Source organism: Pseudophryne corroboree, chromosome 1 (assembly GCF_028390025.1).
Source record: "Pseudophryne corroboree isolate aPseCor3 chromosome 1, aPseCor3.hap2, whole genome shotgun sequence".
Classification (NCBI taxonomy): Eukaryota; Metazoa; Chordata; class Amphibia; order Anura; family Myobatrachidae; genus Pseudophryne; species Pseudophryne corroboree.
Window position 1 is genome coordinate 449,897,919 of NC_086444.1, and position 72,089 is coordinate 449,970,007.

Below are 72,089 nucleotides of genomic sequence, written 5' to 3' on the forward strand. Positions count from 1 at the left end.
TTGTCCACTACCCTTTCTGTGAAATAATTTTTCCGCAAATTTCCCCTGAACCTCCCCCCCTCCAGCCTCAGTGCATGTCCTCGTGTCCTATTGCTTCTCTTCATTTGGAGAATGTTTCCTTCCTGGACTTTGTTAAAACCCTTGATATATTTGAAAGTTTCTATCATGTCCCCCCTTTCCCTTCTCTGCTCCAAACTATACATATTGAGATTTCTTAGTCTTTCTGGGTATGTTTTGTGATGTAGGCCATGCACCATTTTAGTTGCCCTCCTTTGTACAGTTTCTAATGTATTAATATCCTTTTAAAGATATGGCCTCCAGAACTGAATACAGTATTCTAGATGAGGCCGTACCAATGACCTTTACAGTGGCATTATTACTTCTTTCTTTCTGCTGCTGATTCCTCTCCCAATGCAGCCAAGCATCTGACTAGCCTTCCTCATTGCCTTGTTACATTGCTTACCTGCCTTTAAGTCATCTGAAATAGTGACTCCTAGATCCCTTTCCTCCTCAGTAGTTTCCAGTATAGTGCCATTAATACTATATTTAGCTTTAGGATTTTTGAGACCCAAGTGCATGATTTTGCATTTTTTGGCATTAAACTGTAATTGCCAGACTCTTGACCATTCCTCTAGTCTACCTAGATCCTCAATCATTTGTTTTACCCCACCTGGTGTGTCTACCCTGTTGCATACCTTTGTGTCATCTGCAAAAAGGCATGCTTTCCCTTTAATGCCATTTGCAATGTCACCAATAAAGATATTAAAAAGCACTGGTCCAAGTACAGATCCCTGGGGTACTCCACTGGTAACATTTCCCTCCTGTGAATGCACTCCATTTACCACAACTCTCTGTTTTCTATCCTTCAACCAAGATTTTATCCATTCAATAATCCTAATATCCAATCCCAAACTTTCAAGTTTATTTAGCAGTCTGCGATGTGGAACAGTGTCAAAAGCCTTACTAAAGTCTAGATAAGCTATATCCATGGCTCCACCTTTATCCATCACTTTAGTCACACAATCAAAAAAAGTCAATAAAATTTGTTTGACATGATCTCCCCCCAGTGAATCCATGCTGTTTGGGATCCTGTAAATTGCCAGATTTGAGATAATCTACAACTCTTTCTTTTAAGAGAGTTTCCATCAATTTCCCAATATATAACATGTGACTGACTGCTAGTGTGATTGCTGACTTTATATGTGTTTGTCAGTGGTTTCTTCTGAGCCTCAATGCTGGTGCATGGGATGGGGTCAGATTGATATCACTTTAAATATAGTAAAGTGATTACAGTCACAAATTGTGTAGTACACTGTGAAAAGCTGATTATTTATCATGTCTAAGAGCGGCAAAGGTGACGAGGTTACATTAACAGTAACACCAACACCCATAACAGGTTTGTCCTGCAAAGTGGGATTATCCTCTCAGGATCTGGCACATGATGGGTTATGTACAAATTGTTTTGCGTTTCAGCAGATTGCAAGGCAGATCCCTGTTCAACGGCAGGTAGATCCACCTTGGGCTATGTTTGCACAAACCTTGTCCAGTATAGCTGAACGGGTAGTCCCTACCCCTACAGCTTCAATCTCTGGAGTAGGGTACACTATTAACCCATACATGCAGCTTCCTTCTTACGGTATAGCCCCAACAGCTTCTCCAAAGAAGCAAGCTGATAAACCGAGGGTAAATATATCATCAAATTCACAGGCTACACAGGATGATACATCAGATGATGATAGCTCTATATACTCTGCTTCAGCATATGAAGAACAGGTAGAAGGTATCAGTTCAGAGGATATAGCTGAATTAATTGGAGCAATGAAGGCTATTCTATCTCTAGAGGATTCAGCAGAGCCAGTGTTAAAAACTAAGGCACCTGTGTTTAAACGTCCCAAAACAGTTAGGGTCGAGTTTCCAGGGTCAGATCAGCTGACGGAAATCATGGAGGAAGCTTGGGCTACACCCAATAAAAAATATAGAATTCCAAAAAAATGGGATTCCTATTACCCTTTTCCAACTGGGGACTGTTTAAAAAGAGAAGTGCTTCCTAAGGTAGATACGCACGTCGTTCGATTAGTGCGAAAATCTATATTGCCTGTACCGTCAACATTATTAAATGATGTCACAGACAGAAGAGTGGATGGGTTTTTGAAAACCATATTTTCTCTGTCAGGGGCAGTCATAAGGCCAGCTATGGCTTCAGCTTGGATGCCAAAGACGGTAGCTGAATGGGCTGACGTACTGGAAGATGGGCTTTCGGCACCTACTAGGGTGCAGGAATCTCATATAGCTCACATGAAACAGGCTGCGGTATTCTTAGAAGAAGCGGCAATAGATATGGGTACTATTGCTTCCAAAGCGTCAGCCTTAACGGTAGCTGCTCGCAGAGCAATTTGGCTACGTACATGGAAAGCTGATTCAGAATCTAAAAAGGTTCTGGAATCTTTGCCTTTTGTTGGGAATATTCTGTTTGGTAAGGAATTGACAGTTATTCTGGAGTCAGAAGCAGAATCCAAGAAAGTCAGGTTTCCTGCCAATTATAACCCCAGGCCTAGGGGTTCGGTTTTTCGGCCATTCCGGTCGCAAGGAAAAACAAAAGGAAAAAGTGATTCTAAGCAGCCCCAATACTATTGAGATGTTATGGGTAGAAATTGCATGCGGGGGTAAAGGAATAAATAAGTTATTATTGGTGTTATGCTACAAGCCGCCTGGTATTAATGTATCTGACTAGAAATTGTTACTGAACCAAATTGAAAGAGCAGCAGGAGTAGGAGACATAGTAGTGATGGGAGACTTTAACTATCCCGAGATAAACTGGAAAATCAATTCATGTGATACTGCTAGGGGCAATATGTTTTTAAACACGCTAAATGATAATTACTTAGTTCAATTAATCGAGGAACCAACTTGGTACAATGCAATCTTAGACCTGGTATTAACTAACAATGGGGAATTGGTATCAAATATTGAAGTAGGAGAGCCCATAGGTAATAGCGACCACAATATGGTCACATTCAATATCAGTTTTCATAAGCAGTCCTATACTGGCTCAACTAGGACTCTAAACTTTAGCAAAGCCAACTTTGACATGATGAAGGAAGAGTTAACGGACATTGAATGGGAAATTCTGTATCAAGAAAAAAATACTACAGAGAAATAGGATGTTTTAAAATCACTGCTAATTAATAATACTCGTAAATTTATTCTCACCAGCAGCAAAAAAAGGAATAAAAATCCCAAACCAATGTGGTTTAACAAAAATATAAAGGAATTTATGGACATAAAAAGACGAGCATTTAAAAAATACAAATCTGAGGGGGATGCGGAGTCATTTCAACACTATAAGGATTGTAACAAAATATGCAAAAAAGGAATAAGAGCGCCGAAAGTAGAAACTGAAAGACTAGTAGCAAAGGAAAGCAAAGTGAATCCGATTTTTTTTTTAAGTACATCAACAGTAAGAGACTAAAGAAGGAGAGTATAGGCCCTTTAAAGGACAAGTGGGGAGTCTTAATCAAAAATGATAATGACATAGCAAACAAACTAAACAAGTTGTTTTCAACGGTATTTACCAGAGAGGACCAAATGATGAGTCTAACACAAAATCTCAACAAAGATAATGTCCCACTGCTAAATGCTTATTTGTGTGAGGAGGTAGTCTATGACCGATTAAAAAAGTTAAAGATTAATAAGTCACCTGGTCCCGATGGAATTCACCCGAGGGTTCTTATGGAGCTGCACGCTGACCTAGCAAGACCTCTATTTTTGATCTTCATGGCTTCGGTTAAATCGAGTATGGTTCCCAAGGACTGGCGTATAGCGGAGGTAGTGCCGATATTTAAAAAGGGGAGCAAAGCTGAACCAGGTAAATATAGACCAGTTAGTCTTACATCTATAGTGGGGAAAGTATTGGAAGGTATTCTAAGGGACAGTATTCAAAAGTTCCTTGAAGCAAATAAGGTCATTAAAAGGAACCAACATGGATTTGTAAAGGACAGATCATGTCAGATTAACTTACTTGGCTTTTATGAAACAGTAAGTGCGAACCTGGATCAGGGTAAGGAGGTGGATGTCATCTTTTTAGACTTTGCCAAAGTTTTCGATACTGTACCACACATGCGTCTTATCTATGAGCTACAAGACATAGGGCTTGGGAGCACAATATGCACTTGGGTCAGTAATTGGTTAGATAATAGGGAGCAGCGCGTTGTTGTCAATGGATCATTTTCAAATTGGACTAAAGTACTAAGTGGTGTGCCACAAGGGTCTGTACCACTGACCACTTTTGTTCAACATTTTCATCAACGACCTAACAGTAGGTCTAGAGAGCATGGTGTCAATTGTCGCAGACGATACCAAATTGTGTAAGGTTATAAATACGGAGGGGGATGCTGAGTCTCTTCAGAACGACTTAACTAAACTGGAAACATGGGCAGCAAAATGGAGAATGAGATTCAACACAGACAAGTGTAAGGTAATGCACTGTGTGGGCAAGACCAAAAATTACACCTACATACTAAATGGGGTAATATTAGGGCATTCTGTACTGGAAAAAGACTTAGGGGTTCACATAGATACCCAAAGTAGGAGTGCAGCAATGAAGGCTAATAAGATATTAGAATGCATTAAACGGGGAATTGATGCAAGGGACGAGACGAGAGTATTATACTCCCATTATATAAATCACTAGTGAGGCCACATCTTGAATACTGTGTGCAATTTTGGGCACCATATTACAAAAAGGATATCCTGGAGCTAGAAAAGGTTCAGAGGCGGGCGACCAAACTAATCAAGGGCATGGAGACGCTGGAATACGAGGAAAGGCTTGCAAGGCTAGGCATGTTTACATTGGAAAAGAGGAGACTAAGAGGGGACATGATCAACATCTACCGATATATAAGGGGTCAATACACAGAGCTTGGGAGGGACCTGTTTTCTATAAGATCAGCACAGAGAACACATGGTCACTCGCTTAGGTTAGAGGAGAGGAGTTTCCGCACATTGAGGCGAAAAGGTTTTTTCACAGTAAGGACAATACGTGTTTGGAATTCCCTGCCTGAGAGAGTAGTAACTGCAGACTCAGTCAACACCTTTAAGAATGGGTTAGATAAATTCCTATTAGATAAAGATTTTCAGGGTTATGGTGCGTAGGCACGCATTATAGTTAATTTAACTAGTCCTAACATAAAAAATAAGATTTTACTTACCGATAAATCTATTTCTCATAGTCCGTAGTGGATGCTGGGGACTCCGTCAGGACCATGGGGAATAGCGGCTCTGCAGGAGACAGGGCACAAAAGCAAGCTTTTAGGATCACATGGTGTGTACTGGCTCCTCCCCCTATGACCCTCCTCCAAGCCTCAGTTAGGTACTGTGCCCGGACGAGCGTACACAATAAGGAAGGATCTTGAATCCCGGGTAAGACTCATACCAGCCACACCAATCACACCGTACAACTTGTGATTTGAACCCAGTTAACAGTATGATAACAATGAAGTAGCCTCTAAAAAAGATGGCTCACAACAATAATAACCCGATTTTTTTGTAACAATAACTATGTACAAGTAATGCAGACAATCCGCACTTGGGATGGGCGCCCAGCATCCACTACGGACTATGAGAAATAGATTTATCGGTAAGTAAAATCTTATTTTCTCTAACGTCCTAGTGGATGCTGGGGACTCCGTCAGGACCATGGGGATTATACCAAAGCTCCCAAACGGGCGGGAGAGTGCGGATGACTCTGCAGCACCGAATGAGAGAACTCCAGGTCCTCCTCAGCCAGGGTATCAAATTTGTAGAATTTAGCAAACGTGTTTGCCCCTGACCAAGTAGCTGCTCGGCAAAGTTGTAAAGCCGAGACCCCTCGGGCAGCCGCCCAAGATGAGCCCCCCTTCCTTGTGGAATGGGCATTTACAGATTTTGGCTGTGGCAGGCCTGCCACAGAATGTGCAAGCTGAATTGTACTACAAATCCAACGAGCAATAGTCTGCTTAGAAGCAGGAGCACCCAGCTTTTTGGGTGCCTACAATATAAACAGCAAGTCAGACTTTCTGACTCCAGCCGTCCTGGAATTATATATATATATATATATTTTCAGGGCCCTGACAACGTCTAGCAACTTGGAGTCCTCCAAGTCCCTAGTAGCCGCAGGCACCACAATAGGTTGTTTCAGGTGAAAACGCTGACACCACCTTAGGAAGAAACTGGGGACGAGTCCGCAGTTCTGCCCTGTCCGAATGGAAAATCAAATATGGGCTTTTGTAAGACAAAGCCGCCAATTTTGACAATCGCCTGGCCGAGGCCAGGGCCAACAGCATGGTCACTTTCCATGTGAGATATTTCAAATCCACAGATTTGAGTGGTTCAAACCAATATGATTTGAGGAATCCCAACACTACGTTGAGATCCCACGGTGCCACTGGAGGCACACAAGGGCTGTATATGCAATACTCCCTTGACAAACGTCTGGACTTCAGGAACTGAAGCCAATTCTTTCTGGAAGAAAATCTATAGGGCCGAAACTTGAACCTTAATGGACCCCAATTTGAGGCTCATAGACACTCCTGTTTGCAGGAAGTGCAGAAATCGACCTAGTTGAAATTTTTTCGTGGGGCCTTCCTGGCCTCACCCACGCAACATATTTTTACCACATGTGGTGATAACGTTGTGCGGTCACCTCCTTCCTGGCTTTGACCAGGGTAGGTATGACCTCTTCCGGAATGCCTTTTCCCTGAGGATCCGGCGTTCAAACCGCCATGCCGTCAAACGCAGTCGCGGTAAGTCTTGGAACAGACAAGGTCCCTGCTGGAGCAGGTCCTTTCTTAAAGGCCGATGCCACGGTTCCTCTTGGAACAGACATGGTACTTGCTGAAAGCAAATCCCTTCTTAGCTCCCGAGGCCATTAGTCCTCTGTGAGCATCTTTTGAAGTTCCGGTTACCAAGTCCCTCTTGGCCAATCCGGAGCCACGAGTATAGTTCTTACTCCTCTATGTCTTATAATTCTCAATACCTTGGTTATGAGAAGCAGAGGAGGGAACACATACACCGACTGTTACACCCACGGTGTTACCAGGACGTCCACAGCTATCGCCTGAAGGTCTCGTGACCTGGCGCAATACCTGTCCCATTTTTTGTTCGGGCGGGACGCCATCATGTCCACCTTTGGTCTTTCCCAACGGTTCACAATCATGCGGAAAACTTCCCGATGAAGTTCCCACTCTCCCGGGTGGAGGTCGTGCCTGCTGAGGAAGTCTGCTTCCCAGTCGTCCACTCCCGGAATGAACACTGCTGACAGTGCTATCACATGATTTTCCGCCTAGCGAAAAATCCTTGCAGTTTTGCCACTGCCCTCCTGCTTCTTGTGCCGCCCTTTCTGTTTACGTGGGCGACTGCCGTGATGTTATCCCACTGGATCAATACCGGCTGACCTTGAAGCAGAGGTCTTGCTAAGCTTAGAGCATTATAAATTTGCTCTTAGCTCCAGTATATTTATGTGGAGAGAATTCTCCAGACTTGATCACACTCCTTGTGTGACTGCTCCCCAGCCTCTCAGGCTGGCCTCCGTGGTCACGAGCATCCAATCCTGAATGCCGAATCTGCAGCCCTCTAGAAGATGAGCACTCTGTAATCACCACAGGAGAGACACCCTTGTCCTTGGATATAGGGTTATCCGCTGATGCATCTGAAGATGCGATCCGGACCCTTTGTCCAGCAGATCCCACTGAAGAGTTCTTGCGTGAAATCTGCCGAATGGAAGCGCTTCGTAATAAGCCACCATTTTTACCAGGACTCTTGTGCAATGATGCACTGACACTTTTCCTGGTTTTAGGAGGATCCCGATTAGCTCGGATAACTCCCTGGCTTTCTCCTCTGGGAGAAACACCTTTTCCTGGACTGTGTCCAGAATCATCCCTAGGACCAGCAGACGTGTCGTCGGAACAACTGCGGTTTTGGAATATTTAGAATCCACCCGTGCTGTCGTAGAACTACTTGAGATAGTGCTACTCCGACCTCCAACTGTTCTCTGGACCTTGTTCTTATCAGGAGGTCGTCCATTTTCTTTGAAGACGAATCCTCCTTTCGGTCATTACCTTGGTAAGGACCCGGGGTGCCTTGGACAATCCAACGGCATCGTCTTGAAACTGATAGTGACAGTTCTGTACCACGAACCTGAGGTACCCTTGGTGAGAAAAAGCAAATTTTGGGACATGGAGGTAAGCATCCCTGATGTCCCGGGACACCATATAGTCCCCTTGTTCTTTGCTATCACTGCTCTGAGTGACTCCATCTGGATTTGAACCCTTGTAAGTGTTCAAATTTTTAAGATTTAGAATAGGTCTCACCTAGCCTTCAGTACCACCATATAGTGTGGAGTAATACCCCTTTCCTTGTTGTCGGAGGGGTAATTTTATTATCACCTGCTGGGAATACAGCTTGTGAATTGTTTTCAATACTGCCTCCCTGTCGGAGGGAGACATTGGTACAGCAGACTACAGGAACCTGCGAGGGGGGAAACCTCTCGACATTCCAATCTGTACCCCTTGGATACTACTTGTAGGATCCAGGGGTCCTATACGGTCCCAGCGTCATGCTGAGAACTTGGTAGAAGCGGTGGAGGGCTTCTGTTCCTGGGAATGGGCTGCCTGCTGCAGTCTTCTTCCCTTTCCTCTATCCCTGGGCAGATATGACTCTTATAGGGACGAAAGGACTGAGGCTGAAAAGACGGTGTCTTTTTCTGCAGAGATGTGACTTAGGGTAAAAAACGGTGGATTTTCAAGCAGTTGCCCTGGCCACCAGGTCCCATGGACCGACCCCAAATAACTCCTCCCCTTTATACGGCAATACATCTTTGTGCCGTTTGGAATCTGCATCACCTGACCACTGTCGTGTCCATAAACATCTTCTTGCAGATATGGACATCGCATTTACTCTTGATGCCAGAGTGCAAATATCCCTCTGCGCATCTCGCATATATAGAAATGCATCCTTTAAATGCTCTATAGTCAATAAAATACTGTCCCTGTCAAAGGTATCAATATTTTTAGTCAGGGAATCCGACCAAGCCACCTCAGCTCTGCACATCCAGGCTGAGGCGATCGCTGGTCGCAGTATAACACCAGCATGTGTGTGTATACTTTTTAGGATATTTTTCAGCCTCCTATCAGCTGGCTCCTTAAGTACGGCCCTATCCGTAGATGGTACCGCCACTTGTTCTGATAAGCGTGTGAGCGCCTTATCCACCCTGAGGGGTGTTTCCCACCGCGCCTTAACTTCTGGCGGGAAAGGGTATACCGCCAATAATTTTCTATCGGGGGAAACCCACGCATCATCACACACTTCATTTAATTTATCTGATTCAGGAAAAACTACAGGTAGTTTTTTCACCTCACACATAATACCCTTTTTTGTGGTACTTGGAGTATCAGAAATATGTAAAACCTCCTTCATTGCCCTTAACGTGTGGCCCTAAAAGAAAATACGTTTGTTTCTTCACCGTCGACACTGAAATCAGTGTCCGTGTCTGGGTCTGTGTCGACCGACTGAGGTAAATGGGCATTTTACAGCCCCTGACGGTGTTTGAGACGCCTGGACAGATACTAATTTGTTCGCCGGCCCTCTCATGTCGTCAACCGGCTTGCAGCGTGTTGACATTGTCACGTAATTTCCATAAATAAGCCATCCATTCCGGTGTCGACTCCCTAGAGAGTGACATCACCATTACAGGCAATTTGCTCCGCCTCCTCACCAATATTTTCCTCATACATGTCGACACACACGTACCGACATACAGCACACACATAGGGAATGCTCTGATAGAGGACAGGACCCACTAGCCCTTTGGGGAGACAGAGGGAGAGTTTGCCAGCACACACCAAAACGCTATAATTATCCAGGGACAACCTTTATATAAGTGTTCCTCCCTTATAGCATTTTAATATATATACATATCGCCAAATCAGTGCCCCCCCTCTCTGTTTTAACCCTGTTTCTGTAGTGCAGTGCAGGGGAGAGCATGGGAGCCTTCCCACCAGCCTTTCTGTGAGGGAAAATGGCGCTGTGTGCTGAGGAGAATAGGCCCCGCCCCCTTTTTGGCGGGCTTCTTCTCCGGAGTTTTAGATATCTGGCAGGGGTTAAATACATCCATATAGCCTCAAGGGCTATATGTGATGTATTTTTCGCCATACAGGTATTATACATTGCTGCCCAGGGCGCCCCCCCCCAGCGCCCTGCACCCTCCGTGACCGCTGTGTGAAGTGTGCTGACAACAATGGCGCACAACTGCAGTGCTGTGCGCTACCTGATGAAGACTGAGAGTCTTCTGCCGCCTGGTTCCGGACCTCTTCATCTTCAGCGTCTGCAAGGGGGGTCGGCGGCGCGGCTCCGGGACGAACCCCAGGGCGAGCCCTGTGTTCCGACTCCCTCTGGAGCTATGTCCAGTAGCCTAAGAATCCAATCCATCCTGCACGCAGGTGAGTTGAAAATCTCTCCCCTAAGTCCCTCGATGCAGTGAGCCTGTTGCCAGCAGGACTCACTGAAAATAAAGAACTTAAAAACTTTTTCTAAGTAACTCTTTAAGAGAGCCACCTAGATTGCACCCTTCTCGGCCGGGCACAAAAACCTAACTGAGGCTTGGAGGAGGGTCATAGGGGGAGGAGCCAGTACACACCATGTGATCCTAAAAGCTTGCTTTTGTGCCCTGTCTCCTGCGGAGCCGCTATTCCCCATGGTCCTGACGGAGTCCCCAGCATCCACTAGGACGTTAGAGAAATAACTAGTCCTATAATAAGACTGCATAGGAGACCACAAATAGGTTGAACTCGATGGACAATTGTCTTTTTTCAACCTTAGTTACTATATTACTATGTTACTATGTAATAGGTTTGATAAGGCAAAGAAGCAATGGGCCACCAGAGGGCCAGCTTCCAAACCAGAACATAAGCCATCAGCCTGATGGTGCGGACATCCGCCTTGGGGACCCCAGGGTAGGGGGCTGACTTCTTCAGTTTGCACACATATGGCAGCAGTTGACAACAGATGTTTGGGTGCAAGAAGCGGTATCTCTGGGTTATGTTTTCCCTTTCAAGAAGCAGCCTCCTCGAAGGTTCTTCTGCACCAGTCCATCTCGTATAGAGACGAAGGCCAGAGCCCTACAAGAAGCAGTTCAGAAATTGCTTCAGTCAGGAGTAATTATTCCAGTACCCCCGGCGCAACGGGGACAGGGTTTTTACTACAACCTGTTTTTGGTTCAGAAGCCAAATGGGTCATTCCGGCCAAGTCTCAATCTCAAAATGTTAAACAAATACATTTGGGTGCCACGGTTCCACATGGAGACGTTACGCTCCATAGTTTTTTCCATGGAACCAGGGGATTACATGGTATCTCTGGACATACAGGATGCTTACCTACATGTTCCTATAGCATTGTCTCATCAGTGTTACTTCAGGTTCGCCATCCTCCAGCAACATTTTCAGTTCCAGGCCTTACCCTTTGGGTTAGCCACAGCCCCCATAGTATTTACCAAGATTATGGTGGTTATGGCATCTTATCTCCGCAAGCAGGGGATAAGAATCTTTCCATACCTCGACGATCTTTTAATCCTGGCACAATCCCAGGAATTGCTCTTGAGCCATCTCCAACAGACAATAACTTGTCTACAGAAGCACAGATGACTCATAAATTGGGCAAAGTCATCTCTGATTCCGTCACAATGGATGATTCACTTGGGGGCTGTATTGGATTCAAGTCTGCAGAAAATATTTTTACCTCGCAACAAGATATCCAAGGTGCAGTTAATGACTCAGGAGTTGTTACACAGTCAAACAATATCATTTCACGCAGCAATGTGAGTGATGGGTTTTATGGTGTCAACATTCGACATGGTGGAGTATGCACAATTCCACTCAAGACCTCTGCAGTATCTGATTCTAGCCAGATGGAATGAAGTACATCAGACTATAAAGAAACAGATGATGGTACTTCCAGTAAAAGTAAAAAGGTCATTAGCCTGGTGGCTGCAGACATCCCATCTAGACAAGGGGAGACCCTTTTGGATATGAGATTGGGAGATCCTGACAATGGATGCCGGTCTTCAGGGCTGGGGAGCAATGTCCGGAAAATTCTGGTTCCAAGGACAGTGGACACAGAAGAAAGTCGCCTGCCAATAAACCTGTTGGAATTTCGGGCCATATACATGACACTGATTCAGGCAAAGGACACTCTGCAAGGAAAACCAATCCAGATCCGCTCGGACAATGCAACTGCAGTAGCGTACCTCAACCATCAGGGAGGAACTCAAAGCCAAAAAGCAATGAAGGAGGTAAGTCACATACTAAAGTGGGCAGAACTCCATCTTCCAGCATTGTCTGCAGTGTTCGTTCCAGGAGTCCTGAACTGGGAAGCGGACTTTCTCAGTCGACACACCATTCAAGCAAGCGAATGGGCTCTACGCCAGGAAGTATTTCAGACTCTGGTAGACAAGTGAGGTTTGCCAGAGTTAGATCTCATGGCGTCCCGCCTGAACAACAAAGTACCAGCATATGGTTCAAGAACAAAGGATCCTGGAGCGATCCTTGTGGCAGCACTGTCCAGTGAAATGGGACTTTCATCTGGCATATCTGTTTCCTCCGATCATCCTGCTACCCAGGGTGGTGAGGAAAATAAAACAAGCAAAGGGTGCTGTGATTCTAATAGCTCTGGCTTGGCCCAGAAGGCATTGGTACATAGATCTGCAGTGGATGTCGATGGACGCGCCAATTCTGCTCCCTCAACGTCCAGATCTACTAATGCAGGGCCTTGTTATCACAGGCATCTGGATCGACTGTCTTTGATGGCGTGGCTATTGAAACCTCTATCCTGAAGTCAAGAGGATTCTCACAACAGGTAATTCAAACTATGCTCAGAGCAAGGAAACCCTCCTCAGCTCGTATTTATCACCGAATATGGCAAGCCTATATTCATTGGTGAAGTGAAAAGTATGGACCCAAAATCTTTCAGAGTATCCAGGGTCTTAGATTTCCTTCAGGCAGGAATGGATAAAGGTTTGAATGTGGCTTCCTTGAGAGTGCAAGTATCAGCATTGACTGTATGGTTTCAAAAGAAAATTGCCCATTTATAGGATGTGCGTACTTTTTTCCAGGGAATGCTGCGCATTCAACCGCCTTTTGTTCCTCCTGCAGTGCCTTGGGATTTAAGTCTGGTTCTCAAAGCTCTTCAAGGTGCTCCGTTTGAACCACTTAATAAAGTGGATCTTAAATGGTTGACAGCTAAAGTTCTCTTTCTACTGACTATGGCATCATCTAGAAGAGTATCAGATTTAGGAGTGCTGTCATGAAAATATCCTTTTCTGATTTTCTTATCCAGATAAAGCAGTTCTCAGAACTAGGTCTGGTTATCTTCCTAAGGTGGCCTCGAAGTTTCACCTTAACGAAGAAATTGTAGTCCCGGCTTTTCAGGTATTGGGACTTTCTTCAGGAGAGGTGTCGCTGAACGTAGTCCGTGCATTAAGAATCTACGTGGATCGTACCAGTGATATCAGAAAGACAGATTCTCTCTTCATCCTCTACGGATTTCACAAGAGGGGATGGCCCGCTACTAAATAGACGCTAGCAGGATGGCTTCGAATGACGATTTCATAAGCATATTCTCAAGCTGATCTCCCTGTTCCGGCTAATGTCTCTGCTCACTCTACACGTAAGGTAGGTGCTTCATGGGCAGCACAGCATGGTGCTTAAGCAGAACAGATATATAAGGCAGCCACATGGTCTTCCATTAACACATTCATTAGACATTATGCCTTGGATACTTTTGCCTCTTATGACGCTGAATTCGGACGTAAGGTTCTCCTGTCCAATCAGGAGCGTCCACACCACTAAAAATTGCTTTGGGAAATCCCATTGTTATCATGTGGATAACCTGTAGACCCTGCCGGAGAAATATACGTTATGGTATGAACTTACCGTTGATAACGGTATTTCTCCTATGTCCACAGGTTTCCACAGGGATCCTACCCTGACGCACCTGATTTGTGGATCTTTATACTCACTAAACTCTTTCCTCTTGCATGTAAGGGTGTGCATGTGTGTTCTTCTCACCTGAATAGGGTTCTACATAATGCTCCTGCCTAAATGCTTTGGAATCCAACTGATTTGCCTGAGGCAGTGGGCGGGGATATATGGACGGGCCCGTTGCATCCTGGGAGGACTAAAAGCTTGTGATCGTTTGGTGCCAATCCGCTGTCGCTCCATCATATCCCATTGTTATCCTGTGGAAACCTGTGGACATAGGAGAAATACCGTTATCAACGGTAAGTTCTTACCATAACGTATATTTTTGGTGTATTGTTAAAACTCTTATTGTCTGTAGTGAAAGCCTGTGATGTAAAGAAATTGGGTATATATGCTCCCGTATAGCATGCAGAGAAAACATGCAAATATTCTCCCGCATGCCGATTGTGTGCATCCTGCAGTGTGCTATCCACTATCCATATGCTTGGGTTGATACTAGACATCATCAGTGCGTACTTGCACCAGCCCTATAGTAGATCTGAAACTACGCATATTTATGCTTACATCCATCTCTGCATAGGCCACAGCTGCAACAACACCATCCCTGAACTTTGTCTATGAAAGAACGTCTAAGTTGCGTCCCTTCAGATTCATAAGTGCAGATGTTATTGAAATGCGTACGATTCTGCATCAATCCTACTAGCGTACCCACATTAACGAGCATGGGTGGTCATTCCGAGTTGTTCGCTCGCAAGCTGCTTTTAGCAGCTTTGCACACGCTAAGCCGCCACCTACTGGGAGTGAATCTTAGCATAGTAAAATTGCGAACAAAAGATTAGCAGAATTGCGAATAGACACTTCTTAGCAGTTTCTGAGTAGCTCCAGACTTACTCGGCAACTGCGATCAGTTCAGTCAGTTTCGTTCCTGGTTTGACGTCACAAACACACCCAGCGTTCGCCCAGACACTCCCCCGTTCCTTCAGACACTCCCGAGTTTTTCCCAGAAACGGCAGAGTTTTTTCACACACACCCATAAAACGGCCAGTTTCCACCCAGAAACACCCACTTCCTGTCAATCACATTACGATCACCAGAACGAAGAAAAAACCTCGTAATGCCGTGAGTAAAATACCTAACTGCATAGCAAATTTACTTGGCGCAGTCGCAGTGCGAACATTGCGCATGCGCAATTAGCGGAAAATCGCTGCGATGCAAAGAAAATTACCGAGCGAACAACTCGGAATGAGGGCCATGGACCTTGCGAAACACGTAATATACATTCCGCAAACAGGAGTATTTTCAACTCAGCATCAGGCCCTATGTGTCCAAAAGCATTTACACTTCTATATGCATTTCATTTCAAGATTTGTAATATGAGTCCTGCTCGTGCTGCCAGCATTTTATCTGGTAACAAGTCTGTTTGAGAGGTATGCACTCTAGTGATTATATAAGTCAGTTCAGATAGCAAGGATGCTGCAGTTCTCATCGCCTTGGTAACAGTTTCCATGGGGCCCGCCTCTCTCATCTTCCAGCTGCTATGGTGACAGTATCCATGGTCCAGCTGCAGGATATTACTAGAAATGGATAGAAGACTATACTTATTAATAGATCGGTCTGCTTGCATCACATCCTTGAATAAAAGAGTATGCTTTACGAGCCACAAAAATAATCTGTTTGTTGTGCAGTGGGCTACTATCACTGTTACATGTGTTATATACAAGAACATAGCTACCATAAGTGCAGGCAGTGCAGCTGCTATGGGGCCCAGAGCTGAGAGGGGCCACCTTCCCTGTCACAGGTACATGTGTTATATAAAAGGGTGTAGCTACCAAAGGTGCAGGGAGAGCAGCTGCTATGGGATCCAGAGCTGAGAGGGGCCCACCTTTCCTGTCACAGCTACATGTGTTATATAAAAGGGTGTAGCTACCAAAGGTGCAGGGAGAGCAGCTGCTATGGGGCCCAGAACTGAGAGGGGCACACCTTCCCTGTCACAGTTACATATGTTATATAGGGATGCTGTCAGGAGACCGGTGGTCACAATATCAGTGTTGGCATCCCAAACACCGACTAGCCTGCCAGTTGGCATGCTGACCAACAGGGATTATTTCCACTCGTGGGTGTCCACAAGACCCATAGAGTGGGAACAGAACCTGTGGCGAGCGCAGCGAGCCCGCAAGCGGCTTTGTTACGCTCACCCCTGTCTCCCAACCACCGGTCACCCAATACCAACCCGTTATATACAAGGGCGTAGCTACCATAGGTTTAGGGAGTGTAGCTGCTATGGAGCCCAGAGCTATGAGGGGCCACCTTCCCTGTAACTGTTACATGTGTTATATACAAGAACGTAGCTACCATACGTGCAGGGAGTGCCGCTGCTATGGGGCCCAGAGCTGAGAGGGGCCACCTTTCGTGTCAAACTTACATGTGTTATATTAATTTATCACCATTGGACCTACTCATTGTAATGTGGCATAAAATGAACTAGAGGACATTATAGTGCTACACAGTGGTGCAAGAATGCAGGTACGCTCAGGTATGGAGTACCTTTAAGAAGTTGGCAGCAGGTACGCACACACTGTACACTTTGCACCCATGACTGCGATTTCCGCAATTATAATGTGCTGCCGAGCAACAAGACCATGGTGTTCGGCAGCATGACGGCGCCTCCCACTTTGTCAGAGCTACAGGGAGCGCGATGGTGATGTCATGAGATCACGTCATGCTTCCTCTCCTGGCGGCCGCGGCTGGCGCGAAGAGAGGAGCCTGGGGAGTGGGCTGGGAGGCTTTTGCTGCAGGGTCCAGCTGTTTCCCTTCACTCTGCTTGAATGATGCATCGGCCCTGAGCGGCTTTTGTTCTTCACAGGCTGGGCTGCTGGGCATGTCTCTGGCTTCACTGTGTGAGGTAATTAATTTCTAATATAATGTGGACATTACTATATATTTCTATTATTATGGGAGCATTACTATATACTTCTATTGTACTATGGGACACTACTATATATTTCTATTATACCAGGGGCACTATTACAGTATATATTTAGAGATGTGCACCGGAAATTTTTCGGGTTTTGTGTTTTGGTTTTGGATTCGGTTCCGCGGCCGTGTTTTGGATTCGGACGCGTTTTGGCAAAACCTCCCTGAAATTTTTTTGTCGGATTCGGGTGTGTTTTGGATTCGGGTGTTTTTTTTCAAAAACCCCTCAAAAACAGCTTAAATCATAGAATTTGAGGGTAATTTTGATCCTATATTATTATTAACCTCAATAAACATAATTTCCACTCATTTCCAGTCTATTCTGAACACCTCACAATATAATTTTTAGTCCTAAAATTTGCACCGAGTTCTAATCAATGGTATTATTGGTCCAAATCACTGGAAGAAAATTACAAAATCACAGGAATTATTCGTTCTAATCAATGGTATTATTGGTCCAAATCACTGGAAGAAAATGACAAAATCACAGGAATTATTCGTTCTAATCAATGGTATTATTGGTCCAAATCACTGGAAGAAAATAACAAAATCACTGGAATTATATGGCAGTAATGTCGGGAATTATATCAAATGGCAGTACCACTGGATATATACGGAAGTGTCAGACAGGATGGCACTTAAAAAAATAGTCCCCAAACAGCACATGATGCAAAGAAAAGAGAAAAAGCGGTGCACTGTGGTCGCTGGATGGCTAAGCTAAGCGACACAAACACCTCAATATCACAGGAATTATTTGTTCTAATCAATGGTATTATTGGTCCAAATCACTGGAAGAAAATGACAAAATCACAGGAATTACTCGTTCTAATCAATGGTATTATTGGTCCAATTCACTGGAAGAAAATGACAAAATCACAGGAATTATTCGTTCTAATCAATGGTATTATTGGTCCAAATCACTGGAAGAAAATGACAAAATCACTGGAATCATTTGGCAAGATCACTGTAATTATTAATTAATTATAAATCACTGATATTAATTGGTAAAATCTCGCTATCGCCTGCCTAGTGAAGTGGAATCTAGATGGGATTTTGAACCAGAGACACAATAACTTCATCAATTGACTAAATCCCAATGCACTAATGGCGGAAAACGGGCGCACGTCTAACAGCGCACTGATTATACTGAGAACTGATTATACTGATCAATTATACTGAGCACTGATTTTACTGAGCACTGATGATACTACGGAGAACTGACACTGAGCAGCGAGAACAGCACTGGACTATTGTACTGTAGTATACTGGTCACCACAATGCTGCACTGTACTACTATATACTGCTCACAACAATGCAGCACAGATATGGATACTTGCAGTGACACAGAGCTCTAAGATACAGCAATGGCCTACTGTACTGTACAACTATATACTGTTGGTCACCAAAATGCTGCACTATCCTAATATATACTGCTCACAATAATGCAGCACAGATATGGATAGTATACTTGACACAGAGCTGCAAGATACAGCAGTGGCCTACTGTACTGTACTATATGTATACTGCTGGTCACCAAAATGCTGCACTGTCCTACTATATACTGCTCACAATAATGCAACACAGATATGGATAGTATACTTGACACAGAGCTGCAAGATACAGCAATGGCCTACTGTACTGTACTGTACTATATGTATACTGCTGGTCACCAAAATGCTGCACTGTCCTACTATATACTGCTCACAATAATGCAGCACAGATATGGATAGTATACTTGACACAGAGCTGCAAGATACAACAATGGCCTACTGTACTGTACTACATGTATACTGCTGGTCACCAAAATGCTGCACTGTCCTACTATATACTGCTCACAATAATGCAGCACAGATATGAATAGTATACTTGACACAGAGCTGCAGGATACAGCAATGCCCTACTGTACTGTACTATATGTACACTGCTGGTCACCAAAATGCTGCACTGTCCTACTATATACTGCTCACAATAATGCAACACAGATATGGATAGTATACTTGACACAGAGCTGCAAGATACAGCAATGGCCTACTGTACTGTACTATATGTATACTGCTGGTCACCAAAATGCTGCACTATCCTACTATATACTGCTCACAATAATGCAGCACAGATATGAATAGTATACTTGACACAGAGCTGCAAGATACAGCAATGGCCTACTGTACTGTACTATATGTACACTGCTGGTCACCAAAATGCTGCACTGTCTTACTATATACTGCTCACAATAATGCAACACAGATATGGATAGTATACTTGACACAGAGCTGCAAGATACAGCAATGGCCTACTGTACTGTACTATATGTATACTGCTGGTCACCAAAATGCTGCACTGTCCTACTATATACTGCTCACAATAATTCAGCACAGATATGGATAGTATACTTGACACAGAGCTTCAAGATACAGCAATGGCCTACTGTACTGTACTATATGTATACTGCTGGTCACCAAAATGCTGCACTGTCCTACTATGTACTGCTCACAATAATGCAGCACAGGTATGGATAGTATACTTGACACAGAGCTGCAAGATACAGCAATGGCCTACTGTACTGTACTATATGTATACTGCTGGTCACCAAAATGCAGCACACTGAGCACAGATATTTGCAGCACACTGAGCACAGATATGGAGCGTTTTCAGGCAGAGAACGTAGATATTTGCAGCACATTGAACACAGATATTTGCAGCACACTGAGCACAGATATTTGCAGCACACTGAGCACAGATACAGAGCTTTTCAGGGAGAGAACGCAGCCACGTCCTCTCCGTTCAATCTCCAATGCACGAGTGAAAATGGCGGCGACGCGCGGCTCTTTATATGGAATACCAATCTCGTGAGAATCCGACAGCGGGATGATGACGTTCAGCCGCGTTCGGGTTAACCGAGCAAAGCGGGAAGATCCGAGGCTGCCTCGGAACCATGTAAAATAGGTGAAGTTCGGGGGGGGGGGGGTTCGGATCTCGGAGAACTGAACCCGCTCATCTCTATATATATATTCATGTTATAATGGAGTCATTACTATATATTGTTATTAAATTGGTGGCATTACTATATATATTTATTATACTAGGGGCATTACTATATATTTCTATAATTATGGGGGCATTACTATATATTTATATTATAATATGGGACACTACTATATATTTCTATTATACCAGGGGCACTATTACAGTATATACTCCTGTTATAATGGAGTCATTACTATATATTGTTATTAAATTGGGGGCATTACTATATATATTTATTATACCAGGGGCATTACTATATATTTCTGTTATACTGTGGGCATCACAATATATTTTTATTGTAATGTGGACTCTACTATATATTTTTTATTATTATTGGGGCATTACTATATGTTTGTATTGTAATGTGGACACTACTATATATTTCTATTATTATGGGGACATTACTTTATATTTATATTGGCACTACTATATATGTCTAGTATACACCAGGGACACTACTACAGTATATATTCCTGTTATAATGGGGGCATTACTATGTATTTTTATTAAATTGGGGGCATTGCAATATATGTCTATTATACTAGGGGCATTAAAATATATTTCTATTATACTGGGATTATTATTATATATTTCTATTATACTGGAGGCAGTACTATATATATTTCTTGCCCTACCTTCAGAGTGCAAAGAAAATGGACTGTGCTGGCCACACCCCTAGTGTAATATAGTCACTCCCCCTAGTTTCATTGTCAGTGTCAGTGATTAACAATGCGGTGGATGGAGCGACAGCTCCAGGCCCCCATTGAAAATCCCCTGCAGTGCAGCCAGTGGACAGTAAAAAAAATGTTTTTCCTGTCACCACAACAGCAAAGCTCACTCGCCTTCCGCCCATCCAATATAACATTGCATATTCACCCCTGCTGCCAGTAGAGATGAGCGGGTTCGGTTCCTCGAGATCCGAACCCCCCCCCCCCCCCCCCGAACTTCACCTATTTTACACGGTTCCGAGGCAGCCTCGGATCTTCCCGCCTTGCTCGGTTAACCCGAGCGCACCCGAACGCCATCATCCCGCTGTCGTATTCTCACGAGATTCGTATTGCATATAAAGAACTGCGCGTCGCCGCCATTTTCACTCGTGCATTGGAGATGATAGCGAGGACGTGGCTGCGTTCTCTCAGTTTCTGTGTTCAGTGTGCTGCAAATATCTGTGCTCAGTGTACTGCAAATATCTGCTCAGTGTGCTGCAAATATCTACATTCTCTGCCTGAAAACACTCCATATCTGTGCTGCATTGTTGTTGTGCGCAGTATATAGTAGGACAGTGCAGAATTTTGCTGACCACCAGTATATATATAGCAGTACGGTACAGTAGTCCATTGCTCTACCTCTGTGTCGTCAAGTATACTATCCATATCTGTGCTGCATTGTAGTTGTGCGCAGTATATAGTAGGAGGACAGTGCAGAATTTTGCTGACCACCAGTATATATATAGCAGTACGATACAGTAGTCCATTGCTCTACCTCTGTGTTGTCAAGTATACTATCCATATCTGTGCTGCATTGTAGTTGTGCGCAGTATATAGTAGGAGGACAGTGCAGAATTTTGCTGACCATCAGTATATATATAGCAGTACGGTACAGTAGTCCATTGCTCTACCTCTGTGTCGTCAAGTATACTATCCATATCTGTGCTGCATTGTAGTTGTGCGCAGTATAGAGTAGGAGGACAGTGCAGAATTTTGCTGACCACCAGTATATATATAGCAGTACGGTACAGTAGTCCATTGCTCTACCTCTATGTCATCAAGTATACTATCCATATCTGTGCTGCATTGTAGTTGTGCGCAGTATATAGTAGGAGGACAGTGCAGAATTTTGCTCACCACCAGTATATATATAGCAGTACGGTACAGTAGTCCATTGCTCTACCTCTGTGTCGTCAAGTATACTATCCATATCTGTGCTGCACTGTAGTTGTGCGCAGTATATAGTAGGAGGACAGTTCAGAATTTTGCTGACCACCAGTATATATATAGCAGTACGGTACAATAGTCCATTGCTCTACCTCTGTGTCGTCAAGTATACTATCCATATCTGTGCTGCATTGTAGTTGTGCGCAGTATATAGTAGGAGGACAGTACAGAATTTTGCTGACCACCAGTATATATATATAGCAGTACGGTACAGTAGTCCATTGCTCTACCTCTGTGTCATCAAGTATACTATCCATATCTGTGCTGCACTGTAGTTGTGCGCAGTATATAGTAGGAGGACAGTGCAGAATTTTGCTGACCACCAGTATATATATAGCAGTACGGTACAGTATTCCATTGCTCTACCTCTGTGTCGTCAAGTATACTATCCATATCTGTGCTGCATTGTAGTTGTGCGCAGTATATAGTAGGAGGACAGTGCAGAATTTTGCTGACCACCAGTATATATATATAGCAGTACGGCACAGTAGTACATTGCTCTACCTCTGTGTCATCAAGTATACTATCCATATCTGTGCTGCATTGTAGTTGTGCGCAGTATATAGTAGGAGGACAGTGCAAAATTTTGCTGACCACCAGTATATATATATATATATATATAGCAGCACGGTACAGTAGGCCATTGCTATTGATATATTACTGGCATATAATTCCACACATTAAAAAAAAGGAGAACAAAAATGTGGAGGGTAAAATAGGGAAAGATCAAGATCCACTTCCACCTCGTGCTGAAGCTGCTGCCACTAGTCATGGCCGAGACGATGAAATGCCATCAACGTCGTCTGCCAAGGCCGATGCCCAATGTCATAGTAGAGAGCATGTAAAATCCAAAAAACAAAAGTTCAGTAAAATGACCCAAAAATCAAAATTAAAAGCGTCTGATGAGAAGCGTAAACTTGCCAATATGCCATTTACGACACGGAGTGGCAAGGAACGGCTGAGGCCCTGTCCTATGTTCATGGCTAGTGGTTCAGCTTCATATGAGGATGGAAGCACTCATCCTCCCGCTTGAAAAATGAAAAGACTTAAGCTAGCAAAAGCACAGCAAAGAACTGTACGTTCTTCTAAATCACAAATTCCGAAGGAGAGTCCAATTGTGTCGGTTGCGATGCCTGACCTTCCCAACACTGGACGGGAAGAGGTGGTGCCTTCCACCATTTGCACGCCCCCTGCAAGTGCTGGAAGGAGCACCCTCAGTCCAGTTCCTGATAGTCAAATTGAAGATGTCACTGTTGAAGTACACCAGGATGAGGATATGGGTGTTGCTGGCGCTGAGGAGGAAACTGACAAGGAGGATTCTGATGGTGAGGTGCATTCCTCCGATGCATCCTTGAGTGTAACGCCTACTGCTGCTGGCGCTGCTGTTGTTGCTGCTGGGAGTCGATCGTCATCCCAGAGGGGAAGTCGGAAGACCACTTGTACTACTTCCAGTAAGCAATTGACTGTCCAACAGTCCTTTGCGAGGAAGATGAAATATCACAGCAGTCATCCTGCTGCAAAGCGGATAACTCAGGTCTTGGCAGCTGCTGTGGTATTAAACGTGTGTCCGGTATCCACCGTTAATTCACAGGGAATTAGAGAATTGATTGAGGTACTGTGTCCCCGGTACCAAATACCATCTAGGTTCCATTTCTCTAGGCAGGCGATACCGAGAATGTACACAGACGTCAGAAAAAGAGTCACCAGTGTCCTAAAAAATGCAGTTGTACCCAATGTCCACTTAACCACGGACATGTGGACAAGTGGAGTAGAGCAGACTCAGGACTATATGACTGTGACAGCCCACTGGGTAGATGTATTGCCTCCCGCAGCAAGAACAGCAGCAGCGGCACCAGTAGCAGCATCTCGCAAACGCCAACTCGTTCCTAGGCAGGCTACGCTTTGTATCACCGCTTTCCATAAGAGGCACACAGCTGAAAACCTCTTACGGAAACTGAGTTACATCATCGCAGAATGGCTTACCCCAATTGGACTCTCCTGGGGATTTGTGACATCGGACAACGCCACCAATATTGTGCGTGCATTACATCTGGGCAAATTCCAGCACATCCCATGTTTTGCACATACATTGAATTTGGTGGTGCAGAATTTTTTTAAAAATGACAGGGGCGTGCAAGAGATGCTGTCGGTGGCCCGAAGAATTGCGGGCCACTTTCGGCATTCAGCCACCGCGTGCCGAAGACTGGAGCACCAGCAAACTCTCCTGAACCTGCCCCGCCATCATCTGAAGCAAGAGGTGGTAACAAGGTGGAATTCAACCCTCTATATGCTTCAGAGGATGGAAGAGCAGCAAAAGGCCATTCGAGCCTATACATCTGCCTACGATATAGAAGGGGGAATGCACCTGACTCAAGCGCAGTGGAGAATGATTTCAACGTTGTGCAAGGTTCTGCAACCCTTTGAACTTGCCACACGTGAAGTCAGTTCAGACACTGCCAGTCTGAGTCAGGTCATTCCCCTAATCAGGCTTTTGCAGAAACAGCTGGAGAGATTGACGGAGGTGCTAAAACGGAGCGATTCCGCTAGGCATGTGGGACTTGTGGATGGAGCCCTTAATTCGCTTAACCAGGATTCACGGGTGGTCAATCTGTTGAATTCAGAGCAGTACATTTTGGCCACCGTGCTCCATCCTAGGTTTAAAGCCTACGTTGTATCTCTCTTTCCGGCAGACACAAGTCTGCAGAGGTGCAAAGACCTGCTGGTGAGACACTTGTCAAGTCAAGCGGAACGTGACCCGTCAACAGCTCCTCCTTCATATTCTCCCGCAACTGGGGCTGCGAGGAAAAGGCTAAGAATTCCGAGCCCACCCGCTGGCGGTGATGCAGGGCAGTCTGGAGCGAGTGCTGACATCTGGTCCGGACTGAAGGACCTGCCAACGATTACTGACATGTCGTCTACTGTCACTGCATATGATTCTGTCACCATTGAAAGAATGGTGGAGGATTATATGAGTGACCGCATCCAAGTAGGCACGTCAGACAGTCCGTACACTGGCGGGAAAAAGAGGCAATTTGGAGGCCCTTGCACAAACTGGCTTTATTTTACCTAAGTTGTCCCCCCTCCAGTGTGTACTCCGAAAATAAGATTTTACTCACCGGTAAATCTATTTCTCGTAGTCCGTAGTGGATGCTGGGTACTCTGTAAGGACCATGGGGAATATACGGGCTCCGCAGGAGACTGGGCACTCTAAAGAAAGATTTAGGTCTACCTGGTGTGCACTGGCTCCTCCCCCTATGACCCTCCTCCAAGCCTCAGTTAGGACACTGTGCCCGGAATAGCTGACACAATAAGGAAGGATTTTGAATCCCGGGTAAGACTCATACCAGCCACACCAATCACACCATATAACTCGTGATAGGAACCCCGGTTAACAGTATGATAACAATGGAGCCTCTGAACAGATGGCTCGCAATAACAACCCGATTTTTGTAACAATAACTATTTACAAGTATTGCAGACAATCCGCACTTGGGATGGGCGCCCAGCATCCACTACGGACTACGAGAAATAGATTTACCGGTGAGTAAAATCTTATTTTCTCTGACGTCCTAGTGGATGCTGGGTACTCCGTAAGGACCATGGGGATTATACCAAAGCTCCCAAACGGGCGGGAGAGTGCGGATGACTCTGCAGCACCGAATGAGAGAACTCCAGGTCCTCCTCAGCCAGGGTATCAAATTTATAAAATTTTGCAAACGTGTTTGCCCCTGACCAAGTAGCAGCTCGGCAAAGTTGTAAAGCCGAGACCCCTCGGGCAGCCGCCCAAGATGAGCCCACCTTCCTTGTGGAATGGGCTTTTACAGATTTAGGCTGCGGTAGTCCCATCGCAGAATGCGCCAGCTGAATAGTGCTACAATTCCAGCGCGCGATAGTCTGCTTAGAAGCAGGTGCACCCAGCTTGTTGGGTGCATATAAAATAAACAGCGAGTCAGTTTTCCTGACTCCAGCCGTCCTGGAAATATAAATTTTCAGGGCCCTGACTACGTCCAGAAACTTGGAATCCTCCAAGTCCCTAGTAGCCGCAGGCACCACAATAGGTTGGTTCAAGTGAAAAGCTGATACCACCTTCGGGAGAAACTGAGGACGAGTCCTCAACTCTGCCCTATCCATATGGAAAATCAGAAATCAGATAGGGGCTTTTACAGGACAAAGCCGCCAATTCTGACACACGTCTGGCCGAAGCCAGAGCCAACAACATAACCACTTTCCACGTGAGATATTTTAAATCCACAGTCTTAAGTGGCTCAAACCAATGTGATTTCAGAAACTCCAAAACCACATTGAGATCCCAAGGTGCCACTGGGGGCACAAAAGGAGCTGAATATGCAGAACTCCCTTGACAAAAGTCTGAACTTCAGGCAGTGAAGCCAGTTCTTTCTGGAAGAAAATCGACAGGGCCGAGATCTGGACCTTAATGGACCCCAATTTGAGGCCCAACGTCACACCTGCTTGCAGGAAATGCAGGAATCGACCCAGTCGAAATTCCTCCGTTGGGGCCTTCTTGGCCTCACACCAAGCAACATATTTTCGCCAAATGCGGTGATAATGTTTTGCGGTGACATCCTTCCTGGCCTTGATCAGGGTAGGGATGACTTCCTCCGGAATGCCTTTTTCCTTTAGGATCCGGCGTTCAACCGCCATGCCGTCAAACGCAGCCGCGGTAAGTCTTGGAACAGACAGGGTCCCTGCTGCAGCAGGTCTTGTCTGAGCGGCAGAGGCCAAGGGTCCTCTGCAAGCATCTCTTGAAGCTCCGGGTACCAAGCTCTTCTTGGCCAATCCGGAGCCACGAGAATAGTTCTCACTCCTCGCTTTCTTATTATTCTCAGTACTTTGGGTATGAGAGGTAGAGGAGGAAACGCATAAACCGACTGGTACACCCACGGTGTCACTAGAGCGTCCACAGCGATCGCCTGAGGGTCCCTTGACCTGGCGCAATATCTTTTTAGCTTTTTGTTGAGGCGGGACGCCATCATGTCCACCTGTGGTTTTTCCCAACGGTTTACCAGCATCTGGAAGACTTCTGGATGAAGTCCCCATTCTCCCGGGTGGAGGTCGAGTTGTCCACTCCCGGAATGAACACTGCTGTCAGTGCTAACACATGATTCTCTGCCCATCCGAGAATCCTTGTGACTTCTGCCATTGCCCTCCTGCTTCTTGTGCCGCCCTGTCTGTTTACATGGGCGACCGCCGTGATGTTGTCTGATTGGATCAGTACCGGCCGGTTCTGAAGCAGGGGTCTTGCTTGGCTTAGGGCATTGTAAATGGCCCTTAGCTCCAGAATATTTATGTGAAGCGAAATCTCCTGATTTGACCACAGTCCTTGGAAATTTCTTCCCTGTGTGACTGCACCCCAGCCCCGAAGGCTGGCATCCGTGGTCACCAGGACCCAGTCCTGTATTCCGAATCTGCGGCCTTCTAGTAGATGAGCCCTCTGCAGCCACCACAGCAGCGACACCCTGGTTCTTGCTGACAGGGTTATTCGCTGTTGCATCTGGAGATGGGACTCGGACCATTTGTCCAACAGGTCCCACTGGAAAGTCCTTGCGTGGAACCTTCCGAATGGAATCGCCTCGTACGAAGCTACCATTTTCCCAGGACTCGTGTGCATTGATGTACCGACACCTGTCCCGGTTTTAGGATGTCTCTGACTAGAGATGACAACTCCTCGGCTTTTTCCACTGGAAGAAACACTCTTTTCTGGTCTGTGTCCAGAATCATTCCCAGGAACAGAAGACGTGTCGTCGGGACCAGCTGTGACTTTGGAATATTGAGAATCCAGCCGTGCTGTTGTAGCACTTCCCGAGAAAGCGCTACCCCCACTACCAACTGTTCCTTGGACCTCGCCTTTATCAGGAGATCGTCTCAAGTACGGGATAATTAAAACTCCCTTCTATCGAAGGAGTATCATCATTTCGGCCATTACCTTGGTAAAGACCCTCGGTGCCGTGGATAACCCAAACGGCAGCGTCTGGAACTGATAGTGACAGTCCTGTACCACAAATCTGAGGTACTCCTGGTGAGGAGGGTAAATGGGGACATGGAGGTACGCATCCTTGATGTCCAGGGAGACCATGTAATCCCCCTCGTCCAGGCTCGCAATAACCGCCCTGAGCGATTCCATCTTGAACTTGAACCTCTTGATATAAGTGTTCAAGGATTTTAGATTTAAGATGGGTCTCACCGAACCGTCCGGTTTCGGTACCACAAACATTGTGGAATAGTAACCCTTTCCTTGCTGAAGGAGGGGTACTTTGACAATCACTTGCTGTGAATACAGTTTTTGAATAGCCACCAACACCGCCTCCCTGGCGGAGGGAGTTGCCGGTAAGGCAGATTTTAGGAAACGGCGGGGGGGAGACGTCTCGAATTCCAGCTTGTACCCCTGAGATATTACTTGAAAAACCCAGGGATCCACTTGTGAGAGATCCCACTGAGCGCTGAAATTCCTGAGCCGGGCCCCCACCGTCCCCGGGTCCGCCTGAGCAGCCCCAGCGTCATGCTGTGGACTTACCGGACGCGGGGGAGGACTTCTGCTCTTGGGAACTAGCTGTATGTTGCAGCTTTTTTCCTCTACCTTTGCCTCTCGGCAGAAAGGATGAGCCTCTAGCCCTCTTGCTTTTCTGGGGCCGAAAGGACTGTACCTAATAATACGGTGCTTTCTTTTGCTGTGGGGCAGCCTGTGGCAAAAAGGTCGATTTCCCAGCAGTAGCTGTGGACACGAGGTCCGAAAGACCATCCCCAAACAGTTCCACCCCTTTATAGGGCAAAACGTCCATGTGCCGCTTAGAGTCGGCATCGCCAGACCATTGCCGAGTCCATAACCCCCTTCTGGCGGCAATGGACATAGCGCTTATTCTTGATGCCAGCCGGCAAATATCCCTCTGTGCATCACGCATGTATAAGACTTCATCTTTTATATGCTCAATCGTCAGCAAAATATTGTCCCTATCCATGGTATCAATATTATCCGACAGGGAATCTGACCACGCAGCAGCAGCACTGCACATCCAAGCTGATGCAATCGCTGGTCGCAATATAATGCCCGTGTGTGTGTAAATAGCTTTTAGGGTAGCTTCCTGCTTTCTATCAGCAGGTTCCTTCAGGGTAGCCGTATCCGGAGACGGTAGTGCCACCTTCTTTGATAAGCGTGTCAGCACCTTATCTACCCTAGGGGGTGTTTCCCAACGTGACCTATCCTCTAGCAGGAAAGGGTACGCTGCCAATAACCGTTTTGAAATTATCAATTTCTTATCGGGGGAAGTCCACGCTTCCTCACACACCTCATTTAATTCCTCAGATGTAGGAAAAACTACAGATAGTTTTTTCTCACCAAACATAATACCCTTTTTTGTGGTACCTGGGGTATTATCAGAAATGTGCAAAACATTTTTCATTGCCTCAATCATGTAACGGGTGGACCTATTGGAGGGTACACTAGTCTCATCATCGTCGACACTGGAGTCGGTATCCGTGTCGACGTCTGTATCTGTCACCTGAGGTAGCGGGCGTTTTAAAGCCCCTGATGACATTTCAGACGCTGGAACAGGCACAAGCTGTGTAGCCGGCTGTCCTATGTCGTCAAACCTTTTGTGTAAGGAGTTGACACTTCACGCAATTCCTTCCATAAGTCCAACCACACAGGTGTCGACCCCGCAGGGGGTGACATCACATTCACAGGCATTTGCTCCGCCTCCACATCATTTTCCTCCTCATACATGTCGACACAGCAGTACCGACACACAGCAGACACACAGGGAATGCTCTTACAGAGGACAGGACCCCACAAAGCCCTTTGGGGAGACAGAGGGAGAGTATGCCAGCACACACCAGAGCGCTATATATCACAGGGATATCACCTATAAAAACGTGTTTTTCCCTTATAGCTGCATAATATATTTATACTGCGCCTAATTTGTGCCCCCCCCCCCTCTCTTTTTTACCCTTTTCTGTAGTGCAGGACTGCAGGGGAGAGCCAGGGAGTTTCCTTCCAGCGGAGCTGTGAGGGAAAAATGGCGCCAGTGTGCTGAGGGAGATGGCTCCGCCCCTTTTTCGGCTGGCTTTCTCCCGCTATTGTAAAAGTTCTGGCAGGGGTTAATAAGCACCCATATAGCCCCTGGGGCTATATATGGTGCCAGTTCGCCAGCCAAGGTGTTAATATTGCTGCTCAGGGCGCCCCCCCCCAGCGCCCTGCACCCATCAGTGACCGCAGTGTGTGGTGTGCATGAGGAGCAATGGCGCACAGCTGCAGTGCTGTGCGCTACCTTGGAGAAGACAGAAGTCTTCAGCCGCCGATTTTCCGGACCTTCTTGCTTCTGGCTCTGTAAGGGGGACGGCGGCGCGGCTCCGGGAACGGACGACGAGGTCGGGTCCTGTGTTCGATCCCTCTGGAGCTAATGGTGTCCAGTAGCCTAAGAAGCCCAAGCTACCACCACTTAGGTAGGTTCGCTTCTTCTCCCCTTAGTCCCTCGATGCAGTGAGCCTGTTGCCAGCAGGTCTCACTGAAAATAAAAAACCTAACATATACTTTCTTCCTAGGAGCTCAGGAGAGCCCCTAGTGTGCATCCAGCTCGGCCGGGCACAGAAATCTAACTGAGGCTTGGAGGAGGGTCATAGGGGGAGGAGCCAGTGCACACCAGGTAGACCTAAATCTTTATTTAGAGTGCCCAGTCTCCTGCGGAGCCCGTCTATTCCCCATGGTCCTTACGGAGTCCCCAGCATCCACTAGGACGTCAGAGAAAGAGTGTTTAGTGCAGCCGCTCACCTTGTCAGCAATCGGCGTACGAGGTTACTTCCAGAAAATGTGGAGAAGATGATGTTCATCAAAATGAATTATAATCAATTCCTCCGTGGAGACATTCACCAGCAATTGCCTCCAGAAAGTACACAGGGACCTGAGATGGTGGATTCCAGTGGGGACAAATTAATAATCTGTGAGGAGGGGGATGTACACAGTGAAAGGGGTGAGGAATCGGACGATGAGGAGGAGGTGGACATCTTGCCTCTGTAGAGCCAGTTTGTGCAAGGAGAGATTGATTGCTTCTGTTTTGGTGGGGGCCCAAACCAACCAGTCATTTCAGCCACAGTCGTGTGGCAGACCCTGTCACTGAAATGATGGGTTTGTTAAAGTGTGCATGTCCTGTTTATACAACATAAGGGCCCAAGGACAATTCCATCTTGCACCTCTTTTTTATTTTATTTATCTCTGCATCATGTGATGTTTGGGGCTAATTTTTTTAAGTGCCATCCTGTCTGACACTGCAGTGCCACTCCTAGATGGGCCAGGTGTTTGTGTCGGCCACTTGGGTCGCTTAGCTTAGCCATCCAGCGAACTTGGTGCACCTCTTTTTTTTTTTTGCATAATGTGCTGTTTGGGGACTTTTTTGAAGTGCCATCCTGTCTGACACTGCAGTGCCACTCCTAGATGGGCCAGGTGTTTGTGCCGCCCACTTGGGTCGCTTAGCTTAGTCATCCAGTGACCTCGGTGCAAATTTTAGGACTAAAAATAATATTGTGAGGTGTGAGGTGTTCAGAATAGACTGGAATGAGTGGAAATTATGGTTATTGAGGTTAATAATACTATGGGATCAAAATTACCCCGAAATTCTATGATTTAAGCTGTTTTTGAGGGGATTTTGAAAAAAAAACATCCGAATCCAAAACACAGTGCACACCCGAATCCGATAAAAAAATTTCAGGGAGGTTTTGCCAAAACGCGTCCGGATCCAAAACACGGCCGCGGAACCGAATCCAAAACCAAAACCCGAAAAATGTCCGGTGCACATCTCTAGCTGCCAGCCAGTTGACAGCACCCTCACCTATGTCAGGGCCAGTCCGAAGTACCGCTCCCAGACCCATCAGAAGACCCTCAGCCAGTTACCATCAGAAACTCCGCCCCCAGATCTATCAGAAGCACCGCCCCACCATCCTGTCTGAACATGAAAATTATTTTAAGTAGCCGGATCAGCAGCAGGGGTTATCGCTGGTGGCCACTGAGGATGCCACTTTTGCTCCTACCCTTTGTCTCTGCTGCTCCTCTCCCACCCGATGCTCTCTTCCAGGTGCCAGTCACTGAGAAGTGCTGGGTCGGGGTGGTGGGGAGGATGTGCCATCAGATTGAGTGTTCCCCTAATTGGCTTGGGACATCACAGCAGCACTGTTTGTGGTTCAGATGCAGCTGCCTTTGTCCAGCCACATCAATCATGTCACTGTCCCCCTTAGAATCCATTCTACTGCCCATTTTTTCACCTGTGTCGTTGACCCCTCCCCACCTGTGCCTCTGCCCATACAAACCTGTGCCACTGCTTCTATTACTATCTGAGAGGCCTCCAGAGAGAGTAGCAGAAGCGGCATAGAGACAGAGAGTGATAGAAGGGATACAGAAAATGACAGCAGGGACACAGAGACAGAGAGTGCTGGCAAATATATAGGGACAGAGATAGGCAGCAATGACTTAGGGACAGAGAGGGAGGCAGCAGGGACAGAGAGAGGCAGCAGGGGCAGAGAAAGAGGCAGCAGGGGCATAGGGACCTAGAGGCAGCAGGGACATACAGGAGGGACAGAGAGCAGCATTACAAACTGCACCTCCATAGTACAGTCTGGGACCCCCCTGCATACCTGCATAGGGAGCACCCCCCCCAGTTCTTCCGTGGAGAGCCTCTTCAGGGCAGGAGGTAGTGCAGGTGTCCAGGGAGCGGAGAATGATAGCAGACGGAGGGCAGCCCTAGCATTGGGGTGGCAGGTGGGCTGGCTGATGTGAGCCAGGAGCACATCACTTCTTCTGGGGGGCAGCGGCACCTGTAGCCATTCTTAGTGAGGGTGGGGGGGTTGGGAGCTATGGGCCATATAGTTGGCTGGGTGCAGGGGGAGCGGCGGGCTCTGGAAGCATCTCACGCCACATAGCAGCTGCACCTTCGCTAGTTACGCCACTGGTTCCACACATCGCCAATTCGAGACTCTGCGCACTGTAGTGAGTAAGCAGACATCCAAAGTAGTCCCTCCCATCTCCATCCTCAGGCCCACACGTTCTTACCCCCTATGCTGCCTGGATTGCATCTCTCTAAACTTCTCTGGAGCTTCTCTGCACGCAAAGACCAGAGCATAGATACAGAGAAAAATGTAGCATGTGGAGGCAGTGCAGTGTTGTGTATAATGATGTATTGTGGGGAGGTAGTGCAGTTATACAGTGTGAGGGAGGTAGTATAGTAATGTAGTGTGGGAGGTAGTGTAACGGTATAGTGCAGGGTTGTAGTGTAAGTAGGTAACAGTGGTATAGTGTGGGGAGGTACTGTAGTGTAGTGGTATAGTGCTTAGATGTAGTATGGGGAGGTAGCGTAGTGATGTAGTGTAGGGGTAGCGATATAGTAACAGGGATGTACTGTTGGGAGGTATAGTGCTGTAATGTAGTGTGCCCACACAGGAAGAATTTCTCTGCGGCGCTGATCACACGCCCTGTGGCAGCACACAATAGGTCCTTCATAAATCCCAGCTTCATGCCTATGTGGACCTTAATCTGGCACTATCTACAGTACAGGCTTTTCTTTAAATGTAAAAGTATTACAGTAAGTAAAATCATAACAAAGTTAGTATGATAGCACACTACTATACATGACTGTACTACAATATGTACCAATCACTACAATGGTCCTGATTTGAAAGTAAAGCAAAAAAAGCTACAGTAGTAAGGGGAGCAAATGCATTTATATTTTCTGTGCAGAGTAAATACCGGCTGCTTTTGCATGTAGCCTACATATATTAGACCGCTTTATTTTTACACTACAATTTAGATTTCATTTTGGACACATCCCACCCAAATCTAAATCTATTTGCACGTGTTACATCTGTCCCACCTGCAGTGCAGCATGGTTTTGCCCAGGTGCACAATTACTTGTTTGTTTGTTTTTTACTTTACTTCCAAATTAGAATCAGACTCAATTTAAATTGCCGTTTTTGAAGCTCTGGAACCACATAAGCAGCTGTTATAAACTTGTATGTGTGATACACTGTGTGATCTTTATTTGCAGAAATGCTATCGTGACTCCACTCCCATTTCTCAGAAGGGCCCTGCATCTGTCATGGGCATCTTATACCCATCTCATGCTTAGGTACGACACAACTGTACACGCCTACTACACACCCAAACACTCACAGAACGGTTCTCTTGGATGCATTAGCAATGTTGTCGGCCAGAAATGAGCAGAGAAATAGCTGAGATGAGTGCAACTCTGAATTGTGTGTATATTTGCAAATATGGGTACAAAGCCCGCAGCACATGCATGGTATGCGAACAATGGGGGGTCATTCCAACACGATCGCTCGCTGCAGTTTATATGCATCGGATCTGTGCATGCGCCGGCACCGCAGTGCACCGGCGCATGCTGGGCGGACGAAGGCCATTGTATTGTAGCGATCGCCTCTGCCTGATTGACAGGCAGAGGCAGTCGCTGGGCGGGAAGGGGCTGGATGGTGGCGTGATCCAGCCAACGCAGGCGTGGCTGGACCGTTGGGGGGGCGGGCCGCGGTGGCTGCGTGACGTCACACGCAGCCGCTGCGGCCCGGGCAGCGAGGAGGTTCCCCCGGCCAGCCGCAGGAGCTGCGTTGGCCGGGAGTTACTCCTGAAATGCAAAGGTATCGCCGCTGTGTGATGCTTTTGCATTTCTGTGGGGCAGAATGGGGGGGGGGGGGGGCACACTGACATGCGGGGTGGACTAGTCCTGTGCTGGGCGTCCCCCCGTATGTCTGAGTGCCTGATCGTAGCTGTGCTAAACTTAGCACAGCTACGATCAACTCGGAATGACCCCCAATCAGGGCCGGCTCTACCATTAGGCAGCTTTAGGCGGCTGCCTAGGGGCGCCAGCTCCTGGAGGGCGCCACTGAATTCATCTAGCAAAAAACTGAAGGATGTCTCTGTATGCGGCCTCCTCCTTGTACACTGCGCTGGCTGCTGCAGCGGGACTAATCAAGTGCAGCTGCCACTATCAGGCTGTACCACATAGTGTCTCAGCGCTTCCTCTGTGCCGACATGAGTAACATCAAGTCATGTGAAGGCGCATAGGATGCGGATGTAACTATGGCTCCCGAGGGGTACCCCATGGCTGCTCCTCATAGCCCTGATGCACCTCCTTTGCCTAGGGTGCATAGAGACCTTGCACCGGCCCTGCCCCCAATAGCTTGATGTGGCAGCATACAAAGTTGTGTGTTACTCAGAATTAGGCCCATAGTACATATGAGTAACTTAACCCAGTGGATGTATTTTTTGGGCTCACCATTCAGATTAAAAAGATTCTGATAAGTGGCTTTTAAAACTAGAATAATGATATGTTTTTCTTCACATGGAACAAGTGAAATCCTGGAACAAAGAGGACATATATTGTGACCATTATTACAAAACACTACACTATACTTAGTAGATTCCGTCCCTGCAGAACACTAGAGAGAAGCAGGCACAGTGCGCTTTGTGTGGCTCAGACAAGACAGATGTAACTTATCTGTTCATGTCTGCAGCTATCACATGTGTGGATCAATAAACCAGATGAACTCATCTCTTCAGGGCATTTCTGCAGACAGACATCTCCTGGAGCTTTCTTCCCCTAAACTTGTCATTGATTATCTCTTCAGAGCCTCATTTGAAGCAACTGATTGGGGGAATGCTGCTTTTGTCTATGCTGTGTATGCTTTATTCCTGTGATCTGAAAATGTCACCTCAGAGATGTCTTTGTGACACTCATTCTAAAGGGGGGTACACACGGAGCAATGGTCAACTAATTTCTAAGCAACCTGACTAGATTGCTTAGTTATTTAGCTGAACATCGCCCCGTGTGTAGGGGTGCCGGCGACATCGATGCGCGGTCCCACGAGTCGCTATCGCCGGTGCTAGATTGGCCTGCATGCAGGCACAGTCTAGCACAGGGGTGGGCAATTATTTCAGCTGGGGGGCCACTTAACACTTCCAGTGAATAGTCGAGGGCCACACACAAAATATATGTAAATCGGGTCTGAACTGTGCATGCACCGCAGTCCCTACCCCCCCTTCCCCTGTACCTATATAGCAGTCACTACCCCCCTTCCCTCCCTCCCCTGAACCTACATAGCAGTCCCTACCCCCCTTCCCTGAACCTATATAGCAGTCCCTATCCCCCTCCCCCCCCCTCCCCTGAATCTATATAGCAGTCCCTATCCCCCTCCCCCCCTCCCCTGAACCTATATAGCAGTCCCTATCCCCCTCCCCCCCCCTCCCCTGAATCTATATAGCAGTCCCTACCCCCCTTTCCCCCCACCTATATAGCAGTTTTTATCTCCCCCCTCTCCCCTGAACCCATATTGCAGCTTAAGTACAGATCCATTTCAGGTACTGGCTGGGCAGGGGGTTTACCTTTTTTTCACAGTGGGAGATGATCCGCTGCCTGATCCCCGCTGCCCATGCTTCACAGAGTCTCTGCCCGCTGCCACTGCTGCTGTCCGCTCCCCGGAGTCATTGCTGCTGCCCGCCGCTCCTGCTGTGGCATACTTGCCTACTTTTGAAAACTAGTTTCAGGGAGAATATAGGAAGTTAGAAGAGTTGCGCGGCACTCCATTGAGAAAAGTGGGGGGGACGGGGGTTCATGCTCTGCCCAAAGGGATGAGTCTAACTCCACTCAAGGGCGTATCTATTGCCACTCGAGGTTGTACTGCAGTGGCAGGTGAAAACTTTAGTACTAAGACGTAGACATGGCTGCTGCCACTTGATAGATCTATTGGCAATAAATGACATTAGCAACCGCATAATTATAGAGACAAATTGGATCGGATATTTTAATACGTGGTTTTTATAATTTTGTAATGCCATTGCTCATTTAGTTAGTATGCCATGGCAGAACAAACTACAAATTGGTGTAGATGTCCAACATGTAGGTTAAGATTATTTTTATATTTTTGCTGCATATAGGTCCTTAGCAGGTGGGATTTAGTTACATGCAATTTTTTTTAAATGTAATACTAGCAAATTAGTAAATATTTAATGTGCACAGCAAAGGGTATGCAGCCGACGATGAGCGATCCGTACATACAGCTCAATTTGGACTCATCGTCCAAAGCTGCATGCTCCAGCCAGCTGTGGCATGATGTCACTGTGCGATATCATTAGTGATATCGCACAGTGTGTATGCCCATCGTGAGGCGGCCCGGGAGGGGAAACACCATGCGATGTCGCTCACCGATCACAACGCCTAGTGTGTACCCACATTAAGGGAAAAGAAACACTGTGCACATCACACTCAACTGTCCCTCCATAGGACCCCAGAGAGCAATTATATCTCCAGGAAGCCATACATACCTCCATACTGTATATCTCCATAAAAATCTTCATACATTCCATAAATATAAGAACCATATGGTCCATCTAGTCTGCCCTTTAGCGTTAGGGTATTAGGGTTAGGGGTCTAGAGTATTAGGGTTAGTTTAGGGGATTGGGTTAGGATATTAGGGATAGGATTTTAAGGTTGGTTTTGCGGTTTGGGTTAAATATTACGTGTAGGCATTATGGTTAGAGAGAGGTTTGCGGGAAAGGACTTTGAGTGTATTAAGATGAATGTTTAGGGTGAGGTTTAGGTTAGGTTACTATGGTGAGGATTAGGTAAGGATACTATGGTGAGGATTAGGTTAGGGTACTATGGTGAGGATTAGGTTAGGGATACTATGGTGAGGATTAGGTAAGGATACTATGGTGAGGATTAGGTAAGGGTACTATGGTGAGGATTAGGTAAGGGTACTATGGTGAGGATTAGGTTAGGGTACTATGGTGATGATTAGGTAAGGATACTATGGTGAGGATTAGGTTAGGGTACTATGGTGAGGATTAGGTAAGGATACTATGGTGAGGGTTAGGATACTATGGTGAGGATTAGGTTAGGATACTATGGTGAGGATTAGGTTAGGGTACTATGGTGAGGATTAGGGTAGGGATACTATGGTGAGGATTAGGTTAGGATACTATGGTGATGATTAGGGTAGGGTACTATGGTGAGGATTAGGGTAGGGATACTCACCTCCTGGATTTACCAGGTTTGTACTGGATTTGGGGTATGTGAAGTGAGGTGAGGAATTTGGTATAAGATGTAGCAGAGAGAAGGGGAGAAATATAACACAGGGAGAGTCAGAAGGTGGGAGGGGGATACGAAATAGGTGCATATATTTCCACTATTAGCTGCATGTTCTATTAGAGTGTGTGAAACACATATACAAAACAAGTAAATGCTTCCAAGTACCAGAACCTACTACTTACAGTACGTTTATTAAAGTATTGGCCACTTTGTGTTTGGGGGAGAAGATGATGTTGCTGAATCTGACGTAAGATGAATGGCGCTCACAAGCTCAGACTCCGGAGTTTGCTAGGCAAGGCAGCCGCCACTACCCACAACCCTGTATTATCAAGTATAGCAACATCACAAGTCGTGACATCCTTTCGTCCAGGCCCCACCCCCTGTCGCATCCAAATTCATGCATGGGCAGTTTGGATTCCCAACAGGGCAGGGGAATCTGGGGGTTTTAATTAACACTGAAACGGGAGTCTCCCGCAGGATGCAGGAGGGTAAAGAAATATGCCCCTTAGCCATACACTGCACAAAATGCACCCCTCATACCCACACAGTGCCCAGCATGTATTCCCCATACCCACACAGTGTCCCCCATACCCACACAGTGCCCAGCATGTATTCCCCATACCCACAGTGTCCCCCATACCCACACAGTACCCAGCATGCATTCCCCATACCCACACAGTGTCCTCATACCCACACAGTACCCAGCATGCATTCCCCATACCCACACAGTGTCCCTCATACCCACACAGTACCCAGCATGCACCCCTCAAAACCACAGTGCCCAATCATATACCACTCCATACCGACACAGTGCCCAACATACATCACCCCATACCCACAGTGCCCAGCATTCGCCCCCAATGTGCCGCGCGCTCCCGAAAAGGGGTGTGGCCTATGAAAAGGGGGCGTGGCTTCGCGGGAGGACCCGCGATCGCGAGCCACGCCCCGTTTTCGTCACTGAGGGGGCATGCCCAGCGCTCTGTGAGCCGCTGGCATGCTCCCTCTCCCTCTGACTCCACTGAATAGACGCTGTGCGCATGCGCACAGCGTCTATTCACCGCTGCTCTGCTAAGCAGAGCAGCGATTGACAGAGCCTCCCAACTGACCCCCCACCGCGGGACACTGCGGCCCACGGGTGGGACAGTCCCCAAAAAACGGGACTGTCCCGCGAAAATCGGGACAGTTGGGAGGTATGAGCAAGGCCAGCATACTAACCCCCCCCCATACCCCCATAGTACACACATAGCTGATAAGTAAAATAATCAGCTCTACCTGATGCAAATTCAAAGCATCTGCCACAGCCCCTGAGGAGCAACAGAGACCAGGGACATATGGAGGAGATGGTAATAGCAGTCCTCACTGCAGGGGGGTGGCGATCACATTACAGGAGTTCTATAAATAAACACCTCTCTATCACTTGCTCTCCCCCTGGTGGCCGGCGGCAGTAGCTGCATCTAGAGACTCTAAACCAGGGGTGTCCAACCTTTCACCTTCCCTGGGCCACATTAGAAGATGAAAATTTGGTTTGGGCCGCACATAAAATAAAATAACAGTAACGATACCTGATCATCCAAAAAAAACATAGAAAACATAGTTAACATATTAAACTTACTTGGAAATGAAGTTAGTGAGATGTTTGACCCTGTTTCTCAGCCACCAATGCATCCCCCCCCCCCCACACGCACACTGTAGTCCTCTTCCTCTCCTCCTCTCCCTCCCCCCCCCCCCCCCCTCCACACTGTGCTTCTTCAAGGGACCACAAATTTCTCCCGCTGGGCTGAGCTCCGTGCTGCTGTCACGTGTGCCACTATGCAGTAGAGGAGGGCTACACTGTGACTGACAGCAGACCCCAAACCCCCCCCCTCCCGGACACATTGTACTGCAGTGGCACCTGACTTCATCCTCGTTACCCCCTCCCCCCGAACCAATCTGTACTGTGGAGTTTAGACACCGCCGGCCTCATTTTACTGCTGCAGCGCTGGATATCAAGTCCATCCCAGCGCCCAAGAAACCCCCCGGACTTTCTTGGGCGTGGCGCTGGACTTCAGACCAGACCCTTCCTTCCCCCGACACTGTACAGCGGTTCAGACCTCCTCTCCCCCCCCCCCGGGACACTGTACAGCGGCGCGGGCCGTGGCCACGGACTTCAGATCCCGATTCCCCCCCCCCAACCCGGACACTGTACAGCGGTGCGGCCACGGACTTCAGACACCCCCCCCCCCCCCCCCCCCCGGCTCACTTACGAGTTCTTGTAGAACCAATTTCTCCGCTGGGCTCCTCTACTCTCGTGCTGCTCAGTCACGTGTGCCGCTATGCAGCGGAGGAGGGCTACACTGTGACTGACAGCAGAGAGGGCGTGAGCTGGTGCTGGTCCCAGCGGCAGCAATCCAATCAGGATGTGCTGACAGCCTGCTGGGGCCGGCTCAGCTTCACATGTGGTGTCCGTACTCTGCAAAAAAAAAAAAAAATGGATGGGGCGGGTGAAGCGCGCTGGCATCACCGTTGTGATGTGCCCTGGCCGCAAGCGCCGGCAGTGTAACTTGAAACTTTAGAATTTCTTTAAAAAATTAAAAATTGCACTGGGCCGCATTACTAGCCAACCTGGGCCGCATGCGGGCCGCGGGTTGGACAAGCTTGCTCTAGAATATAAGAGGAAACATTTTGTGCAAAACAAGACCTGCCCTGGGCTTACTCTTCGTGTGTGTTGATTCTAACGTTGGAGGGTTGACTTTTGACGTCACACACCCGCCCAGCATTCACCCAGCCACGCCTGCATTGTCCCTGGCATGCCTGCATTTTTCTAATAACTCCCTGAAAACGGTCAGTTGACACCCAGAAACGCCCCTCTCCTGTCAATCTTCTTGCAGCCGCCAGTGCGAATGAAAACGTCGCTAGAACCTGTGCAAAACCACAAAAGCCTTTGTACCCGTACGTCGCTCCTGCGCATTGCGGTGCATACGCATGCACAGAAATGCAGATTTTTAGCCTGATCACTGCGCTGCGAACAACAGCAGCTAGCGATCAACTCAGAATGAGGGCCAATGTCTTACAAAGGCATTGTATGTGACTTGTTGCTAGCTACAGCGCTGGTTATACCCTCAGACAGGAGAGGGATCCTGTATTGGATGGTCTCTGTTTTCAAATATTACAAACAAACAGACCATCCCACCAGCACCTGTACTGGAACCACCTTGGGTGTCTTCCTTTTCTCAGGTTATGATTCAGCTCGTTGATTGCATGTCAGCTCTTACTCTGTCTCCTGCAATGGGCATACCTCCCAACATGACCCTCTCCAGGAGGAACAGAATGCTCTGCTAATGGACTACCCTCTTAATTTATGATTGCCATCCACTGTGGTGAAACACCTTTCTTATCCATTAGCCTGTTCAACACAGGTGCCTGCAATCATAAATTAAGAGAACAGTCCAGAAGCAGAGCATTGTGTCCCTCCTGGAGAGGGTCATGTTGGGAGGTATGCAATGGGGTTTCTGTGATGTATATAGGGGGTCATTCCGAGTTGTTCGCTCGTTATATTTTTCTCGCAACGGAGCGATTAGTCGCTAATGCGCATGCGCAATGTCCGCAGTGCGACTGCGCCATGTAAATTTGCTATGCAGTTAGGTATTAAACTCACGACATTACGAGGTTTTTTCATCGTTATGGTGATCGTAATGTGATTGACAGGAAGTGGGTGTTTCTGGGCGGAAACTGGCCGTTTTATGGGTGTGTGCGAAAAAACGCTACCGTTCTGGGAAATACGCGGGAGTGGCTGGAGAAACGGAGGAGTGTCTGGCCGAACGCTGGGAGTGTTTGTGACGTCAAACCAGGAACGAAACTGACTGAACTGATCGCAGTTGCCGAGTAAGTGTGGAGCTACTCAGAAACTGCTAAGAAGTGTCTATTCGCAATTTTGCTAATCTTTCGTTCGCAATTTTGATAAGCTAAGATTCACTCCCAGTAGGCGGCGGCTTAGCGTGTGCAAAGCTGCTAAAAGCAGCTTGCGAGCGAACAACTCGGAATGAGGGCCATAGTTCCCATTGCTGTATATGTGTTCTGGTGGAAGGTTACAATGGATCTTAGTTGTGGTTGTATTAGGTGGCGTAAGAATCTCTTTCTGTTTTCTTTGGTTTCCTGTAGTTCTCCAGTAAAGAAGCATGCAACACTCACTGTGTCCTGGTTACATAAAAAACTCTTATTGAAATCTATGTCACAGATTTTACACTGGCGACGAGGATTAAACACTTCTTCTGCATTGCTCCAGGCAGAGTCAGACTGGCCCACATGGGAACAAATGAAACCACCGGTAGGCCCCACTACCTGTGGCCCTCCTCCTCCTCTAGAGATCATGTTCCAGTCCCTATCATAGTGCACATGAATTACTGTATGCATTATACATATGCTACATTATACTTCATAAGAAAATGGTTTATTATATATTTACCATGGGGCACAGAACATGTACTCTGTAATGGTTAGCCAAACCTCTGTGGTGGCTGGCCACACCCTTAAGCATGGGCCCCTACAACAGCATCCCCCCGGTGGGCCTTTCATTCCCCAGTCTGACACTGGCTCCAGGGATCCGTGGAGCACCAGTGGGATGACACAGCACAATTGTGGGGTGCAAAAAGGAGCAACTCATTCAGACTGCCAGCACCACCTAACCTGAATAAAAGGAGCACGTGTGTTATATCTTTCATTTTCTAAGGAAGGGAGGACAAAGTATAAAGGAAAAATTTCAGGATATATTGGCACAATAGCTGCATTTGATGGTACTATAGAGGGGATGCAGTCATTTTACCTTCAATCAAAATCCCGACTGTCAAAATCCCGACAGCAATTGACCGATGGTCAAAATCCTGACAAGGTTAAAATCCCGACAAGGTCAAAATACCGACATGTAAAATGCCGACAGGTCAAAATGCCGTCATGAGTTTTTCATGATTTTTTTCATTGAAACCGACTTGTTTATACTTTACCATCCCAGTGGACCAGGAGGCGGAATATAATATATAATGCCCGAAGCATGGCGAGCGCAGCGAGCTATGCGAGGGGACGCAGTACACGTATATGGTACCTATGTCGACATACACACAAAAAAACAATGAAAACCGCATGTTGGAATTTTGACATGTCAGCATTTTACATATCAGTATTTTGACCTTGTCGGTATTTTAAATGTTGGTATTTTGTCCATGTCGGGATTTTGACCTTGTCGGGATTTTGACCGTTGGTCAATTGCTGTCGGGATTTTTGACCATCGGGATTTTGATTGGAGGTATTTCATACCGATCCCCAATAGAGGACTGGGCTACATATATTGAAAGAGTGGACTTATACAGTTCAGCTAATTCAGTGCAAGGAGACAAGAAGGTGCCAGTCTTATGCTGGCCATACACTTGTGCGATGCCCCACGACGCGACATCGCGGGGCATCGCACCAGCAGTTCAGGTGCGATGAAATTGCACTTGAACTGCCAAAGTGATTACCATGCGATCATGTGATAGATCGCATAGTAATCACATGCGGGTGCCCATCACACATCGCAGTGCAATATATCTCATGTGGGCTTAAAACCACATGCGATCGCACTGCGATGCAAGAAATATTAAGCGCAGCATATAATATCTTGAGACGAGATATTCGACCGGCGTGCCCGCGCATCGGCTCTCAAGGTACTAAAATGTGCATACAATCCTTTGATTTTTCTCACAGATGTGGTCGAAATCGAAGGCTAGTACCGATAATCTCATAAATGTATGGGCACCATTACTCATACCCCTTTTCCACTAGCTTTTTTAAACCCGGGTAAATGCGCGGGGGCGCACAGTTACCCGTGTTTTTCCCTAGTGATCCGGGAATCCCACCCGGGTAGTTCAACCCGGCTAGCTGTCTAGTGTGAACGGGAGCCGTGTCGAGGCGACACGGGTCCCGTCCACAGTGCATAGGGAGGGCGGCGCTGGGAGATCATGTGATATCCCAGCGCCGCCGCTGCCGTGTCACTAGCGCGTCACCAACCCGGCAATTGCCGGGTTGGTGAGCGCTGTCTGCAGGGGGCTGTAGCACGGGTCGCAGCCGTGTCAGGCGACACGGCTGCGACCCGTGCTACACTAGTGGAAAAGGGGTATCAGTGTAATACAGTTTGCTGAAGAGTTTAATAGCACCTGAAAAGCCAGCCAACAAGTCATTTACTGACATTGTGGATATTTTACAAAAGCACTTAAACCCTAAACCAGGGGTGTCCAACCTTTCACCTTCCCTGGGCCACATTAGAAGATGAAAATTTGGTTTGGGCCGCACATAAAATAAAATAACAGTAACGATACCTGATCATCCAAAAAAAACATAGAAAACATAGTTAACATATTAAACTTACTTGGAAATGAAGTTAGTGAGATGTTTGACCCTGTTTCTCAGCCACCAATGCATCCCCCCCCCCCACACGCACACTGTAGTCCTCTTCCTCTCCTCCTCTCCCTCCCCCCCCCCCCCCCTCCACACTGTGCTTCTTCAAGGGACCACAAATTTCTCCCGCTGGGCTGAGCTCCGTGCTGCTGTCACGTGTGCCACTATGCAGTAGAGGAGGGCTACACTGTGACTGACAGCAGACCCCAAACCCCCCCCCTCCCGGACACATTGTACTGCAGTGGCACCTGACTTCATCCTCGTTACCCCCTCCCCCCGAACCAATCTGTACTGTGGAGTTTAGACACCGCCGGCCTCATTTTACTGCTGCAGCGCTGGATATCAAGTCCATCCCAGCGCCCAAGAAACCCCCCGGACACTGTATTGCGGCGTGGCGCTGGACTTCAGACCAGACCCTCCCCTCCCCCGACACTGTACAATGGTTCAGACCTCCTCTCCCCCCCCCCCCGGGACACTGTACAGCGGCTCGGGCCGTGGCCACGGACTTCAGATCCCGATTTTTTTTTTCCCGGACACTGTACAGCGGCGCGGCCACGGACTTCAGACACCCCCCCCCTGGCTCACTTACGAGTTCTTGTAGAACCAATTTCTCCGCTGGGCTCCTCTACTCTCGTGCTGCTCAGTCACGTGTGCCGCTATGCAGCGGAGGAGGGCTACACTGTGACTGACAGCAGAGAGGGCGTGAGCTGGTGCTGGTCCCAGCGGCAGCAATCCAATCAGGATGTGCTGACAGCCTGCTGGGGCCGGCTCAGCTTCACATGTGGTGTCCGTACTCTGCAAAAAAAAAAAATGGATGGGGCGGGTGAACCGTTGTGATGTGCCCCGGCCGCAAGCGCCGGCAGTGTAACTTGAAACTTTAGAATTTCTTAAAAAATTAAAAATTGCACTGGGCCGCATTACTAGCCGACCTGGGCCGCATGCGGCCCGCGGGCCGCGGGTTGGACAAGCCTGCTCTAAACCAAGATCCAGGCTACCGTGCACTGCGCAATAAGGTGAGACAGCATTGCGGCGGGGCAGGGGAATCCGGGGTTTTAAATTAGCTTTCCGGGGCAGCGGGGTAATGTACCGTGATCCGGGAGCCTCCCGCAGGATGCGGGAGAGTAGGTAAGTATGTGCTGTGGCTCTGCCCCCCGTGCCGCCCAGCGCATGACATCATAGAGGAAATCCCATCAGCAGACCCTGTGACGTGACCGGGATTTCCTCAGCGGCGCCGCGTCTGGCGCAATGACAAGCGGCTCAGCCAGTGTCATTGCACACTGATGGGAGACAGCGGGCCACCCCTGATCTAGCAGGTCGCTCATTTCACCGCTGGGTAAAATGAGCGGCCCCCGGTGTGTTCCCCCCCTCGTACAGCACATTGTGCTGTGCTGAGCGGTGGGAGAGATGTGTGCTGAGCGGTCTGTGCTAGACCGCTCAGCACACATCTCTGGGGAAATCGCTGTCAGTACGGCCCTTAAGCTTGATTTTATTCTGAATATGCCATCAGTGTCCTACCCTAGGATTCAGTTGAAGTTTCTAGTGCTATTTTTTTGCGTTATCATTACCGACCAAAAACCTTGGAGACTTAAGTTCTGTTTTGTTAAAAGATTATGGCCCAAATGTATTAAGCCTTAACAAGAGATAAAGTGGAGAAGGATAAAGAGTGATAACTGTGAAGTATGTTAGTGTAAAGTATGAGGATAATATTAATATGAACATTGGAGATATACGGAGATATACGGAGATAAACAGGAGAGAAACAGGAGGACAGCACACTATCTTTCCCACCAGGGGCGTATCTACCCATTGGCCAGGATGGCACTCGCCAGGGGCGCCAGCTAAGGAGGGGGCACCGCCCAGCAGTGCCACCCTCAACCAATGGGTGGCATTGTCTGGGCTGGAGGATCTCACAGTAGGCAGGAACAGTCGCCAGTGTTCGGCACCGCAATGCACTAGTGAAGTGTCGGGAGCGCCTTGCAGCAAGGGTTGCTGGGAGCTGTAGTTTACTTTCACTTTCTTCACAAAGTGTGGTGCGGTGCCGAAGTGTGGTGTACCTGCCTACTGTGCAATCCTCCAGCCCAGGCGATGCCCAGATCATCACACTAGGTACTGCAACCAAGGGCGTAGGGAGGGCGGTTCCAGTGGAGCTCGAGCTCCAGGCGCCCAAGACAGTACAGGGCGCCGCAGCTCGACTCCGCCAGAACCTCCCTCCCGCTAGCAGCTCGCGGCCGCAGCTGTCAGTCACTGACAGCTGGAAGCCCGAGCTGCATCAAGTCTCTCCCTCCTCCCCTCCCCTCCGCACCCCGCCGGTCCGTGAATTGCGCGTGATGTCACGCGTCACACACACGGACGGGTGGAGACGCGGCCAGCAGCAGTCGGAAAGCAGGAGCGGACAGGTGAGTATTTTTTTTTCTTTTGTGTTTACACCTACTGGGGGCACAACTACTCCGGCCACAACTACAGGGGGCACATCTACTGGGGCAAATCTACAGGGGGCACAACTACTCCGGGCACAGCTACAGGGGGCACAACTACTCCGGGCACAGCTACAGGGGGCACATCTACTGGGGGCAAATCTAGAGGGGGCACAACTACTCCGGGCACAGCTACAGGGGGCACATCTACTGGGGGCAAATCTACAGGGGGCACAACTACTCCGGGCATGGCTACAGGGGGCACATCTACTGGGGGCACAACTACTGGGGGCACAACTATGCTGGGCACATCTACTGGGGGCAAATCTACAGGGGGCACAACTACTGGGGGCAAATCTATAGGGGGCACAAACCAGGGTGCACAATTACTCTGGGCACAGCTACAGGAGGCACACCTACTGGAGACACACCTACTAGGGGCACATCTACTGGGGGCAAAACTACAGGGGGCACAACTACAGGGTCAAGAACTATAGGGGGCATTACTGTGGCCACTCCCCTTCCCTATGAAGCCACACTCCTATTGTCTGCCTAACACCTTTGGCGCGCACTATGTTTAACCTGTGGGTGTGGGGGGGCGCCAAAGGAAAATTTCACCCCGGATGCCACAAGGTCTAGAACCGACCCTGGTGGCCACTCCCGCAATTCAGTACAGGGGGGGGCGCCGAAACATACTTTGCTCCAGGCACCATGACACCTTGCTACACCTCTGACTGCAACGTATTAATTGATATGTGCTTTGAGGGGGGAGGACTATATGCAGGGAGGGGAAAGGACTATATGCAGGAAGGGGGGAGGACTATATGCAGGGAGGGTAAAGGACTATATGCAGGGGGGGGAGACTATGTGCTGCTGCGATCAACTTGGAATTACTCCCCATGGGGGTAATTCTGAGTTGATCGCAGCAGGAATTTTGTTAGCAGTTGGGCAAAACCATGTGCACTGCAGGGGAGGCAGATATAACATGTGCAGAGAGAGTTAGATTTGGGTGTGGTGTGTTCAATCTGCAATCTAAATTGCAGTGTAAAAATAAAGCAGCCAGTATTTACCCTGCACAGAAACAAAATAAACCACCCAAATCTAACTCTCTCTGCAAATGTTATTATATCTGCCTCCCCTGCAGTGCACATGGTTTTGCCCAACTGCTAACAAAGTTCCTGCTGCGATCAACTCAGAATTACCCCCTATATGCAGGGAGGGGGGAGACTATGCACTGGGAGGGGATAGGGCTATATGCAGGGAGGGGGGAAGACTATGTGCTGGGAGGGATGAGGACTATATGCGGGGGGGGGGGGGGACTATGTACTGGGAGGGGAGAGGACTATATGCAGGGAGGGGGGAGACTCTGTGCTGGGAGGGAGAGGACTATATGCAGGGGGGACTATGTGCTGGGAGGGGAGATGACTATATGCAGGGGGGGAGTCTCTGTGCTGGGAGGGGAGAGGACTATATGCAGGGGGGGGCTCTGTGCTGTGGGGGTAGAGGACTATATGCAAGTAGGGGGGAGAATCTGTTTTGGAGAGGAGAGGACTATATGCAGGGAGGGGGAGATTCTGTGCTGGGAGGGAAGAAGACTATGGCCCTCATTCTGAGTTGTTCGCTCGCTAGCTGCTTTTAGCAGCAGTGCAAACGCTAAGCCGCCGCCCTCTGGGAGTGTATCTTAGCTTAGCAGAAGTGCAAACGAAAGGATCGCAAAGCGGCTACAAAAAAAGATAGTGCATTTTCTGAGCAGCTCCAGACCTACTCCTAGCTTGCGATCACTTCAGACTGTTTAGTTCCTGTTTTAACGTCACGAACACGCCCTGCGTTCGGCCAGCCACGCCTGCGTTTCCCCAGGCACGCCTGCGTTTGTATCTGACACGCCTGCGTTTTTACACACACTCCCCGAAAACGGTCAGTTACCTCCCAGAAACACCCACTTCCTGTCAATAACTCTGCGGCCAGCAGTGCGAATGAAAAGCGTCGCTAGACCTTGTGTGAAACTTCATTGGCCTTTGTGAAAATAAGATTTTACTTACCGGTAAATCTATTTCTCGTAGTCCGTAGAGGATGCTGGGACTCCGTAAGGACCGTGGGGAATAGACGGGCTCCGCAGGAGATAGGGCACTTTAAGAAAGCTTTGGACTCTGGGTGTGCACTGGCTCCTCCCTCTATGCCCCTCCTCCAGACCTCAGTTAGGGAAACTGTGCCCAGAGGAGATGGACAGTACGAGGAAGGATTTTTGTAAATCTAAGGGCGAGATTCATACCAGCCACACCAATCACACCGTATAACTTGTGATAAACTTACCCAGTTAACAGTATGAACAACAACATAGCCACGGTTCCACCGAAAAACTATAACATAACCCTTATGTAAGCAATACTATATACAAGTCTTGCAGAAGAAGTCCGCACTTGGGACGGGCGCCCAGCATCCTCTACGGACTACAAAAAATAGATTTACCGGTAAGTAAAATCTTATTTTCTCTAACGTCCTTGAGGATGCTGGGACTCCGTAAGGACCATGGGGATTATACCAAAGCTCCCAAACGGGCGGGAGAGTGCGGATGACTCTGCAGCACAGATTGAGCAAACAGGAGGTCCTCCTCAGCCAGGGTATCAAACTTATAGAACTTTGCAAAGGTGTTTGTCCCCAACCAAGTAGCTGCTTGGCACAACTGTAATGCCGAGACCCCTCGGGCAGCCGCCCAAGAAGAGCCCACTTTCCTAGTGGAGTGGGCCTTAACCGATTTCGGTAACGGCAATCCTGCCGTAGAATGCGCCTGCTGAATCGTGTTACAGATCCAGCGAGCAATAGTCTGCTTTGAAGCAGGAGCGCCAACCTTGTTGGCCGCATACAGAACGAACAAAGCTTCAGTCTTCCTGATTCTAGCCGTTCTGGTCACATAAATCTTCAAAGCCCTGACTACATCCAGGGACTCGGAATCCTCCAAGTCCCGTGTAGCCACAGGCACGACAATAGGTTGGTTCACATGAAAAGATGAGACCACTTTTGGCAGAAAGTGAGGGCGAGTCCTCAACTCTGCCCTATCCACGTGAAAAACCAAGTATGGGCTTTTATGTGATAAAGCCGCCAATTCGGAAACACGTCTTGCCGAAGCTAACGCCAACAACCTGACCACTTTCCACGAGAGGTATTTCAACTCCACAGTTTTGAGTGGTTCAAACCAAGGTGACTTGAGGAAACATAACACCACGCTAAGATCCCAAGGCGCCACCGGAGGCACAAAGGGAGGCTGAATATGCAGCACTCCCTTCACAAAGGTCTGTACTTCAGGAATAGAGGGCAATTCTCTTTGAAAGAAAATGGATAAGGCCGAAATCTGGACCTTTATGGACCCTAATTTTAGGCCCAAAGTCACTCCTGTTTGAAGGAAGTGAAGTAGACGGCCCAAATGGAACTCCTCCGTAGGAGCAGCTCTGGCCTCACACCAAGAAACATATTTCCGCCATATACGGTGATAATGTTTTAACGTCACGTCTTTCCTAGCCTTGATCAGGGTAGGAATGACTTCCTCCGGAATCCCTTTTTCCGCTAGGATCCGGCGTTCAACCGCCATGCCGTCAAACGCAGCCGCGGTAAGTCTTGGAACAGACAGGGCCCCTGCCGCAGCAGGTCCTGCCTTAGAGGAAGAGGCCACGGATCCCTTGCGAGCAACTCTTGCAGCTCCGGATACCAAGTCCTCCGTGGCCAATCCGGAACAACGAGTATTGTTCTGACCCTGCTTCTTCGTATTATTCTCAACACCTTGGGTATGAGAGGAAGAGGAGGAAACACATAGACCGATCTGAACACCCAAGGTGTCACCAGAGCGTCTACCGCTACCGCCTGAGCGTCCCTTGACCTGGCGCAATACCGCTTTAGCTTTTTGTTGAGACGGGATGCCATCATGTTGATTTGAGGCAGTCCCCAACGATCCGTGATCTGTGCGAAGACTTCTTGATGAAGTCCCCACTCTCCCGGATGTAGGTCGTGCCTGCTGAGGAAGTCCGCCTCCCAGTTGTCCACCCCCGGGATGAACACCGCTGACAGCGCGCTTACATGGCCTTCCACCCAGCGTAGAATCCTGGTCGCTTCTGCCATGGCCATTCTGCTCCTTGTTCCGCCTTGGCGGTTTATATGAGCCACTGCCGTGACATTGTCTGACTGAATCAGAACCGGTTTTCTCCAAAGCAATTCCTCCGCTTGACGCAGGGCGTTGTATATGGCCCACAACTCCAGGACGTTGATGTGGAGACAAGACTCCAGGCTTGACCAGAGACCTTGGAAATTTCTTCCCAGTGTCACTGTCACGATCCGGGTATCTGGACGCCATTACTTACCCTTCAGATGCCTCCTAAGGCTGGCTCAGCGTTCCAGGACCGGATCCCGCTGTTCCTGAGTTTCCACATGCAGAATGTCAGAGTGGTGATTTCATCAGCCGCGGCCTCCGCTGTGCCCGTGTGGTTAAATGTGCGCTTGTCAGTCTGGCGTCTCCTGTCTCCTGTGGCCGGCGTCGCCATTACTGTTTCAATTCTCACATGGATTACAAACCAAACTTCCCTCCAAGTGTCTGCATGGGCGCAGCCATCTTGGATTTTGTCATCTGATTATTTCCACCAATCTGCTGTCTGTATTGTTGATTTGCATAATTGCCTAGCCAACCCCTTCCTTGCTGCAGGTATAAGTATGCTGTGCCTGAGCAAGAAAGGCGTCAGTGCTTTGGTTGTCTAACCTAGTTCCAGTTTGTCTCTCTCCTGTGGTTGTCTTCCAGGTTCCAGCTCCTGTCTCCAGACTTCTGCTATAGAGACCCGCACCAGCATTCCATCTGCGGTGTAGCCTGACTCTCCGATCCATTCTGGACTCACCTGTTTCCAGCTACTACAATCACCTGCTTCCAGCCCAGCTTCCAGCAGTGTACAGCTTCTCTTAAAGGGCCGGTGTCCTTTTCTGCAGTTTACCACTCTCCACCGGTATTATTATTTCACCGCTCTCAAACAATCACCTGCTTCCAGCCCAGCTTCCAGCAGTGTATAGCTTCTCTTAAAGGGCCGGTGTCCTTTTCTGCAGTTTACTACTCTCCACCGGTATTATTATTTCACCGCTCTCAAACTCCAAACTTCATTATTATTTCATCGCTCTCAAGTTCGTTTATTATTTAACTGGTTCCAGCCAGTATCCACTCCGTACCAACAACAGTCTGGTTCCAGCCAGTATCCACAGCAGCCGTTTTACCTTCAGCAGCCCAGCCTTTCCTGGAACATCAGCTGGTACGATCCTGGGTTCTCTCCATTGCTACAGTCAGGCCTGGTAAGGACTTTCCAACTAGAAGATTATAAGAACTGTCTCACACTACCAGTGCCTGTGGCCCTTGCCACCCTGTAGTACCCAGGAATTGTATTTATCCTCTGTTGACTTTTATGTTTCCTTTTACTGCTGCTGTGTTACGGAGTTTGTCATAATAAACATCATTGACTTTTATCCTGGTTGTCGTGGTCACGCCTTCGGGCAGTTATTCTACATGTTACTTACATGTCTAGGGGTCTGATACAACCTCCCAGGTTCCGTTACATCTCAGCCCCTACAACTGAGGCTGCCTCCCGTCAGCTCAGGCCCTCAGTTGTGACAGTAAGCACTGACCTAATGAATCCAGCCGGAGACCAGGATCAAGCGGCCAGGCCAATGCAAGAACTGGCAGCCCGACTTGAACATCAGGAGGCTGCACAGGGCCACATCATCCGCTGTCTCCAGGATCTCTCTACACGGCTGGATGGGATTCAAACGACCCTCCGTGGACCTGGCACGTCCGGTGCGTCCACTACAGTGACACCAGCTGTAACCCCACCCACCTTACCCATTTCCAGTCCACATCTTCATCTTCCAACGCCAGCAAAATTTGATGGATCTCCAAGGTTCTGCAGGGGATTTCTCAATCAATGTGAAATCCACTTTGAGCTTCTACCTGGCAATTTCTTCAGTGACCGTACCAAAATTGCCTATATCATCTCCCTTTTCAGTGGCTCAGCCCTTGACTGGGCATCACCTTTATGGGAGAAGTCTGATCCCCTGCTATCCTCCTATACTGACTTTGTAGCTACATTCAGGCGCATCTTCGATGAGCCAGGTCGGATAACATCTGCTTCATCTGAGATTCTCCGTTTACGCCAGGGAACACGTACTGTGGGTCAGTATCTTATACAGTTTAAAATCCTGGCATCCGAACTGGCATGGAACGACGAGGCCCTGTATGCTGCATTCTGGCATGGCTTATCAGAACGCATCAAGGATGAGTTAGCTACCAGAGACTTGCCCTCTAAGTTGGATGAGCTAATTTCTCTTTGCACGAAGGTTGATCTACGTTTCAGAGAGAGAGCAACCGAGCGAGGAAGATCATCTACTCCTAAATCTTCTGCTCCTCCTCCTCGTCAACCATCTCCATCCAAGGATGAGCCTATGCAAATTAGTCGTTCCCGTCTATCTCCCGCTGAGCGCCGAAGACGTCTCTCTGAGTCTCTCTGTCTCTACTGTGCAGCACCGTCGCACACTATCAATGCCTGTCCCAAACGTCCGGGAAACTCCAGATCCCAGCTCGCCAAGGAGAGGGCCGGCTAGGAGTAATGATCTCCTCTCCATCTCCTCATGACTGTAACCTCCCAGTGTCGCTCCAAATTGCTCAACGTTACAGGAACGTCATTGCCCTCCTTGATTCCGGAGCAGCTGGGAATTTCATAACCGAAGCTTATGTTAAACGGTGGTCCCTACCCACCGAGAGACTGTCCTCGTCCATCTCTTTGACTGCCGTGGATGGCAGCAAGATTTTTGACGCAGTCATTTCCTTAAGGACTCTTCCAGTTCGTCTGAGAGTGGGAGTTCTTCATTCTGAGTATATTTCTTTTTTAGTGATTCCAAGAGCCACACATCCAGTGGTTTTAGGCCTTCCATGGCTCCGTCTCCACAACCCATCAATTGACTGGACGACTACGCAAATACTGGCATGGGGTCCCTCCTGTGCTGAGACTTGTTTAGCCAAAGTTCTTCCTGTTTGTTCTTCCTTCCCCAGGTCATCTGATGTTCCGCCTCCTCCATATCAAGACTTCACGGACGTGTTCAGTAAAGCCTCTGCTGATATCCTTCCTCCTCATAGAGAATGGGACTGCCCAATCGACCTCATTCCAGGGAAGGTTCCACCGCGAGGCCGAACTTATCCGTTGTCTCTGCCTGAGACACACTCCATGGAAGAGTACATCAAAGAGAACCTGGCGAAGGGTTTCATCCGACCATCTTCTTCTCCAGCCGGCGCAGGCTTCTTCTTCGTTAAGAAGAAAGACGGTGGTCTGCGTCCGTGCATCGACTACAGAGGTCTGAACGACATTACCGTCAAGAACCGATACCCTTTACCCCTGATTACCGAGCTCTTTGATAGAGTTAGTGGTGCAACTATTTTCACAAAGCTGGACTTGAGGGGTGCCTACAAACTCATCCGAATCCGTGAGGGTGACGAGTGGAAGACCGCCTTTAACACCCGTGACGGACATTATGAGTACCTCGTCATGCCCTTCGGATTGAGCAACGCTCCAGCAGTCTTCCAGCACTTCGTGAATGAGATTTTCAGGGACATCTTGTACCGCCATGTCGTGGTTTATCTAGACGACATCCTCATCTTTGCTAATAATCTCGAAGATCATCGTTTCTGGGTAAAAGAGGTTCTTTCCCGTCTCCGTGTCAATCACCTCTATTGTAAATTGGAGAAGTGTGTGTTTGAAGTTAAAACCATTCCGTTTCTAGGTTACATTGTGTCCGGTTCCGGACTAGAGATGGATCCTGAGAAACTCCAAGCAATCCAGAATTGGCCTATACCCTTAAGCCTCAAAGGGGTCCAGAGGTTCTTAGGGTTCGCCAATTATTATAGAAAATTTATACGAGACTTTTCCACCATTGTGGCGCCTATCACTGCATTAACCAAGAAAGGTGCTAATCCGTCCAAGTGGTCCGAGGAAGCTACACAGGCCTTTCACCTTCTGAAGCAACGGTTCATCTCTGCACCAGTTCTGAAACAGCCCGACACCGACTCTCCTTTTATCTTAGAGGTAGATGCCTCCTCCGTTGGAGTAGGAGCAGTGTTATCCCAGAGGGCCAAAGATGGACATCTACATCCTTGCAGTTTCTTCTCCCGGAAGTTCTCCCCAGCTGAGCGCAACTATGCCATTGGCGATCAGGAGTTGCTAGCCATCAAGCTCGCTCTGGAGGAGTGGAGATACCTGTTGGAGGGAGCTTCCCACTCAATCACCATACTTACCGACCACAAAAATCTTTTATATCTCAAAGGCGCACAATGTCTGAATCCTCGTCAGGCCAGATGGGCACTTTTCTTCTCTAGGTTTGACTTTAAACTCCAGTTCTGTCCGGGTTCTCAGAATCGTAAGGCCGATGCCCTTTCCCGCTCATGGGAGCAAGAAAATGAGTCCGAGTCTGCAGACAAGCATCCTATTATTAATCCGTTGGCATTCTCCACGGTAGGGATGGACTCTACGCCTCCACCAGGGAAAAGTTTTGTTAAGCCAGTTCTAAGGAAGAAGCTCATGCATTGGGCCCATGCTTCCCGTTTTGCTGGACATACAGGCATTCAGAAAACCCTTGAATTTATTTCTAGGTCCTACTGGTGGCCAACTCTGAAGAAGGACGTTATGGAATTTATTGCCTCCTGCCCAAAGTGTGCCCAACACAAAGTCTCCCGCCAGTCGCCTGCGGGGCAACTGGTTCCATTATCTGTTCCCCGTCGACCTTGGACCCATTTGTCGATGGACTTTGTTTCCGATCTACCTATCTGCAACAAGTTTAATACCATCTGGGTGGTAGTTGACCGGTTCACCAAGATGGCACATTTCATCCCTCTCACCGGTCTTCCGTCAGCTTCCAAGTTGGCTCAAGTGTTTATACAAGAGATCTTCCGACTTCACGGTCTTCCTGAAGAGATCATCTCGGATCGTGGAGTACAATTTGTAGCCAAATTTTGGCGAAGTTTGTGTCAAGCCCTCCAAGTCAAGTTAAAGTTTTCCACGGCTTACCATCCTCAGACCAATGGTCAAACCGAGAGGGTGAATCAGGACTTGGAGGCCTTCCTCCGTATATATGTGTCTTCCTCTCAAGATTGAACAAGTCATCAATCCTGTTGCCTACAGGTTACAGTTACCATCCTTCTTGAAAATACCCAGGACATTTCATGTTTCTTTGTTGAAACCGCTGATCCTGAATCGGTTTCATTCCGCACTTCCTCCAGCTCCCAAAGTTCAGACTCAACGGGGAGTCGAGTACGAGGTGGCCAAGATTTTGGACTCACGTTTCCGTTACGGTCAGTTACAATACCTCATTGACTGGAAGGGCTATGGTCCTGAAGAACGCTCTTGGACCAATGCCTCAGACGTCCATGCTCCTGCCTTGGTCCGAAATTTCCACGCAAAGTTTCCTTTAAAGCCTAAGAAGTGTCCTGGGGCCACTCCTAAAGGGGGGGGTGCTGTCACGATCCGGGTATCTGGACGCCATTACTTACCCTTCAGATGCCTCCTAAGGCTGGCTCAGCGTTCCAGGACCGGATCCCGCTGTTCCTGAGTTTCCACATGCAGAATGTCAGAGTGGTGATTTCATCAGCCGCGGCCTCCGCTGTGCCCGCGTGGTTAAATGTGCGCTTGTCAGTCTGGCGTCTCCTGTCTCCTGTGGCCGGCGTCGCCATTACTGTTTCAATTCTCACATGGATTACAAACCAAACTTCCCTCCAAGTGTCTGCATGGGCGCAGCCATCTTGGATTTTGTCATCTGATTATTTCTACCAATCTGCTGTCTGTATTGTTGATTTGCATAATTGCCTAGCCAACCCCTTCCTTGCTGCAGGTTTAAGTATGCTGTGCCTGAGCAAGGAAGGCGTCAGTGCTTTGGTTGTCTAACCTAGTTCCAGTTTGTCTCTCTCCTGTGGTTGTCTTCCAGGTTCCAGCTCCTGTCTCCAGACTTCTGCTATAGAGACCCGCACCAGCATTCCATCTGCGGTGTAGCCTGACTCTCCGATCCATTCTGGACTCACCTGTTTCCAGCTACTACAATCACCTGCTTCCAGCCCAGCTTCCAGCAGTGTACAGCTTCTCTTAAAGGGCCGGTGTCCTTTTCTGCAGTTTACCACTCTCCACCGGTATTATTATTTCACCGCTCTCAAACAATCACCTGCTTCCAGCCCAGCTTCCAGCAGTGTATAGCTTCTCTTAAAGGGCCGGTGTCCTTTTCTGCAGTTTACCACTCTCCACCGGTATTATTATTTCACCGCTCTCAAACTCCAAACTTCATTATTATTTCATCGCTCTCAAGTTCGTTTATTATTTAACTGGTTCCAGCCAGTATCCACTCCGTACCAACAACAGTCTGGTTCCAGCCAGTATCCACAGCAGCCGTTTTACCTTCAGCAGCCCAGCCTTTCCTGGAACATCAGCTGGTACGATCCTGGGTTCTCTCCATTGCTACAGTCAGGCCTGGTAAGGACTTTCCAACTAGAAGATTATAAGAACTGTCTCACACTACCAGTGCCTGTGGCCCTTGCCACCCTGTAGTACCCAGGAATTGTATTTATCCTCTGTTGACTTTTATGTTTCCTTTTACTGCTGCTGTGTTACGGAGTTTGTCATAATAAACATCATTGACTTTTATCCTGGTTGTCGTGGTCACGCCTTCGGGCAGTTATTCTACATGTTACTTACATGTCTAGGGGTCTGATACAACCTCCCAGGTTCCGTTACATCTCAGCCCCTACAACTGAGGCTGCCTCCCGTCAGCTCAGGCCCTCAGTTGTGACAGTCACTGCTCCCTAGCCTCGGAGGCTTGCGTCCGTGGTCACCAGGACCCAGTCCTGAATGCCGAATCTGCGACCTTCTAGTAGGTGAGCACTGTTCAGCCACCACAGGAGAGATACCCTGGTCCTGGGAGACAGGGTGATCCTTTGATGCATTTGTAAATGGGACCCGGACCACTTGTCCAAGAGGTCCCATTGAAAAGTCCTCGCATGGTACCTGCCGAAAGGGATGGCCTCGTAGGAAGCCACCATCTTCCCCAGGACCCGCGTGCAATGATGCACTGAAACCTTTTTTGCTTTTAATAGGTTCCTGACCATGGCTATGAGTTCCTGAACCTTTTCGATCGGAAGAAAAACCTTTTTCTGGTCTGTGTCTAGAATCAGCCCCAAAAAGGTCAGACGCGTTGTAGGGACTAGCTGGGACTTCGGTATATTGAGAATCCAGCCGTGTATCTGCAACGTCTTCATGGACAGAGACACGCTGTCCAGCAACCTCTACCGAGATCTCGTCTTTATGAGGAGATCGTCCAAGTATGGGATAATTGTGACCCCCTGCCTGCGCAGGAGCACCATCATTTCCGCCATTACCTTGGTGAAAATTCTCGGGGCCTGAAGGTAAGCATCCCTTATGTCCAGGGACACCATCCAATCCCCCCCCTTCAGGCTGGCGATGACCGCCCTGAGTGATTCCATTTTGAACCTGAACCTCTTCAAGTACAGGTTCAGAGATTTCAGGTTTAAAATGGGTCTGACCGAACCGTCCGGTTTCGGGACCACAAACAGGGTTGAGTAATATCCCTCTCCTTGCTGGAGATGAGGAACTGTGACAATCACCTGTTGAATATACAATTTTTGGATTGCTGCCAACACTAGCTCCCTCTCTGACGGGGAAGCCGGCAGAGCCGATTTGAAAAATCGGCAAGGAGGCAAGTCTTCGAATTCCAGCCTGTATCCCTGAGAAACAATCTCTAATGCCCAGGGATCCACCTGCGAGTGAACCCAGACGTGGCTGAAAAACCGAAGACGAGCCCCCACCAGATCTGCCTCCCCTCGGAAAGCCCCAGCGTCACGCGGTGGACTTTGCAGACGCAGGGGAGGATTTCTGCTCTTGGGAACTAGCTGTGTGCAGCTTTTTTCCCCTGCCTTTCCCTCTGGCAACAAAGGATGATCCACGTACCTTCTTGTTTTTATTGGAACGAAAGGACTGCATTTGATAATGAGGTGCCTTTTTTTTGTATGCTGCGGGGGGACATAAGGTAAGAAATTTGACTTACCAGCCGTAGCCGTAGAGACAAGATCCGAAAGGCCGTCTCCAAACAACTCCACCCCTTTGTAAGGCAAGGACTCCATATGCCGCTTTGAATCGGCATCTCCCGTCCACTGTCAGGTCCACAAGAGCCGCCTAGCAGAAATAGACATAGCATTTATTCTGGAGCTTAATAAACAAATGTCTCTCTGAGCATCCCTCATATACAAGGCAGCATCTCTGATATGCTCTATGGTCATTTGAATGGTGTCCCTATCTAAGGTGTCAATTTCCGTAGATAAGGAATCTGCCCATGCCACAACCGCACTACAAACCCAGGCCGACGCCATAGCCGGTCGAGCAATAGTACCGGAATTATTGTAAATGTGCTTTAAGGTAATTTCCTGCCTGCGATCAGCAGGCTCCTTGAGGGAAGCCGTATCCTGAGAAGGCAGTGCCACCTTTTTGGACAAACGTGTCAGCGCCTTGTCAACTTTTGGTGAAGATTCCCAGCGTATCCTATCAGTTTGTGGAAAAGGATACGCCATGAGAATCCTTTTGGGAACTTGTGGTCTCCTATCCGGAGATTCCCAAGCCTTTTCGCACAAGTCACTTAATTCAAATGAGGATGGAAAAGTGACTTCAGGCTTTTTCCCTTTATACATGTGTACCCTCGTGTCAGGGACAGGGGGTTCCTCAGTAATATGCAAAACCTCTTTAATGGCAATAATCATGTACCGTATACCCTTAGCCACTTTCGGCTGTAATTTTGCATCTTCATAGTCGACACTAGAGTCAGTATCTGTGTCGGTATCTGTGTAATCGATCTGGGATATGGTGCGCTTCTGAGACCCCGAAGAACTTGGCGCCCCAGGGACAGGCATGGACTGGCTACCTGACTGATCCCTAGCTTCTGCCTTGTCTAATCTTTTATGCAATAGATTGACATTTGCATTCAAGACATTCAGCATATCCACCCATTCCGGTGTCGGCGTTGCCGACAGCGACCTGACATTCAAGCACTCCCCCTCTACATTAAGCGAGCCTTCCTCGTCAAACATGTCGACACACGCGTACCGACACACTTCACACACACACACACACACACACACACAGGGAACCCCTTTCCTGAAGACAGTATCCCTGTCAAGGCCCTTTGGAGAGACAGAGAGAGAGTAGAGTATGCCAGCACACACCCCAGCGCAATAACCCTGGAGACCAACACAAAATGTTTTTCCCCAGCAGCGCTGTATAATATGTAAACCGCCAATTATGTGCCCCCCCCCCCCTCTCTTTTAAGCACCCTTTCACCGTGTGTAAGCAGGGGAGAGTCCGGGGAGCTTCCTCTCAGCAGTGCTGTGGAGAGAAAATGGCGCTGGTGAGTGCTGGGGGAGAAGCCCCGCCCCCTCGGCAGCGGGCTTCTGTCCCGCTCAAACTTAGTAAAATATGGCGGGGGCTCTTTTATATACAAGTACAGAGCCCACCTGTACATGTATATAGTCTTTTTGCCATGCAGAGGTTTATATTGCTGCCCAGGGCGCCCCTTCCCCCCCCCCTGCACCCTTACAGTGACCGGAGTATGTGAGGTGTATGGGAGCAATGACGCACAGCTGCAGTGCTGTGCGTTACCTCAGTGAAGCTGAAGGCTTCTGCCGCCTGACGACTTCTGTCTTCTGTACTTCTAGCTCTGTGAGGAGAACGGCGGCGCGGCTCCGGGGGTGGACGCCCAGTAAGAACCTGCGTTCACCCCCTCTGGAGCTAATGGTGTCCAGTAGCCGAGGAAGCAGAGCCTATCTTTGACAAGAAGGTCTGCTCCTCTCTCCTCAGTCCCTTGATGCAGGGAGGCCTGCTGCCTTTGACACCATGGATGATCCTCTCCTCCTCCCCACACTCCAAAACATTGGCCTTTCTAGTACGGTCCTTGACTGGTTTACCTCTTACCTCACTAACCGCTCATTCTCTGTGTCTGCCTCCAGCACCACCTCACACCCTTCCATCCTTCCTGTTGGTGTCCCTCAGGGTTCTGTCCTAGGCCCCTTTCTGTTCTCCCTGTACATCTCTTCCCTGGGTGCGCTCATTAACTCCTTTGGCCTTCAATACCACCTCTATGCTGATGACACACAACTCTACCTCTACTCTCCTGATCTGTCCTCTCTCAGGTTTCCAGCTGCCTCTCCGCCATCTCTTCCTGGATGGCTGAGCGCTCTCTGTAGCTCAACATGGACAAAACTGAACTCATTATCTTTCCCCCAGCCAGAGAAACACCCCCTACCAATATCTCTATCACTGTTGTCAACACCATCATCTCCCCCATTCCCCAACTCCGCTGCTTGGGCGTCACTCTTGAAGCCTCCCTCTACTTTGCACTTCACATCCAAGCTCTGGCACAATCCTTTCGGTTCCAGCTACGCAACATTGCTCGCATCAGGCCATTTCTCTCCCAGAGTGCAACTAAACTTATCATCCACTCACTGGTCACCTCACGACTCGACTACTGCAATGTTCTCCTCACTGGCCTAACTTGCTCCCATGTTGCTTCCCTCCAATCTGTCCTCAACTCCGCAGCTAGGCCTATCTTCCTCTCCCGCCGCTCCACATCTACCACTAGTAAAGGCTAATCTCTATCTATGGCCGCCTGCCCCAAGTAGTGTAATGATTACTCCCTCGCTACTTACATCTTAGCTGTATTATGTTTTGAGAATTGTGGTGCTCTTTGTTACCTGTACTCTATCTATTTTTGTTATTTATTTACTGTAATGCTAAGTTTTGTCTCCCTATGCTGTCCTTTGAACTGCGCTGCTAAACACTTATGGCGCCTTATAAATAAAATTTAATAATAATAAATGACCAGCCAATCAGCTCCTAGCTGCCATGCCACAGGCTGTGTTTGAAACATGACAGTTAAGAGCTGATTGGCTGGTCATTTATCACTCTTCATCCGTCTCCACTGGTTGCAAATCGTCAGTGCTTCTTCAATGGTCCAAAGAGATGGAAATTACTCGGTGCTAGGTCAGGACTGTAGTCTGTAGGGAGGATAAACCAGTACTCCCTAATGGTAGCATCGTCACAACACTTGAACGTCTGTCCTGACGTTATCAAAGGTAGTGCTCCAAACCCAAACCTGTTTCTGTGACATGACGTGACAGGATGTAGTGTGACAGTGGCCATTAGTTCTTGGAAGTTGGAACTTTTTATCAGGGGCTGCAAACTTAGTTTCTCATTGGAAGGAGAGTTTTATGTGTAGAACATGCTGACCTTTTTGTCTTTATTGTAGTGGATAAAAAAGCGTGATGCCATTAGAGATGAGCGGGTTCGGTTTCTCTGAATCCGAACCCGCCAGAACTTCATGTTTTTTTTCACGGGTCCGAGCGACTCGGATCTTCCCGCCTTGCTCGGTTAACCCGAGCGTGCCCGAACGTCATCATGACGCTGTCGGATTCTCGCGAGGCTCGGATTCTATCGCGAGACTCGGATTCTATATAAGGAGCCGCGCGTCGCCGCCATTTTCACACGTGCATTGAGATTGATAGGGAGAGGACGTGGCTGGCGTCCTCTCCGTTTAGACACTTGATTTACTAATTTTGGGGAGCATTAGGAGTACTCAGTAGTGTACAGTGCAGAGTTTTGCTGATAGTGACCAGTGACTGACCACCACTTTTATTTATAATCCGTTCTCTGCCTGAAAAAAGCGATACACAGCACACAGTGACTCAGTCACATACCATATCTGTGTGCACTGCTCAGGCTCAGGCCAGTGTGCTGCATCATCTATTATCTATATATAATATTATATATATCTGTCTGACTGCTCAGCTCACACAGCTTATAATTGTGGGGGAGACTGGGGAGCACTACTGCAGTGCCAGTTATAGGTTATAGCAGGAGCCAGGAGTACATAATATATTATATAGTGAGTGACCACCAGACACACAGTGCAGTTTATTTAATATATCCGTTCTCTGCCTGAAAAAAGCGATACACACAGTGACTCAGTCAGTCACATACCATATCTGTGTGCACTGCTCAGGCTCAGGCCAGTGTGCTGCATCATCTATATATATTATATATCTGTCTGACTGCTCAGCTCACACAGCTTATAATTGTGGGGGAGACTGGGGAGCACTACTGCAGTGCCAGTTATAGGTTATAGCAGGAGCCAGGAGTACATAATATTATATTAAAATTAAACAGTGCACACTTTTGCTGCAGGAGTGCCACTGCCAGTGTGACTAGTGACCAGTGACCTGACCACCAGTATATAATATTAGTAGTATACTATCTCTTTATCAACCAGTCTATATTAGCAGCAGACACAGTACAGTGCGGTAGTTCACGGCTGTGGCTACCTCTGTGTCGGCACTCGGCAGCCCGTCCATAATTGTATATACCACCTAACCGTGGTTTTTTTTTCTTTCTTTATACATACATACTAGTTACGAGTATACTATCTCTTTATCAACCAGTCTATATATTAGCAGCAGACACAGTACAGTGCGGTAGTTCACGGCTGTGGCTACCTCTGTGTCGGCACTCGGCAGCCCGTCCATAATTGTATATACCACCTAACCGTGGTTTTTTTTTCTTTCTTTATACATACATACTAGTTACGAGTATACTATCTCTTTATCAACCAGTCTATATATTAGCAGCAGACACAGTACAGTGCGGTAGTTCACGGCTGTGGCTACCTCTGTGTCGGCACTCGGCAGCCCGTCCATAATTGTATATACCACCTAACCGTGGTTTTTTTTTCTTTCTTTATACATACATACTAGTTACGAGTATACTATCTCTTTATCAACCAGTCTATATATTAGCAGCAGACACAGTACAGTGCGGTAGTTCACGGCTGTGGCTACCTCTGTGTCGGCACTCGGCAGCCCGTCCATAATTGTATATACCACCTAACCGTGGTTTTTTTTTCTTTCTTTATACATACATACTAGTTACGAGTATACTATCTCTTTATCAACCAGTCTATATATTAGCAGCAGACACAGTACAGTGCGGTAGTTCACGGCTGTGGCTACCTCTGTGTCGGCACTCGGCAGCCCGTCCATAATTGTATATACCACCTAACCGTGGTTTTTTTTTCTTTCTTTATACATACATACTAGTTACGAGTATACTATCTCTTTATCAACCAGTCTATATATTAGCAGCAGACACAGTACAGTGCGGTAGTTCACGGCTGTGGCTACCTCTGTGTCGGCACTCGGCAGCCCGTCCATAATTGTATACTAGTATCCAATCCATCCATCTCCATTGTTTACCTGAGGTGCCTTTTAGTTGTGCCTATTAAAATATGGAGAACAAAAATGTTGAGGTTCCAAAATTAGGGAAAGATCAAGATCCACTTCCACCTCGTGCTGAAGCTGCTGCCACTAGTCATGGCCGAGACGATGAAATGCCAGCAACGTCGTCTGCCAAGGCCGATGCCCAATGTCATAGTACAGAGCATGTCAAATCCAAAACACCAAATATCAGTAAAAAGCCTCTTTTTTTCTTTACGTCATGTGCTGTTTGGGGAGGGTTTTTTGGAAGGGACATCCTGCGTGACACTGCAGTGCCACTCCTAGATGGGCCCGGTGTTTGTGTCGGCCACTAGGGTCGCTAATCTTACTCACACAGCTACCTCATTGCGCCTCTTTTTTTCTTTGCGTCATGTGCTGTTTGGGGAGGGTTTTTTGGAAGGGCCATCCTGCGTGACACTGCAGTGCCACTCCTAGATGGGCCCGGTGTTTGTGTCGGCCACTAGGGTCGCTAATCTTACTCACACAGCTACCTCATTGCGCCTCTTTTTTTCTTTGCGTCATGTGCTGTTTGGGGAGGGTTTTTTGGAAGGGACATCCTGCGTGACACTGCAGTGCCACTCCTAGATGGGCCCGGTGTTTGTGTCGGCCACTAGGGTCGCTTATCTTACTCACACAGCGACCTCGGTGCAAATTTTAGGACTAAAAATAATATTGTGAGGTGTGAGGTATTCAGAATAGACTGAAAATGAGTGTAAATTATGGTTTTTGAGGTTAATAATACTTTGGGATCAAAATGACCCCCAAATTCTATGATTTAAGCTGTTTTTTAGTGTTTTTGGAAAAAAACACCCGAATCCAAAACACACCCGAATCCGACAAAAAAAATTCGGTGAGGTTTTGCCAAAACGCGTTCGAACCCAAAACACGGCCGCGGAACCGAACCCAAAACCAAAACACAAAACCCGAAAAATTTCAGGCGCTCATCTCTAGATGCCATTCACATGTACTGTATAGCATGGCCATTTTTAAATGCTATTTCTCTAACGTCCTAGTGGATGCTGGGGACTCCGAAAGGACCATGGGGAATAGCGGCTCCGCAGGAGACTGGGGACAAAGTAAAAGCTTTAGGACTAGCTGGTGTGCACTGGCTCCTCCCCCTATGACCCTCCTCCAAGCCTCAGTTAAGATTTTGTGCCCGAACGAGAAGGGTGCAATCTAGGTGGCTCTCCTGAGCTGCTTAGAGTAAAAGTTTAAATAGTTTTTTTTATTTTCAGTGAGACCTGCTGGCAACAGGCTCACTGCATCGAGGGACTAAGGGGAGAAGAAGCGAACTCACCTGCGTGCAGAGTGGATTGGGCTTCTTAGGCTACTGGACATTAGCTCCAGAGGGACGATCACAGGCCCAGCCATGGATGGGTCCCGGAGCCGCGCCGCCGGCCCCCTTACAGAGCCAGAAGAGTGAAGAGGTCCGGAAAATCGGCGGCAGAAGACGTCCTGTCTTCAATAAGGTAGCGCACAGCACCGCAGCTGTGCGCCATTGCTCTCAGCACACTTCACACTCCGGTCACTGAGGGTGCAGGGCGCTGGGGGGGGGGCGCCCTGGGACGCAATGAAAATACCTTAAATGGCTAAAAATACATCACATATAGCTCCTGGGCTATATGGATGTATTTAACCCCTGCCAGTTTTCCACAAAAAAGCGGGAGAAAGGCCGCCGAAAAAGGGGCGGAGCCTATCTCCTCAGCACACAAGCGCCATTTTTTCCTCACAGCTCCGTTGGAGGAAGGCTCCCTGACTCTCCCCTGCAGTCCTGCGCAACAGAAACAGGGTAAAACAAGAGAGGGGGGGCACTAAATTGGCATATTAATATATACAGCAGCTATATTAGGGAAAAACACTTATATAAGGTTATCCCTATATATATATAGCGCTCTGGTGTGTGCTGGCAAACTCTCCCTCTGTCTCCCCAAAGGGCTAGTGGGGTCCTGTCCTCTATCAGAGCATTCCCTGTGTGTGTGCTGTGTGTCGGTACGCTGTGTCGACATGTATGAGGAGGAAAATGGTGTGGAGGCGGAGCAATTGCCTGTGTTAGTGATGTCACCCCCTAGGGAGTCGACACCTGACTGGATGGTCTTATGGAAAGAATTACGTGATAGTGTCGGCACTTTACAAAAGACTGTTGACGACATGAGACAGCCGGCAAATCAGTTAATACCTGTACAGGCGTCTCAAACACCGCCAGGGGCTATAAAACGCCCGTTACCTCAGGTCGATACAGACACTGACACGGACACTGACTCCAGTGTCGACGGTGAGGAAACAAACGTATTTTCCAGTAGGGCCACACGTTACATGATCACGGCAATGAAGGAGGTTTTGAACATTTCTGATACTACAAGTACCACAAAAAAGGGTATTATGTGGGGTGTGAAAAAACTACCCGTAGTTTTTCCTGAATCAGATGAATTAAATGAGGTGTGTGATGAAGCGTGGGTTTCCCCCGATAAAAAACTGCTAATTTCTAAAAAATTATTGGCATTATACCCTTTCCCACCAGAGGTTAGGGCGCGTTGGGAAACACCCCCTAGCGTAGATAAGGCGCTCACACGCTTATCAAAACAAGTGGCGTTACCGTCCCCAGATACGGCCGCCCTCAAGGAACCAGCTGATAGGAAGCTGGAAAATATCCTTAAAAGTATATACACACATACTGGTATTATACTGCGACCAGCAATCGCCTCAGCCTGGATGTGCAGTGCTGGGGTGGCTTGGTCGGATTCCCTGACTGAAAATATTGATACCCTGGACAGGGACAATATATTATTGACTATAGAGCATTTAAAGGATGCATTTCTATATATGCGAGATGCACAGAGGGATATTTGCACTCTGGCATCAAGAGTAAGTGCGATGTCCATTTCTGCCAGAAGAGGATTATGGACGCGACAGTGGTCAGGGGATGCGGATTCCAAACGGCATATGGAAGTATTGCTGTATAAAGGGGAGGAGTTATTTGGGGTCGGTCTATCGGACCTGGTGGCCACGGCAACGGCTGGAAAATCCACCTTTTTACCCCAAGTCACCTCGCAGCAGAAAAAGATACCGTCTTTTCAGGCTCAGTCCTTTCGTCCCCATAAGGGCAAGCGGGCAAAAGGCCACTCATATCTGCCCCGGGGCAGAGGAAGGGGAAAAAGACTGCAGCAAACAGCCTCTTCCCACGAACAGAAGCCCTCCCCCGCTTCTGCCAAGTCCACAGCATGACGATGGGGCCTTACAAGCGGACTCAGGCACAGTGGGGGCCCGTCTCAAGAATTTCAGCGCGCAGTGGGCACACTCGCAAGTGGACCCCTGGATCCTGCAGGTAGTATCTCAGGGGTACAAATTGGAATTCGAGACGTCTCCCCCTCGCCGGTTCTTGAAGTCTGCTTTACCAACGTCTCCCCCCGACAGGGAGGCGATATTGGAAGCCATTCACAAGCTGTATTCCCAGCAGGTGATAATCAAGGTACCCCTCCTACAACAGGGAAAGGGGTATTATTCCACGCTGTTTGTGGTACCGAAGCCGGACGGCTCGGTGAGACCCATTTTAAATCTGAAATCCTTGAACACTTACATAAAAAGGTTCAAGTTCAAGATGGAGTCACTCAGAGCAGTGATAGCGAACCTGGAAGAAGGGGACTATATGGTGTCTCTGGACATCAAGGATGCTTACCTCCATGTCCCAATTTGCCCTTCTCACCAAGGGTACCTCAGGTTTGTGGTACAGAACTGTCACTATCAGTTTCAGACGCTGCCGTTAGGATTGTCCACGGCACCCCGGGTCTTTACCAAGGTAATGGCCGAAATTATGATTCTTCTTCGAAGAAAAGGCGTCTTAATTATCCCTTACTTGGACGATCTCCTGATAAGGGCAAGGTCCAGAGAACAGTTAGAGGTCGGAGTAGCACTATCTCAAGTAGTACTACGACAGCACGGATGGATTCTAAATATTCCAAAATCACAGCTGATTCCGACGACACGTCTGCTGTTCCTAGGAATGATTCTGGACACAGTACAGAAAAAGGTGTTTCTCCCGGAGGAGAAAGCCAAGGAGTTATCCGACCTAGTCAGGAACCTCCTAAGACCAGGCCAAGTGTCAGTACATCAATGCACAAGGGTCCTGGGAAAGATGGTGGCTTCTTACGAAGCGATTCCATTCGGCAGATTCCACGCAAGAACTTTTCAGTGGGATCTGCTGGACAAATGGTCCGGATCGCATCTTCAAATGCATCAGCGGATAACCCTGTCTCCAAGGACAAGGGTGTCTCTCCTGTGGTGGTTACAGAGTGCTCATCTCCTAGAGGGCCGCAGATTCGGCATTCAGGATTGGGTCCTGGTGACCACGGATGCCAGCCTGAGAGGCTGGGGAGCAGTCACACAGGGAAGAAATTTTCAGGGCTTGTGGTCAAGCATGGAAATGTCACTTCACATAAATATCCTGGAACTAAGGGCCATTTACAATGCCCTAAGTCAGGCAAGACCTCTGCTTCAGGGTCAGCCGGTGTTGATCCAGTCGGACAACATCACGGCAGTCGCCCACGTAAACAGACAGGGCGGCACAAGAAGCAGGAGGGCAATGATGGAAGTGGCAAGGATTCTTCGCTGGGCGGAGAATCATGTGATAGCACTGTCAGCAGTGTTCATTCCGGGAGTGGACAACTGGGAAGCAGACTTCCTCAGCAGACACGATCTTCACCTGGGGGAGTGGGGACTTCACCCAGAAGTCTTCCACATGATTGTGAACCGTTGGGAAAAACCAAAGGTGGACATGATGGCGTCCCGCCTCAACAAAAAACTGGACAGATATTGCGCCAGGTCAAGGGACCCTCAGGCAATAGCTGTGGACGCTCTGGTAACACCGTGGGTGTACCAGTCAGTGTATGTGTTCCCTCCTCTTCCTCTCATACCAAAAGTACTGAGAATCATAAGAAGGAGAGGAGTAAAGACTATACTCGTGGCTCCGGATTGGCCAAGAAGGACTTGGTACCCGGAAATTCAAGAGATGCTCACGGAAGACCCGTGGCCTCTACCTCTAAGAAAGGACCTGCTCCAGCAGGGACCATGTCTGTTCCAAGACTTACCGCGGCTGCGTTTGAATGCATGGCGGTTGAACGCCGGATCCTGAAGGAAAAAGGCATTCCGGATGAAGTCATCCCTACCCTGATCAAAGCCAGGAAGGATGTAACCATACAACATTATCACCGTATTTGGCGTAAATATGTTGCGTGGTGCGAGGCCAGGAAGGCCCCTACAGAGGAATTTCAACTGGGTCGTTTCCTGCATTTCCTGCAAACAGGACTGTCTATGGGCCTCAAATTAGGGTCCATTAAGGTTCAAATTTCGGCCCTGTCAATATTCTTCCAAAAAGAACTGGCTTCTGTTCCTGAAGTTCAGACGTTTGTCAAGGGAGTACTGCATATACAGCCTCCTTTTGTGCCTCCAGTGGCACCTTGGGATCTCAATGTAGTTTTGGGATTCCTAAAATCACATTGGTTTGAACCACTCACCACTGTGGACTTAAAATATCTCACATGGAAAGTGGTAATGCTGTTAGCCCTGGCTTCAGCCAGGCGTGTCTCAGAATTGGCGGCTTTATCCTATAAAAGCCCTTACCTAATTTTTCATACGGACAGGGCAGAATTGAGGACTCGTCCTCAATTTCTTCCTAAGGTGGTTTCAGCATTTCACTTAAACCAGCCTATTGTGGTGCCTGCGGCTACTAGGGACTTGGAGGATTCCAAGTTGCTGGACGTAGTCAGGGCCCTGAAAATATATGTTTCCAGGACGGCTGGAGTCAGAAAATCTGATTCGCTGTTTATCCTGTATGCACCCAGCAAGCTGGGTGCTCCTGCTTCTAAGCAGACGATTGCTCGTTGGATTTGTAGTACAATTCAGCTTGCACATTCTGTGGCAGGCCTGCCACAGCCAAAATCTGTAAAAGCCCATTCCACACGGAAAGTGGGCTCATCTTGGGCGGCTCCCTGAGGGGTCTCGGCTCTACAACTTTGCCGAGCAGCTACTTGGTCAGGGGCAAACACGTTTGCTAAATTCTACAAATTTGATACCCTGGCTGAGGAGGACCTGGAGTTCTCTCATTCGGTGCTGCAGAGTCATCCGCACTCTCCCGCCCGTTTGGGAGCTTTGGTATAATCCCCATGGTCCTTTCGGAGTCCCCAGCATCCACTAGGACGTTAGAGAAAATAAGAATTTACTTACCGATAATTCTATTTCTCATAGTCCGTAGTGGATGCTGGGCGCCCATCCCAAGTGCGGATTGTCTGCATTACTTGTACATAGTTATTGTTACAAAAATCGGGTTATTGTTGTTGTGAGCCATCTTTTCAGAGGCTCCTTCTGTTATCATGCTGTTAACTGGGTTCAGATCACAAGTTGTACGGTGTGATTGGTGTGGCTGGTATGAGTCTTACCCGGGATTCAAAATCCTTCCTTATTGTGTACGCTCGTCCGGGCACAGTATCCTAACTGAGGCTTGGAGGAGGGTCATAGGGGGAGGAGCCAGTGCACACCAGCTAGTCCTAAAGCTTTTACTTTGTGCCCAGTCTCCTGCGGAGCCGCTATTCCCCATGGTCCTTTCGGAGTCCCCAGCATCCACTACGGACTATGAGAAATAGAATTATCGGTAAGTAAATTCTTATTTTTTTTCTAATTGGGACTGTTTAAGCCATGAAATAACTAATTTGAATGTGTAATGTGGTGTGAGCCATCACAAATAATGCTACAGAGAAGTCAAAATAAGATTAATAAACTAAAAAACTACATGCATACTTTGCATCTCAGAGAACAGATAAATTTGGTGGACAAGGCTTAGTGACAACAGAAATTAGAAATAGGGTGATGTACAACAGCAACAAGGCAAGTGTGGCCCAACAGGCTACTCAGACTCCCTGCTTAGCTTGCAGTCACTAACCATGGAGCCATATATTGAACTGAATTGAGAAATGGCTTATATTCATGGCATGTGTAAACAGGGCTGACTCGAGCATTAGATGACTCTAGTCTAGGCAGTTGCCTTTGGACACTGATGGTTAGGGGGCTTCTAAAACATATTGTGTCTGATTCAGGTGTGTACGAAGTGCTATCCTGCACTGCAAAGTACCGATGTTCGGTACTTTGTGCATGTGCAGGACCCAATGTTGAGGGTAATTCCAAGTTGATCGCAGCAGGATTTTTGTTAGCAATTGGGCAAAACCATGTGCACTGCAGGGGAGGCAGATATAACATGTGCAGAGAGAGTGAGATTTGGGTGGGGTGTGTTCAATCTGCAATCTAAATTGCAGTGTAAAAATAAAGCAGCCAGTATTTACCCTGCACAGAAATAAAATAACCCACCCAAATCTAACTCTCTCTGCACATGTTATATCTGCCTCCCCTGCAGTGCACATGGTTTTGCCCAATTGCTATCAAAAATCCTGCTGCGATCAACTTGGAATTACCCCCGTTGTTGGGGAAGATCCGATACTGCATCCTTCGGATCAGTAATGCAGCATGAGGCAAGACACATCTTGCTGCATTACCATACTGGTGCGATTGCTGCTTATTCTATGTAAGCAGTAGCTATAGCAACTCCACCCACAGCTGAATCAGGCCCATTGTTACTTATCCAATGTTTTGAATGTCCCATGGACGCACAGGACGCAGACAAAGAGGAAATATACATGACTTCTGCTTCTCAATGTTAGTGATGAGTTGAGAGAATGGCGCTGGGGCTGCCCAACACTACAATAGGAAATGGGTTACAACGCAGAAGGGGTGGAAGTGCCACCTGTGTGGCAGGGTGTGGTATTCTATAGGAAGCTGGAGCTGCTTAGGATGCCCACTATGCTTCCAATACCCCTGTGTGTGGGTGACTA

At 48.0% G+C, this 72,089-nt stretch overlaps 1 long non-coding RNA gene across 1 annotated transcript; it reads right to left on the minus strand.

The window, feature by feature from the left end:
* Positions 1–15,358: 15,358 nt before the first annotated feature.
* Positions 15,359–39,410, minus strand: LOC134892129 (uncharacterized). Its single transcript, XR_010171536.1, has 3 exons — positions 39,304–39,410; positions 36,327–36,478; positions 15,359–15,580 (listed from the first exon to the last, which is right to left on the minus strand). It is a non-coding gene; the product is annotated as an uncharacterized LOC134892129 (long non-coding RNA).
* Positions 39,411–72,089: the final 32,679 nt, after the last annotated feature.